The following is a 71,846-nucleotide window of genomic DNA, read 5'->3' as shown; positions in this document are numbered from 1 at the left end:
AGCTTCTTCCACCGTTTAAAATACCAATTCCTCTGTGGCATCCGGAATCGTAGATTGGATCATTTGATTGATGTGCTATTGAACAAGACTGACAAGTACTTCAACATAATACAGGATTTGCAGTCTGCTGGGAGAGTCTTTAACCCTCTGGAATGTAAAATGGAAGAAATAAAGAAGTCTGCTCAGAGGATGCTAGACAACGGTTGGGCCACAGCAGTTACTGCAGCTTCAACAGAAACATACATATACAATGTGCCATCTGAAAATAATCCACATGTAGTTTACTGTGTATGCCCTGCAGAGCAGTTCTGCAGTTGTCTTGCTGGTACAAGGGGACGTACATGTAAGCATCTCATTTTATTAAGTCTTCTCACTTGTGGTGATGGTGAAACCTTTCCAGATATGGACACACAACTGCAAGCCCATGCCAAGAACTTGATTCAAAATAATAAGTATAGCATTTCTACAGAGCCTAAAAGAACACTAGAGGTTGAAAGCTTATTTGGAAGAGCAGTATCAAAACCATGTATAGTGGCGAATGTATGTGACTGCTGTACTTTCTCATATCATACAAAATGTGCTTGTCTACTACTTGCAAAGGGACTTTTAAATGAGATGAGTGAGACAACATCAAAAAATGCAATTAACATTTCAGTGGAGCCTATACAGGATAAAATCGCAGATGAAGATAGGCGTAGTATAACTATCAGGAAACTGGAAAGCATACTGAAGACTCTACAGACATGGGAGAAAATTCCTGAGGACATTGCCCATAAAGTCAATGAACTAGAAGTGCAAACAAAGGAAGAAAATATAAACTTTAAAAGATTTGTGCGACTTTGTGATGAGGACAAGTCACGGAAAATACGGCCACTATTTGCAAACAGAAAAAGAAAGACTGACAGAAACACTGCCTCAGAGATGAGGACAGATGTCACATCAAGTTTTCCTATTAAATCAAGAAGAAAACGCAGAGCAATCAGTGGTCCAAAAAGATAATACAAATAAGGTTTGAAAAGTACTTTTTATTCAAATGCAGTTTTGCCATTTTAACAAACATTGTACTTGTTCTCCACTATAGTCCTTTATACGAGTCCTCCAGTAAAAGTTACTATAAAACAATTGACTATGAAAATAAAAGCCTTGTCAAATATCAGATAAAGAAATTGAACTTTCCTTTTTTGTTTAGAAATAATCTGATAGCAGCCACGTATGCAGGAACATGGGTACTGTTCATTTCAAGGAGTCCTCTAAAAAGGAAAAGAAAACCTCAGCCGCTGTAGGCCCAAAGCGGTGGGTGGCCAAATCCAGCTCAGATTCAGGACCAAGGTTTTCCACATTACTTTTCATTTGTTCAATGGTCCTCCTGCAAATCAATTAAAATGTTCAGTACAGTTATTTATATAGTCGCTCTGGAGTAAACGAAGAGTGAGCGAGTGAAAGTGTGTGTGTGTGAGAGAGTGAGAGAGTAAGTGTGTGAGAGAGTGAGTGAGAGTTTGAGCGAGTGAATAAGCAAGTGTTTGAGTGAGTGAGTGAGTGAGTGAATGAATGAGTGAGTGTTTGAGTGAGTGAGTCTGAGTGAATGAATGAGTGAGTGTTTTTGTTTGAGTGAGTGGGTGTTTGAGTGAATGAGTGAGTGTTTAAGCGAGTGTTTGAGTGAGTGAGTGTTTGAGCGAGTGTTTGAATGTGAGTGTTTGAGTGAGTGTTTTTGAGTGAGTGTTTTTGTTTGTTTGAGTGAGTGAGTGAGTGGGTGGGTGAGTGAATAAGTGGGTGTTTGAGTGAATGAGTGAGTGTTTGAGTGAGTGTTTGAGCGAGTGAGTGAGTGTTTGAGTGTGAATGAATGAGTGAGTTTGTTTGAATGAGTGAGTGAGCGAGTGTTTGAGTGAGTGAGTGTTTGAGTGAGTGAATGAATGAGTGAGTGTGTTTGTTTGAATGAGTGAGTGAGCGAGTGTTTGAGTGAGCGAGTGTTTGAGCGAGTGAGTGTTTGAGCAAGTGTTTGAGTGAGTGAGTGTTTAAGCGAGTGTTTGAGTGAGTGAGTGTTTGAGCGAGTGAATGAGCAAGTGTTTGAGTGTTTGAGCGAGTGAATGAGCAAGTGTTTGAGTGAGTGAGTGTTTGAGCGAGTGAATGAGCAAGTGTTTGAGTGTTTGAGCGAGTGAATGAGCAAGTGTTTGAGTGAGTGAGTGTTTGAGCGAGTAATGAGCAAGTGTTTGAGTGTTTGAGCGAGTGAATGAGCAAGTGTTTGAGTGAGTGAGTGTTTGAGCGAGTAATGAGCAAGTGTTTGAGTGTTTGAGCGAGTGAATGAGCAAGTGTTTGAGTGAGTGAGTGTTTGAGCGAGTGAATGAGCAAGTGTTTGAGAGTTTGAGCGAGTGAATGAGCATGTGTTTGAGTGAGTGAGTGTTTGAGCGAGTGAATGAGCAAGTGTTTGAGAGTTTGAGCGAGTGAATGAGCAAGTGTTTGAGTGAGTGAGTGTTTGAGCGAGTAATGAGCAAGTGTTTGAGTGTTTGAGCGAGTGAATGAGCAAGTGTTTGAGTGAGTGAGTGTTTGAGCGAGTGAATGAGCAAGTGTTTGAGAGTTTGAGCGAGTGAATGAGCATGTGTTTGAGTGAGTGAGTGTTTGAGCGAGTGAATGAGCAAGTGTTTGAGTGAGTGAGTGTTTGAGCGAGTGAGTGAGTGTTTGAGCGAGTGAGTGTTTGAGTGAGTGTTTGAGCGAGTGAATGAGCAAGTGTTTGAGTGAGTGAGTGTTTCAGTGAGTGTTTCAGTGAGTGAGTGTTTGAGCGAGTAATGAGCAAGTGTTTGAGTGTTTGAGCGAGTGAATGAGCAAGTGTTTGAGTGAGTGAGTGTTTGAATGAGCAAGTGTTTGAGTGAGTGAGTGTTTGAGCGGGTGAGTGAGTGTTTGAGCGAGTGAATGAGTGAGTAAGTGTTTCAGTGAGTGTTTCAGTGAGTGAGTGTTTGAGCGAGTAATGAGCAAGTGTTTGAGCGAGTGAATGAGCAAGTGTTTGAGTGAGTGAGTGTTTGAGTGAGTGTTTGAGCGAGTGAATGAGCAAGTGTTTGAGTGAGTGAGTGTTTGAGTGAGTGTTTGAGTGAGTGAGTGTTTGAGTGAGTGTTTGAGCGAGTGAGTGTTTGAGCGAGTGAATGAGCAAGTGTTTGAGCGAGTGAGTGTTTGAGCGAGTGAATGACCAAATGATTCAGTGAGTGAGTGTTTGAGTGAGTGTTTGAGCGAGTGAGTGTTTGAGCGAGTGAATGAGCAAGTGTTTGAGCGAGTGAGTGTTTGAGTGAGTGAGTGAGTGAGTGTTTGAGCGAGTGAGTGTTTAAGCGAGTGAATGAGCAAGTGTTTGAGTGAGTGAGTGTTTGAGTGAGTGAGTGTTTGAGCGAGTGAATGACCAAATGATTCAGTGAGTGAGTGTTTGAGCGAGTGAGTGTTTGAGCGAGTGAATGACCAAATGATTCAGTGAGTGAGTGTTTGAGTGAGTGTTTGAGCGAGTGAGTGTTTGAGCGAGTGAATGAGCAAGTGTTTGAGCGAGTGAGTGTTTGAGCGAGTAAATGAGCAAGTGTTTGAGCGAGTGAGTGTTTGAGTGAGTGAGTGTTTGAGCGAGTGAATGAGCAAGTGTTTGAGTGAGTGAGTGTTTGAGTGAGTGAGTGTTTGAGCGAGTGAATGAGCAAATGTTTGAGCGAGTGAGTGTTTGAGCGAGTGTTTGAGCAAGTGAGTGAATGAGTGAGTGAGTGAGTGAGTGTTTGAGCTAGTGAATGAGCAAGTGTTTGAGTGAGTGAGTCTTTGAGCGAGTGAATCTTTGAGTGAGTGAGTGTTGAGTGAGTGTGTTTGTTTGTTTGTTTGAGTGGAGTGAGTGAATGAGTGAGTCTATGTACATGTATGTATACACGCACTGTATGCATCTATACACACACTCACCAGACAAGGGGACTGGATAGATGAAAAAGCATACATTTATCTGCTTAAATAATAAATAGCCCTTTTTTCTGTCACATATGGTGCTTTTCCATTACCAGTACCAGCTCGACTCGCCTCGGCTCGCTTTTTGCTCCCAGTTTTCCATTGCAGATAGTACCTCCACAATAGTACCCGGTTGTCATAGCGCCGCCGCAGGAAACTGCCGTGACTTAATCTTCTACGTGAGACCTTTATTTTACTGTCTATGCGCGAGACATACCCGCTACCCACACACACAGGACAATGGAGGAATTCGAGTGTATACTGTTTTTGGATGTTTTTGTTTTTGCTGTTTTTATTCAGGATACTCCGTCTGGCAAGTGCAATGATGACGCAGTGAATAGTGACGATTCTCTCTGACCAATCAGCAATCTACTGTGTTTTCACTGCTGTGTTTTAGTATCGCCTCAGCCCGCTTAGAACCTCGCCGGAGGTGGTATGAAAAAAAAGTACCTGAAAGCAGGTACAGGTACAACTTTTACACAGTGGAAAACCAAACAAAGCAGAGTCGAGTCGAGCTGGTACTGTGTAGTGGAAAAGCGCCAATAGACATTTGTACAAAGTCATGCAGTAGAGTCCAATTTGTTATTATTAGCGAGTAATGAGCAAGTGTTTGAGCGAGTGAATGAGCAAGTGTTTGAGTGAGTGAGTGTTTGAGTGAGTGTTTGAGCGAGTGAATGAGCAAGTGTTTGAGTGAGTGAGTGTTTGAGTGAGTGTTTGAGTGAGTGAGTGTTTGAGTGAGTGTTTGAGCGAGTGAGTGTTTGAGCGAGTGAATGAGCAAGTGTTTGAGCGAGTGAGTGTTTGAGCGAGTGAATGACCAAATGATTCAGTGAGTGAGTGTTTGAGTGAGTGTTTGAGCGAGTGAGTGTTTGAGCGAGTGAATGAGCAAGTGTTTGAGCGAGTGAGTGTTTGAGTGAGTGAGTGAGTGAGTGTTTGAGCGAGTGAGTGTTTAAGCGAGTGAATGAGCAAGTGTTTGAGTGAGTGAGTGTTTGAGTGAGTGAGTGTTTGAGCGAGTGAATGACCAAATGATTCAGTGAGTGAGTGTTTGAGCGAGTGAGTGTTTGAGCGAGTGAATGACCAAATGATTCAGTGAGTGAGTGTTTGAGTGAGTGTTTGAGCGAGTGAGTGTTTGAGCGAGTGAATGAGCAAGTGTTTGAGCGAGTGAGTGTTTGAGCGAGTAAATGAGCAAGTGTTTGAGCGAGTGAGTGTTTGAGTGAGTGAGTGTTTGAGCGAGTGAATGAGCAAGTGTTTGAGTGAGTGAGTGTTTGAGTGAGTGAGTGTTTGAGCGAGTGAATGAGCAAATGTTTGAGCGAGTGAGTGTTTGAGCGAGTGTTTGAGCAAGTGAGTGAATGAGTGAGTGAGTGAGTGAGTGTTTGAGCTAGTGAATGAGCAAGTGTTTGAGTGAGTGAGTCTTTGAGCGAGTGAATCTTTGAGTGAGTGAGTGTTGAGTGAGTGTGTTTGTTTGTTTGTTTGAGTGGAGTGAGTGAATGAGTGAGTCTATGTACATGTATGTATACACGCACTGTATGCATCTATACACACACTCACCAGACAAGGGGACTGGATAGATGAAAAAGCATACATTTATCTGCTTAAATAATAAATAGCCCTTTTTTCTGTCACATATGGTGCTTTTCCATTACCAGTACCAGCTCGACTCGCCTCGGCTCGCTTTTTGCTCCCAGTTTTCCATTGCAGATAGTACCTCCACAATAGTACCCGGTTGTCATAGCGCCGCCGCAGGAAACTGCCGTGACTTAATCTTCTACGTGAGACCTTTATTTTACTGTCTATGCGCGAGACATACCCGCTACCCACACACACAGGACAATGGAGGAATTCGAGTGTATACTGTTTTTGGATGTTTTTGTTTTTGCTGTTTTTATTCAGGATACTCCGTCTGGCAAGTGCAATGATGACGCAGTGAATAGTGACGATTCTCTCTGACCAATCAGCAATCTACTGTGTTTTCACTGCTGTGTTTTAGTATCGCCTCAGCCCGCTTAGAACCTCGCCGGAGGTGGTATGAAAAAAAAGTACCTGAAAGCAGGTACAGGTACAACTTTTACACAGTGGAAAACCAAACAAAGCAGAGTCGAGTCGAGCTGGTACTGTGTAGTGGAAAAGCGCCAATAGACATTTGTACAAAGTCATGCAGTAGAGTCCAATTTGTTATTATATGACTTCTGCGATTTTCTCCTTTACCTTGACATATGTAGCACATGAGTGTGCCTGCACACTCTAGATGCATCACTGCCCCACAGGTACATGCCTTCTGTTAAAAAAAAAAAAAAAAAAAAAAAATTCACATATACAATAGGGGTGTGATTGTGAACCATATATACATGACAGGTTGGTAAAGTATTATATGCATGTCAGGTACGGTGATTATGTATACTATATATGAAAAGTTTCCATTCCTAATATGAGTTCTCGTAGACATGCATGTGAGTGTATGGTCTGTATATGCATTTTATGTGTGTATTGACATTTTATAATGACAAATTATAATGATTATGCTTGAATAAGACATGCAGAATATCACTTTCATATGTGAAAGCCGCACTTACTGTCTTTTTGCCTGAAACGTTTTTGGCACGAATTCCACATTTTTTTGTTCGACCTGTAATAAAGGATATATATATATTATATTTATAAATATATTCTTGTCTCTTTTTTGTTGTTGCTTATAATATTAGAATTTTTGAATGTCTGCTTTCATGGACTGATGAAAATAAAAAAAATGGTAAAGATTTTTTTCTATGAACAATTAATGCTGTTCTACATCCACATTTCTGACTAACATGATTTGACTTTTCAAGCCTGTACAAAAAGCTAACAAAGGAGACACTGATTATCTCCAGCATCATTCAACAACATTGTTGATGATTAAGAAATATGGCATGGGCCCAAAATATTTAAATTTAAATTTATATTTATACCTATTGATAACATTTCAATCAATAAGCCACATACCTAAAGACTGAAACAAAAGTGAGGCCAGGCGCATTCTCTCTTTTTGTATTGCAGGGCACTGGAAAGAGGTAATGCAGCCACCAGACTTCATAAATTCAGTGGCAAACTTGAAGGAAGGCAAAAGTTTTTTGACAAGAGAGAAAAAATACAGAAAAATAATTACATATGTCACAAAAATAATCAGACAAGTATTGGCGCTGTAATATATCAATGTACAAGGGTAGATTATATATAATAATAGGTTTAAATTAAAATGGTTGACACATGCCTGCAGTGATTTACGCTGGATAACAGAAATTAACTTACTGCAAGTGTGTGGATACCACATGACACGGAATCGGATTGTAAAGTGTGTTTTGTTGTTTTAATGTCCCACTCTCCTTTCACCCCCCTTGAAGCTGCAAATGTACTGTAATCAACAAAATCATAATCATGGCTAACATCCAACTTCAACAGTTAATTTTAAAATAAATATTTTGTCATATCCATGTCCATATCCATGTCAGTCAAAACTGTTGCGTCCTCGTAGCAAATCTAATCTACAGAGAGGGGTACTTATGCTAGTCATGTGAGCATGACTGTGCAAGAGTGGGTCTGTATAATGTAAATAGTGGGAGTTGTGAGGAAGTTGTTAGGAAGTTGGTTAGAAATTGATCAGCTCTAAAATGACTTAGAGGCAACAGTGTTAATGAAGGGCAGGTACTGCCATTTACACAATTTAGCCCTTATAGTAGATTTTAGCCCATTAGATGATGGATATCATTATAGTAAACAAAAAAATAAATACCTACCACCATTGTTGAGCAACTGCTTGGCACTGCCACTCTGTCTCTCCAAGGGAGTTGAAGTAGGTGATGCACCTTCTGTCAAAATTGCAATGCTAAAACAGAAATATTTGAAGTTATAATAATACCATTAGACACTTATTGCAATATTCACTCTGCCTTCTGGCCCTGACATGTTCCAAGTTCCATGGTCCAACACAGGAAATTGCACCAGAATAAATGATACTGACTCTTTGAAGTTTGGAGTACTTACTAGGCGTTCCAGGAACATGAAACAAACTAATGTGAGATGCAGCTCATAACAGTGTCAATCTTTTTAATTCATAATTTGAGCATGTAATAAAAAAAATTTTTTGTATTTTGCCTTGAAAGTTGTAACATGTTAATCTTAACAGACTTAAAATGCTAGCATAACATTTTAGTCAGATTTGTTAACTTTCATGGGTTTTGTGGTGTTTAAGACACATTGTTACATAAAATAGAATCATTTGGAAGAGGTGATTTGGCAGATAACTAAGATTTTTGTATAAAGACAGAAATAGAATCCACATGTGAAAATGATTTATCCTTAAAAAGGTTTGACTCACAAAAAAGCTCCAGTGATTGCCACCCTCGAGATAAGCACCAAACATCTCTGTTGCCTCTTTCAAAATGTTATTCTGTAATTCAGAGAAATAGAATCGAAATCAAAGGAATAAAATATAATCTGAATGCTGTTTAATTAAGTTTCCTGAAACCTAGCAGCAGCTATTCATTAACATAATACCTAACAAAAAAATGCAGGTCAGTGACAAAATACCTTGAGAAAATAGTGGCTCTTTTCCCTTTTTGACCCTTCCAGAATTTTTGTGAGTGCCTGAGAATTTACATGCACCTTACATATGGAATCCATGACCTGAAAATATCAAGGAAAAATGTGAGGTAAAATAATTGAACTGCTCTATATTTTAAGTAAAATAGAAATATATAAGTCATTTATCATCAGTCCTGTTCTAGACTGGACCTTTAAGGTACAAAATGCCCAGATGTTGGAGGCATGTTTTGCTGCTAGACAAGAGCCAACACACAAAGCATGCTATTTATTCTTATGCATTCTGGGCTTAATTTCCCAGTTTGTTTGTATTTCAGTGTTTTTCAGCATCTGACTAGCAAAGAAACGTCTTCGTGAACACCTTGCAGAACTTCAAAATAAATTTGAAGGCTAAATGCTAGTCAGAGGCCATTGTTGTTTGTTTTGGTGGTAGTGTAAGAATTTACATAGCTTACTATAAGGACATTAAGTTACCTCGTCAGAAACCTCGCTGTCCTCCATTAAAGTTTTGAAACTTTTGACTTGTATATTATATGGCCCCACACTTCCTATTGTGAACTTTGGCCTTTTACTTTGGAGACACCTTAATGCCTTAACATCTACAAAGATGAAGAATAATTAATAGATTACACATTTTGCAAGTACATTGGGTTTTAAAATGGTCAATAAATAAATAAACAATTTTTTTTATTGTTAAATCAATAAAATTTAAAATGCCCATCTGATAACATTGCAAATGTATGTTTATAAAAATATGCTGTGAGTAGTTGCTTCTCTTGTAGCTTACAAATAATCAGCCTCTCCCCCAACCGCCAGTAAGGTGAAGGTATACATTGTGTTAGATTTTAAAACATGTTAAAAATGAAACATGGTTAAATTACATTAAATAAAGTAAAAAAAAATCATACCTTCCATTGTGTGCTCTTATTACCACTTGGTGTCCTTTAACCTAAATACAGAAGCAATGATAAATACTTAATATAAATATGATTATTTTACAGATAGGTCTACTGTGAAGTTATACCATCAGGAAAGCCATTTTTGGAACACATTTTACTATATTGCCTGAGGACAACATCATGTAACAGAATAAATCAGTGACGACTTGAGGTCAACATATTAATATGATGGTCTGAGGACGACATCATGTAACAGAATAAATCAGTGATGACTTGAGGTCAATATATTAATATGATGGTCTGAGGACGACATCATGTAACAGAATAAATCAGTGACGACTTGAGGTCAATATATTAATATGATGGTCTGAGGACGACATCATGTAACAGAATAAATCAGTGATGACTTGAGGTCAATATATTAATATGATGGTCTGAGGACGACATCATGTAACAGAATAAATCAGTGACGACTTGAGGTCAACATATTAATATGATGGTCTGAGGACGACATCATGTAACAGAATAAATCAGTGACGACTTGAGGTCAACATATTAATATGATGGTCTGAGGACGACATCATGTAACAGAATAAATCAGTGATGACTTGAGGTCAATATATTAATATGATGGTCTGAGGACGACATCATGTAACAGAATAAATCAGTGACGACTTGAGGTCAATATATTAATATGATGGTCTGAGGACAACATCATGTAACAGAATAAATCAGTGACGACTTGAGGTCAACATATTAATATGATGGTCTGAGGACGACATCATGTAACAGAATAAATCAGTGACGACTTGAGGTCAATATATTAATATGATGGTCTGAGGACGACATCATGTAACAGAATAAATCAGTGATGACTTGAGGTCAATATATTAATATGATGGTCTGAGGACGACATCATGTAACAGAATAAATCAGTGACGACTTGAGGTCAACATATTAATATGATGGTCTGAGGACGACATCATGTAACAGAATAAATCAGTGATGACTTGAGGTCAATATATTAATATGATGATCTGAGGACGACATCATGTAACAGAATAAATCAGTGATGACTTGAGGTCAACATATTATTATGATGGTCTGAGGACAACATATATGTAACATAATGTAACAGAATAAATAAGCTAATTCAAACGTTTCTCCCTGGATCTCGCAGGTAATCGCGCACTGAATGGTCAGTGCGACGCGCAAATGATAAGTTAACGTAACGTTACTATTCTGGGGCTCCAGTGCGAGCGCTAACAAACTGTCGCACCAGCAGAAAATGAGCTCTCATACGGTGTAGCTATGCATACTATGTCTATAATAAATACATACATCTAAACAGTATTTTCATCTTTTTCTTTTTTGAGTCAAGCGATGCTGATCAATTTTGGCTGGCAACTGCCAATTAACTTAACTCGCCAATCCAAGCTAATAATTATTCTTCGATGGTGGACAAATCATAATCTAAAAACAAATATGAATTTTAACATCATCAGCCATGGTAGAAGGAACATGTTAATTAACAGAATGTAAAAAGCCGTTGGCCTTACCTTGAGGTGTGTGATGGCACGGAGGTGTTTTTTTTTTTTTTTTTTTTTTTTTTTTTTAAATTTGGCGGACTCGACGGGGGGGGCACACGGTGATGACATCATAAACGTTGATTGGCTGAGGCAGTTGTTGCCCCAGGGTCATCATAAAGGTATTGGTCTCAGGTCAACTCCCACTTGGCAAAATCAGGACGTGCCATAACCCCAAGGTATTTTCTGCGCAAATGCAGCAGAAAGGCCTGTGTTTCCTCTGGCTCTGTGAGCATAGCTGATGTGCATGGGGACTGAAACATTAAATCATTTCCAGAAGTGATTGTTGTCAGGCAGATCAGAGGGATTGAGGTGTCCTGGAAAAGGTTTGGCACGCAAACGGGGAGCGTAGAGGAGCAAGGAGAGCACAGACAGTAAAAGGCTCTTAAGCAGAGTGGCTTCATGATGGTGGTGCTAAGGTGTTTATTTAAATTAATGTTTTATAAAGAGGATGACAGGGCACATGGCAAAGGCTTGCTCGACAGGGTGAGATGGAAAGGTGCAAATAAAGGTTATTTAAGTTTTAAGAGGAAGGAGCAGTACATTTTTTGGAGAAATTAGTGTCAGGACTCAACAGTAAAGATGTCCCAATCCGATCCCACAGGATAATGTCATTATTTTGTGAGGTGGTGATTATTTCTGAATGTGAATTGTATGATAACATACTTTTTTCTACAGTAAGTACACATGAAGGTCTACCACTGAACCTAACTGTTAGTGGGTACATAATCAGATCATGCTAAAACATACAAATGAGATTAAACAAATCCAGATGAATTGGTCACCAATTTGCCAAAATGTGCAAATTACAGACTACCACGACATTGTACTAGAATCGCAACACTGCATTTCCACTACAATCTAATATTTGTATATGTTTTTGAAATGTAAATATTTGGTTTTGTGACATGTCTAATTGGCTGACATAGTTGAGGTTTTATCAAAAGATCAAGAAAGACTTCATCTTATAAGCATCAATTTGTTGAATGTGTTGTTTGGAATGAGCATGCGTTTAAAATGCATATTTAAAATATTTTTTACTAACATACATCACTCGCTATGAAAATGTATAATATTTTTAGATTTTTTATATTTTTATAATTATATAATCATTTCATAATATCCCATTATTTTTTAAATAATATAATATGTATAAATATAATCAGGAAGTTATTTATTATTATTATTGTTATTGCTGTTCCTGTTGCTGTTGTTGTAAAAAGAAAGCATTTAATGAAAAGCAATATTTTCACATAAAATTATGATTATTATTATACACGGAGCAGTGGGCAGCCATTTATGCTGTGGTGCCCGGGGAGCAGTTGGGGGTTCAGTGCCTTGCTCAAGGACACCTCAGTCGTGGTATTGCCGGCCTGAGACTCAAACCCACAACCTTAGGGTTAGGAGTCAAACTCTCTAACCACTAGGCCACTACTTCCCCAATAACAAATAACCATATATATAAAATAATTATGGTAACTCCTATATGAAATTCAACATTGTTCCAGTTGAGCTCGAATATGAACTGATTTTCAAGCCAAACTGCATTTGCTGAGGTTTGATTGATGAACTGCTCTCCACTAAATTCTTCCACCCATTTTCTTTGCCTTTCTGTTTGACTTGGTCTTATCTGAACTGGCCCTGTACAGCCCTCTCAAGACCAAGACAGGAAGCCCTGGACACCCACACCCTCTGTGTTAACAAAAGCTCTCTAGACAAAACCCAACAGTTGAGTTCCTGTCCACTGAAACTGCCCTGTCATCCTCTCCCACCCTCCCCAAACCACCCTAGTGTGCCTCCAGCCAGACAGACCACAATTATACTTGATGCAAACAATTTATGCTAAAATATATACAGTGTGCACTGATTTTGGCTACGACATTAGAATGACAAACAACATGAAGAGTTTGAAAAATGTTGTTCTAATATTAGTGTTTATAGTTTGTTTTATTTGCTAAGTATTTAATTGATAATATTTCGTTTTGTAGCTGTTACAGAGGTTACCAAGTATCCATATCTAAACTCATGACAAGGACAGTCTGTAAAAGATCATGCCAATGAATTGCACCATGATGGGGCATTTTCATACTCTTTATTATGTGGTGGAGATAACAGCACTTTACTAAATACACTTTATAGATCAGGTCAGGCCCATCATCATCAGTCTCTGGATGAATAAATGATGGCATTTGTCAAGAATCACATTTTTTCCATTTCTTTGTTCTCTCTCTCTCTCTCTCTCTCTCTCTCTCTCTCTCTCCCTCGTCTCCTCTCATATGCTCACAGATATGAATGCTGAATTTTTTATTATTTTGCTATTACTCCCCTCCTAGATATTTTGTTTTGTGTTGCGTGTTCTGTTGTGCTGTGCTGTGTTATGGTATGGTTTGGGGGCCAAAATTAAGGGAGTAAGAAAAGCATGATGCAACTCCTGAACTATTATTTGAGAATCAGTTAAATCAGCATAAGTATAAACAGTTGTTTGATTTGAGCTCAAAAGTTGGCTTAAACTGTTTAAACCATAAAGTCTTACCCTTATCATAAAAACATCTTTTAAACAACCTCACCGGAAAGTGCCCCCATGATCACTTACCCATGAAATTTGCAACCAGTTGCATAAGGCACACTGAGCGTCATTTGAACCTCACCAATCCTAAAGCACTGAATATAAAGAGAAATGTTCTCACTGAAGGTGTATGATAGTTTCTGGTGGTTTTGATGTTAAAAGTCTCATTTATTGGTCCTTTTCTTGTCTAATTCATCCATTTCAGCTCCATCATTTGGATTTTGCAATGTGTGAAAGCACCATAGCACAATATTTTCCAAGTGACAACACATATTGCTCAGTACAATTAAACCCAGGACACTTCTGAATGCCAATAAAAGTAAGTTATCCAAAACCAAAAGGACTGTGTTTAAGAGAAGGGAAAGACTTCCTTTTTAACAGAGATGAATAAACATAATGATTGTGTCATCGTAGCTTGGCGTGTGTGTTAAGAAGGGCGGGAGCCGCTGTGCTTCTCAGGAAGGGCAGGGAGTGGTGGAGCACTTATCTCACTCTGCTTTCCCCCCTAACTCAGGCCTATCATCCTCCACCCGCCCGTTTACACCACACTGGCCCCTGCGCTCAGATATTCACACCTCACCACTGAAGCCAGACAACACAGATAAATGTGCTGACTTCAAACATATGTTAATCACAATTCAAGCTCTGAGAATGAGACTGACATTTTTAAGGCCAACCATTGAACGGCCTAAACATTAAGTCTGCCAGGTACCTCTGCCATCTAAAAACAGGAACACAAATGAAAGTAATGATTATAGTGTTGTTTGAAGGACTTCTTTGATTCTGGTATTGCTGCCCATTTCAGATGACGTCCGAAGCATTTTGTGATCTAATTACACAAAGCACATTAGGAGGTAGCCGGAAACATGTGTGGCTACATTGCATTTGAAGTGTAAATGCTAATCTGTAGGACTGTCTACTCATCTGTCAATCAGCCACATGCATGTGACACACATAAATCAGCTTTAGATAAAATGCATAAATGTGGATCTTGTGTACAGTATAACACAATTTCAGTTAGGTTTTCAAGTTCAGTTAGAGTTGCTAAAAATGTCATGTTTGGTTGTTGTTTTTTTGCTTTATTAATATGTTGTAACACTGATCAAATATTACATATACATTACTGTTCAATAGTTTGAAGTTGGTATGATTCATAAAATGTCAATTTAGGCTCACCAAAGCTGCATTTCTTTGAACAAAAATACAGTAAAACATCAATTTTGTTGGATTATTACAATTTTAAATAACTGTAATTTATTCCTGTGATGCAAATCTGAATTTTCAGCATCATTACTCCAGTCTTCAGTATCACATGACCCTCAGAAATCCTTCCAATATACTGATTTGTTACTCAAGAAACATTTCTTATTATTTTCGATGTTGTACACAGTTGTGCTGCTTATTATTTTTGTTGAAACTGTAATACATTTCTTTCAGGATTCAAGTTTGAAACAGCATTTACTTGAAAAATAATTCATTTGACATTCTGAATGTCTTTACTGTCACTTTTGATCTATGTTATGCATCTATTTTGAATAAAAGTGAAAAAAATAAAAAAAAATGTAAGTTACTAGCTTCAAAATATTGAATGCTATTAGACGCGAAATGTGAAAATTTGTCCTTAGTGGAATCCGATCAGTTTTGCATTTCATACGTAAATACCAAGTTTAAATGGCGTTAAATATTTAGTCTTGGTTAACCAACTGTGACTTGTACTTTTAGAATGATTGCTTTCAGTTATACATTATTATTTCAAATACATATTTGCCTCATTATTCAGAATCACTGATGAAACATTCTGTCATAATTCCTCATGTATCATCATATTGTGTCAACAGAATATGTAACCAATAGACTGAGGAAATATATAAACTTGCTCATTAGAAACATTTATCTCCAAGTCACGGACAAACCAAATTACAATAAACATCTGCTGTGCATAAACGTTCAGTGTTCCAGATTGATTCTACATTCCCAAATGGGCTTAATGATGGCCTGGTGAACCTTTTATGACTGTAAGCTACAGTTTTACAAGCGTAAGTGGCTCTTTTATGACATGCAGCAGTGCGGAGACAAACAGGACACCCGGTGAAGGGAGTGTTCGATGCCATGAACTGACTCAGCATGTTCTAGGGTGGAGCGAACAGGAAGCCTGCTCTGATTTCTGATCTCCATTACCAACACTGGCCCAGTCCCACGTCACTTACATCACAGGATCAGAGGGAAAGTGGCCTGAACTTGGTCACAGCAGAGTACAGGAAGAGTCAGGCATGATAGGGGAGTGTGGGAACTGCTAACCTCAGTTTGATTCTGATGAACTGGGCTTTTTTCCTTGAACTGCCATGAGAACAGCACACAAGGCTTAACCTCTGCTCTACTTAAATGATGATTTAGTGGAACATACCATGGGGCACTGAGCATAATACCAGCCCCCCTCAGCAGCATTACTTATAGAAGTGAGCTGTACTTTTAAGCAAAGACAAAAGGCATGGCACACTGGTTAATTAAAATCCCTCAGCTCATCTACATGGCTTGTGAAGCAGAGGTTGTCAGGTATAATTCTCCAGTGCTGTTCTCAAACAAATCAAAGCAGACAGTCAGATAGCCAGATCACACCTCTCTCCAAAGCCTCGTGCCCAGCCAAGCTGTCTTGAAGCTGTTGCCCTCCAAAATAGCATATATATAAAAGCCTGCAACTATGTTTTAGATGCTAAATTGTGAATTCTCTTTGTACCATCTCCTTGTACGAGCACCAAAAACAGTAGCTTTTCCAATGAGCTTGGTGCCTTGGCTTTTGTGGTGGATATGTTTGCATTTTTTCATGATTTGAGACCCAATTTGAAGCAAATCCCACCTCTATTATCTCTGAAGCTGGTATCATGTGATCTACGTCTGTCATCCACCTGCCATCAGAATGCTGAACAGACCAACGTCCAACGAAGGATTCCTGTTTGAACTGGTCATCTGGTGTACAGGGCCCTCTCTTGCTGTGTTAAAGCCTCATTGTTCCCAGGGAAAATGCTCTTGTGCTAGAACCAGCTGTGCCAGATCTTCTCCAAACACAATATGCAACTCTGTGGGGCTTTGTGCAAACCAGCTGTGTTTAAAAACTCGAGCAGTTACGTATTGCAGTTTGTAAAAGAGCAAATTCTGTTTGTGCAGTCTTGTTTGATTAATGTTTAAGCATGAACTCTCAATCGGTTTGGCTTGTTATGCAAGAACAGTTTTGTGGGTCAATGACAGGTAAGACTGTCGATGATGAAGAAGAATATAATATACTTCCAACTAGTTTAAAACGCATCCAAAGTTGTGATGTACTCTTTGTTTTCATGTTGGTTTCATGTGTTTTTTTGTTTGTTTTTAACTTCAACAAAAGTTAATGTCTGAAAATGTCATGTCATGTTAGTTTACAAATTATCTTTTCTTCATTTTGATATCAAAATAAGTTGTATCCTGACATTTCTGACAATTCAGAAATTGAAAATAATTACATTCACTGGAAATTCATTAAAAAAATGTAATTTTAAAATAAATCCATACAAAGAAATGAGCACTTTACCCTTAAACATGGATTACTCCGAAATACATAATTAAATAGAAACACTCAAACAACACGATGCAAAAATTTTATTAAGCTTTTACACTGAATATGGAGATGTAATAATTGTACTCTTGCACGACCTTCAACATTTATATAGGTGTTTGACGACATACTAAGTACAAAGTACATCCTGTTCGGTCCTATGCCTAAAACCGGACGTTCATGTCATGTTACCTCTTTTTCATGTCATAATGACTCTATAAAAGAACAAATTCGGTGACTCAGCTATAAAGTGCATCAAACGATTATCAGACTTAAAATGCAATCAGAGACATTGTTAGGTCATAAACGTTGATAATAAGCATGAGTTCATCATGCGACAGATAATAATTAGGACTCAAAACCTATTATCTTCAGTGTAGTTGTGGATTTATTCAAAATGTACAAATTCAGAAACATAAATATGAACATCCCCAACACACAAGCACTGAGTGACAAACTGACACATTTGAATGTGGAAATGGATATAAAACAAAACTAAAAACAATACATTACTTCTTTTTTTGTAGTATGATAAACTCTTTACAAAAAAAATCAGATGCTGTAAGTTCATAGATTAGAAAAGGGAATTGCTAAAGTGCATTTAAACATCTCTTGTCATTCAGGGAAGCACACAATGTGGTTTTAGCTAGAAATGACACCAGTAATCCTCAAACTTGGGAGAAGCTACTACTGCACCAACAAGTTGAGAAGGATTGTACACCTTTAATCTCTTACATATCTTGACAATCACCACATTCACCTGTTGAACTACTTTAGTGGTCGACCAAATACCCTTCTCCATGACTCCAATCTGATTTAAATATTTGTGCGTTCCCAAACAAGTGATCCATAAAGCTTATTCTGGTTCCCCTGACCCCCCGGGACAACAAACACCCAGGGAAAATGACGGTTGGCCATTTTGAATAAAACCAATGTAGGAAAACACATCACCTGAATGTACACATTGGATTTTTCATGATGTCAATGGCAGCTTTGGTAATCAATCCCTCTATTTCAAGAATTTACATAAATGCTAGGACACTAGGATATGTGTAACACTGCAGACGCAAGTGTTGTGCTTCATAAGAACTCAATGTACCAACTCAAAGACCTGTTGACATTGTGTAACACATATTGATGTAAATGTTCCATGTCATCGTCCCACTGCTGCTACAATTCAACAACCAATGTGGTAAATCAATATTGTCCTCTTGCGGTCTCTGAACTCTATTTCTCCAGAACTATCTGACTGATAGAACTCAGCCCCTGAAACAATAATTCCAAGAAGTCAGGAGCCACAATGGCCCATGGCACGTCACCAGCAGAGCCATCATAGAGGCCTACAACCACATCCAGCTCACATCCCATCACCAAACAGTCATCTTTTTCTCTTCTGCTGCCTCATCATCTTTCTCCGCTTGATGATCATGGAGTGGAGACGCTCCAGGCCTTCTTGTAGACCTTCTCCAATGATTGCACAGGCCGGTTGGAGGTGCCATGGTGTATGAGAGCCGAGCTCGTTCAGTGCCAACATCTGTTCGACCTCACCTAATGGCAACGCACTGCGCAGGTCCTGCTTGTTAGCCACCACCAACACGGGCACCCCCTGGTTCTCCTGTAGCCGTGTGATCTTATGCAACTCCGTCTTGGCCTCCTCCATGCGCTCAGCATCTACAGAGTCCACTACGAACACAAGGCCATCGGCGCACCGCGTATAGGAGCGCCACAAAGGCCTGAGCTTTTCCTGACCTCCTACATCCCAGAAATTAAAAGATGCAGTCCGGCTTTTCCCACTGAAAGTCACCTTGATCTTCTCCGTGTTGAAGCCTTTGGTGGGAACGGTGTTCACAAACTCATTAAAGCGTAGCCGGTACAATACGGTAGTCTTACCGGCACAGTCCAAGCCGAGAATAACAATGTGCAGGGCCTGAAAGGACGGCAGGCAGGGAAAGATCGCATGGGGCTCTGATAATCCATTCCCCATCTTGTTCCGCCACTCTGATGAGGATGAAAGTGAATGCGGAGACTCAGGAGACCAAGTGTCGCCGCTGCTACTGCCGATGCTTCACCAAATATTCACAAGGCTTCTCTCGTTCCCCTGAGAAGCTGCTGCTGCTATAACCTGAAACCAAATGAAAAAGGAGATGATGCAATGAGGCCAGCAGTGGAGCACCAATGACACACACACACTTTTACAGCTCTCACTTTGTCATTCTAAAAGGCACATGGATTCAGCCTAGCTGGGTGTCATTCAGTTCCAGTGATGGTGAATGAAGGATGAAACAGCAGGAAGCCCATTTGCACATGTAGCGCCACAGGGGCACCAGAATTACGCATCGGTAAAAATCCTCGGGCGCAAAGGCTCCTGTCAATCTATTCTTTCCATTTTATTGTTCAACGGTAGTTGCCTGTTGCAGAGAAAAAAAGCACAACCTGGCCTGTGTAAACGGTGAACACCCGAAACTGCCGCAGATCTCTATGGCCATCTGTAAAAGCGCTCAAGGAGGGGCTAATCTCCATACATAAATACATTCATTTTTTCATAATTTTCTCCCAACAAGTGATTCAAAATTGTAATCTTTATTATTCTGTGCACTAAAAATGTTTAACGGGCTTCAGGATACAAAAGATTAATTAGCAAGGTAAAACAGTTATTTCTCTACAATTTAAGCTTTGCAAGCACACGCATATAGAAATAAAATCTCGTTCGGCACCCACCTTATTTAGTGCGATCCTTGCGTTACTCGTTAGATGATGATTTCCAAAATATTGTTTCTAATCAGATCAGCTGAGCCGACAAGTGTATCCACTCCCTAAAACAGCGCCTGTTCACTGACTCGACAGCCGGCCGCTTCCACTTCATTCTAGCAGGCATGGCTCCGCCCACTGTGTGGGACAACGCGCTGATTGGCTCAAATCAGTAAGCGCGTGTTATTATCCTTGGAGTTTGATTGGTGAAAAGTCAAGCCTGTCGTCTTTTTTTTGGACGCGCCCCCTCATCACCTGTTCCTGTAGCTAGGCGTTTAAAGTTTTAGAGACGCGCTTACAGGAGGTGAGCGTTACTAGGTTATCAGTATTTCAATTATTTAACTAAAGGATGGTTGTCCAGGCTTTGTTTCAATGCATTGTGTAAGGTATACATAATTTGTACAGTGTCCCGCTTATTACACGGCTACTTGCCACATAAGTAAATAATTAGACACGAGATATTGATTTGAGTTTAAATATTTGAACGCAAAGCTTCTGTGAGCACAGCAGTTGCAAGCAAGCGGCAAATGTAAAAACTGTTAGGACATTTAAGGGAAATGGTGCGGTCAAATAACTTATAACGCAAAATGTCACCACATAAATAATTTTGGCGATAAAACATTTAAAACGAAAATGTTTTCAAATGTTACTTGTTGGGTTGTTAGTTGTCTTAGTGACATCACTGGTTCCGAGTATACGATTATTAAAGAGAGAAAATACAGAACACATATGATTGGTGACTATTTTCAAATTCAGTGTGGATTTAGCATAATTTATTTGCGTGCCGCTGAATTTTAACTTTAAAAGAAGTCAAGAAAATGTGATCTTGAAGGAAAACGTATAAGTAAATGGGAATAAACAAAAGTGACCCAGTACTATCAAAAGAAAGGAGGTGTCGCCTATCAAAAGTGTCAGAACAATTAGACGTGCTATCAAAACACAATCAGCGCGTGTTAGACGTGCTGTCAGTCACTTCTATTCATCCATCCATTTCATAGATCTAACTACTCAATACACTTGACTGCCATGATTGCCCGTCTTCAAACAATCGTTCGTCTGATCTTCATAATAAACTATAGTCAATTCAGTATACATTAGTCTATTACTTAAAAAGATGACACTAGAACCTCATTCCACTGTTTAAATGTCCAATGGAAATATGCATATTCATCAAAGTTTGACAATACACCAAATGCGTTTCAAAACACACATGAAAACTAAAGATTGTTTAAATGTCAGTTTCTTACAACCATCAAGCCTTTTGTGGTAACAGTTTTCCTGTTTTAAAAATCTAAACATATAGCATTTTTATATATTAAAAAGCACGCAATATGTGAAACCTATAGTTTGTATGAAGGATTATGAATTTCCAATGATGGATTTTGTGCGTTAAACGTTTTGTTTCACTTGTGTGCCATCTTGTGGTATTGAAAGTTATTGGAAGTATCATTCCTGGTCACAGCTGCTACAACAGTGGGTGTTGGAGGGCTAGAATGTGAATCAAACAGACATTTACAAAAAATCCAACAGTCACCAGTGATTTATAGTGATTTATATTTATATGAGACAGAGCAATCTTTTTTGTACATGTGTGGAAATACTCAAAAATGTCCTCACTATACAGTGAAAACCTGTTGAACACCAACTATTGAGCATGGGACCCCACGAGTTAAAAATGCTCATAAATGTTCCAGATGATGTTAGTCTTTAAATATAATAAATGTACAGGTTAGGGTTAGTTTAAGGGGTAGAGGTCAGGTTATGATTAGCCTAATATACAAACAATGGTAGTCTATGAGATGTTCTCACTAGCATAGTGAAATAATATGATTCCCGCCTTCTTTAATGACTTTACTTACAAGTGTGTCATGCACTTGACACTATTTAGTTGTTCATTGTCCATGTACAAATACATTATCATTGCATATTTAACCATTGTTCCAATACTGATTGATTAATTAATAGTGAAAATCCCCATCAGTAATGTGAAGGCTGGTTTTAAAATAATGTTACAATATTGTATCCTTCTAGGATCAAATACTTACAATTTGCATGTACCAAATTAAGTAAATATTTACAAGTAGTTCATGGGTTTCATGAATTTTAACCCTGAAATGTGCATTTCTTAAATTATAATCAGCGTGCTTGTGTATGACATGTGCCAATGTAGTACCATGGAGTTCCTGGATGTAAAAAGTAAAAGTGATGTGACCCATACTCAGAATCCGTGCTATGCATTTAACCCATCCAAAGTGCACACGAACTGTGAACAGCCATTTATGCTGTGTCGCCTGGGGAGCAGTTGGGGGTTCAGTGCCTTGCTCAAGGGCACCTAAGTCGTGGTATTGCCGGCCCAAGACTCAAACCCACAACCCTAGGGTTAGGAGTCAAACTCTCTAACTACTAGGCCACGACTTCCCCCATGTACCACGTGGTACATGCATTTTAGTATAGTATATATAGTGTTATCTTCTAATACCAATACTTAACCATAGTATGTCTACAGTATTTTTGTGTGTCCTGGTGGTCAGCAAAACTACAACATCACATCTTGAACGTTTATTTTGTATTACTCGTGTTGTAGTTCATTTTTTTAGTCTCTAGAGGGCTCTTGTGTACTGCATTGACTGAAACGAGACATTTTTGAAAAAGTGAATTGATTCTTTTATTGTTGATTTTAAATCATGCATACAGGAATCCAGAGCAGAAATATAAATCTGAAATACACAACTTTAAGATCTGATGTATATTGGGTAACTTTACATGTTGGACATGATGCCATATTTTTAAGGTTTTATTATGGAATAGACCAATAAACAACTTTCAGTTTTATCATTCCACTGAAGCCTATTGACTTAAGGGGTTTCAGGATTTCACTAAAGCATCAGTGATTGCACTGCTCTTGCCATGAGGTCATTGTCCCATCGAGAGGTATCCCACCCCAGGAACCAGCCGGTGAAGGTGGGGGGCTCATGTCCCTGCTTTACCACCACAACAGGTGTCCCCTTGTCCCGTCCTGATGGGTCCGTCTCAATGTAAGTCTTTGCTGCAAAGGTACAAATGCATATTCAAAAAGCTGAATGATTATACTAGATTACAAAAGAGAGGACATGATTAAAAAAGACAGATTTTACATATTGTTATGCATAAAATGTATCCTTTGCTTTTGGATGTGAGAATAATGTGGTTTTTCAAGTATGCTGTTGAAGTATTACGGAGTTTCAGTTTGTATTCAGATTATGCAGAAAATGTTTTAAGGAATGTCAGCCTAAAGCATCTCACCTGATTTTACTGACTCGGTCCTCTCCACCTCATTGGCATCCTTTCCAATCCACACAAACACCTGAGAGATGAAAACAAGGATCAGTGGCACGTAGCAAATGCTAATCAATGAAAGACAGGAGATATCTTTAAATACTAAAATAAAGATAGTCAGAAATCTAATCAGTGATAACTGCTGTCCTTTGAATCTTCAAGATATTCCCGGAGGAAGACATAAAGAGAGATAACTCTCTTACTTGATCCCAGACATCCAGTAACATGACATCATCCTCTGCCAGGTCATCTTGGTTAAACTCACCAGGCACTTCTTCAATCTACAGTGGTAAAAATTAATGTTTAGAGTCCAAACAACAGTCTGCCTGTATGTAGCAGTATCTGAGCAGTTAGCACAGGAAGCCAAGTCATGTTTGACATTCTCAGTGTAGTCTCCAATGCAGAATTTGTATCGAAATAAAAGCCTAATGTGAAACTGAACTGGCTCTCTCTCTTATCAGGTCTGGGATACTCACAATGAAATTTCCAGTTTTGTTGGAGCAGGCGAACAGGCGGGGAGGATGTGTTATAGTTTTGCTCTCCAACATCTCAGATGTCTGATACGCCATCTTTCCACCCAGAGCTTTCCAGAAGTCCTCTAAAAATGGGAAAACGAGCAACAAGTATGTAAACTTAACAGTGTGTGAGGATGAAGTATGAAGAGTTTGAATTGAGTATTGCACAATACATTGCCCATACCTGGCTCATTTCCTTCAGTAATTGGCTTGATTTTGTACTTCAGCTTCTCACTCATGTACTTCGCCCCTCGTTCTTCTTCATCACTGGCCCCCTTCCCTTTCCACAAATACCCATCCCCTTTAGGTAACTTCAGCAGGTAGGCATCATTGCTGTTCAAACTTGTTGCTTTAGCATCTACCTGTTAGACCACAAACCAACACTCTCTAAGGACATATCTAATCTGAAGTTACACTTCAAAATAGGTCAGCCTAACCAAAGATGCTAAACCCTGTGTTGGAAAATTAAGCAGATCTCCACTATCTTGGTCTAAATTATCTGTCAGTGCTAACCAGAATGACTTAGATAGTCGACCTCAGCTCTACTACATGGTAGTCTAGCTCATCAACCAACTAAACCAATTAGGACCAGCTACTACTACTCGCCTCATAAATCCGTGTAATGGTGCCCAGGTTCTTGCGAACTTGAAAGAGGCGTGTTGGAGGTGCTGGTGCCTGTCCTCCCTTTCTAGAAGTCCCGTTCTTGTACACGATCAGAGGCTTGTCTTTGAAGAGACTGAGCAAATGAGGTGGTTCCTTTCCTTGAGTCACTCGCACCTGAATGGACATGAAATGGACGGAACTATAAAAATAAGTCTAGTTATGTTTTCTTCTAGATTTTCAATCAGGGCTTCAGAGCACACTCCTTATCTAGTCCGTAGTCCAAACCCAGTTACATTCAGTAAATTAGTATATAGATAAAATTCAAATCCCACTCACCTGAACAGCTCTTCCTCCCTGCGAACGGTCCAGTTCAACAGTGAGAAAGGCTGAAGCTGTCAGTTCATCTATTGTGCTGCTGGAACCTTGCCTGAGGGTGAGAGCATAGAGCGATAAGCCATTTTTGACTCTGATTTGACTTCCCCTTTGGAAACTATCTGCTTCTTTGATGCTCACCAGGTGTAAATGATTTCTCCCTTGGTGTAGGTATATAAAATGATATAGCAGTCTCCTCCATAGAATTGGCCGTATGTCTCTGGGTCAACAGGAACCTTGGTATCACCTGTGGTATTACCACACTCCACCCTCCAAATCTGTGAAACAAGACATGATCCTGCATGACTACCTTGAACCTGTTGCAAAATCTGCATGGTGACAGATAAAATTACACTTTTTCCCTGAACAACGGTAAACGTGACCACACCTTTAGAGAGCAAAAGTCGTTCAGCAGCTTATCAGAATTTATCTTCTAGTTTTAATTGAGTCATTTTGGAAGAAAGATGATCATCTGCACCTATGCTAAACGCCAGCAAAATTTTACTTCTACAGTCTCTGATCTCTTGAATGCAAATTGTGACCTGTGTTTTTCCAGTGCCATTGTCAACCATGTTGAACTGAGCAGCCATTCGATGAGACTCGTGCAGCTTGGAGGCATCAAACTGTTCTTGTTTAATCCTGGCGATCCGCTCAGTGACAAAGACTCTGCCTAGACCCTCAGCCTGGTCCTTTTCTTTCCAGCTTTTAAAGAACTGCTTAAAAATGGGTGTCTCTCCACCCTCCGGAAGAACCTGGATCTGTGTACAGGGTGAAAAGACCTGGGTGAAAAAATACTATACATTTTCCTTATGCAAAAATTTTACCTTTATGCATTCAACAGCTTATAGTTGTTGCAAATAATATTAGTAATATGTACCCTAAGTTACTACTATGAACCTTTTAGGGCAGGGGTGTCCAATTTTGCTCCTGGCGGGTTGACATCTTGCAGATTTGATTCCCAACCAGCTCCAAAACACTAGCCTAGAAGATTTTATTGAGTATAAAGACCTTAATTAGCTGGTTTAGGTGTGGAGCTAAGCTCTGCAGAACAATGGCCCTCCAGGAACAGGTTTGGATACCCTTGATTTAGGGGTAAATAAGGTACAAAGTTGTCCCTTTTAGTGTGCTGCTCCATAGACAAGCTCTTGTAAATTTTTTGCATATTTTGTTTCTGACAGTTTAGCTACACCCAACTGTGGTGATTCACTCATTCAAGTGAATGTAAATTTTAATGCAGCAAAACATATATGCATATTTAATGTTTCTGAACCTGGGTATTGGCAGGATATCCCATCTGTTTAATGAAGCCCTCAGCTGTTTTCATGGCCTCCTTCCTTTCATTTGGATTTGCATTGTGGCCTAGATCATCAAAAAATAAGGTCAAGGAATCTCAGTAAGATGGTTACACAACCCCTTCATTTAATGGCTTCAGTTTACTAATACCTTTCCATACAAAGATAATTTTGCTTTTTCCATGGTCCAGAATGAAGCATTCATCAGACAACAGGTCACTCTGGTTAAATGGATTTTCCTCTGACACGAGCGTAACTTGCATTTTCCCTGTTGCATCTGATACCTGTAAAGTGCATTTGTATTTATATAATATTACATTTCCACTGTGTGCATGTGTCTAGTGAATTTGCATATAGATGAATTAAAGTGAAGTTTATAGACTTGTTTACCATGTAAAGTTTGGCCATTTTCCTGTTTGACACGTCTGCAACCACATCCTCATTGTCGTCACCTTCTGGGATTACAGGCTTCTCACCGAGAACCTGTGATGTGCAAAGACGAGGTATAAAAATGTCAAACCTTCCAGTTAAACCTGATGTTGTACTGCCTATAGCAAACTTTGAGTTAACTTTAAAATAATCAGGGGTGAAAGGTAAGCTCTACCAGCAAAAATAAACTTTAATAAGTTCTACTGGATGGATAAGATTGGGTTTCATGCAAATTCTTTTTTACTTAAGATGTTTGATGGTCATTTTTATTTGATACCTTTATCATCTCTTTAGGCTCTTGTCCTTCCTCTACAACCACCAGCCTGGCCCGTCCGTTCCTCTCATTGTCTCGGATACCAGTGGCGACCTGTGCAGCTTTGAGGCGCTCAAACTTGTTGCACTTAGACCCGCACCATTGGTAGATCTCCTAGTTTCAGAAATTTGTTTAATTGATGGCATCCTAGTAATGTGTGCTCATGTTTCTTACATGTACAATAGCAGACTTCCTAGGAAGAAAATGGCCTCTGTTTTGTTCTTGGTAATTTTGTTGGTGACAAGATTTCTTAACAAATGATGTTTGTCACCTTTACCTTTAAAAAAGGTACCATATAGTTGTTTTTACATATTGTCATTGTGGAATGGAATCAATCAGGATTTGTCTGTTCTGTTTGTTTATCTGTGGTCTGTAAATTCCTTTGGAGAAGTGAGAGAGTACAGCACTAAGTGTGCTGTCAAATGGCATTTTCATATTTAATCTTCCTTCAAACTATCCTATAATGGTCAGCAAGAGCCTGTTGAAAGCTTAAAAGATGCATCTGTTTTTAGGCATGAGACATGGTTCAGCCCTTGTGCTCTCATAACATTAGTTTGACACAGTATGTTGACAGTCAAGTAATTTGACAGCAATCCAATTATCAAACCCACCCAAAGTGCATACAAAGAGGATATTAAATACACGCAGCACAAGTGAACCAGCCAGTTATTGTTTATGGAAAATGAAGTGTAACATATGGCATTTCTTATGGGATTCTATCTGGATTATCCTTACTGAGAATATACTTATTTAATTATTTTATTATATTTGTACTTTTTATTATTATTATTTTAGGTGTTAACTGTGAAAGGTTTGAAGGGTTGAAATGTTTGTATTACTTAAAATAAAATAAAAATATGAATTTGGTCATTTAGCAATCAAAGATGATACCCCTCCTTCTTAATTAATCAGTCATCATTTACTCACCCTAAAGTTGTTCAAACACTGCATGGTATTTTGCAGTGATTTTGAGATTTCTTTGCAAAAAAAAAAAAACGTTATAGATGTGGATCTCTTTTTGTACTTTACCAGCTGCGGTTTTCCATTTTTGCTGTATATGGAAAAGTACAGTGTAGATATTTTGCTAAATAATTCCATGGATGTTCCACATAAAATGTATAAAAAAAAAAAAAAGTCAAATCATGCAGGCGGAGTGACATGAAGGTGAATGGATGTTGACAGAATTTTCATATTTAGGTTAAATATTCTTTTAAAAACACCTAACACAGCCATTTGTATGTTTTTTGTGCAAATCTTACCGCTCCCAGATCAACTATGAAGCAGTCGCCATTGTTGAAACTGGCCCAGGCGAGAGGCACTTCTGTGGCCCGGACAGTGCGTCTGCCCTTGATGTGGAAGAGTCGGCGGGCACTAAGATCATTGGTGACCACGTGATGAAACCCTGATGCCACACCTCCGGCCTAAAGAGGTAGGAAAATATAAATAAATAAAAATGTTCCTGCTCTTTCTTCTTGTTTTTCCAATTTTAAACCCTTTCCATTTATAAACCCGTGAGTCATTTTCATTCTGAGGCCAACTGCAACACAGAGGAGAATGTTCCCAAACACATGCTTTAACACAACATCCCCTCAGACCACATGTTTAAGTTTATGTTTCTGAAAAACATAAGGTCCTATGTACATTAGGAATGTATTGGAGTAGCAGGTTTTACCTCACCCAAATTGTAAACAAAAAAAGGCTAATCCTAGATTTGCATGGTGAACTTTAGGAACTTTTTATCCGTTTGCAAAAACATCATCTTTTCATCAGTTTAAACAGTAGCTTTAAGTTTTACCTAAGACAAACCCGAAGTAACGTGAATAATAATAATAATATGCTGTTTTAAGTGGATCACAAAAACTAAAAGAAAAGTGTTGTGAGAGTAGGTCTAGAGGGTTATAAACTGTCTCAAACCTTGTATGTGACCCCGCCTTTGAAGTAGCTGGTGAAGTTGGTGGACTCAAAACCTTGGAGTTCACGGTACTGGACCGGTTTTCCTCCCAGGTAGTCATCCATCTGAATGGTAAAGATGGCTGCTGCTGTACTTTCATCCTGGGTACATTCCTTACCTAGAAAGAGAGAAAAATGGATCACCTACGTCTGTGGCCTATTCACCCTTTTTCATTCAGGTTAATAATTAAGTGATTGTTTTCCTTTTTCTTTTTTTCTTGTACACTTTCAGCTCATCAGATGCATGAACATTGCATCTGCAAACCAAACAGATTTGTTTGTTTTCTCACTTGATGACGACTGATACCCAAAGTGTTTGTTCTGTTTACCCAGCATACATTTTTTAACTTTAAAGCCTTCTATATCAGCTGTTGCCTGTGACCAAAGATGTTGTCAGAGATAAAATGCTCCTTCTATAAGATCTGCTCATTTTGTAGTAGGCTTTTTAGGGCAAATGACTTGGCAAAAAAAGACACGATGGGCAGAAACATCAAGGAATCCATCTGCAATGGAAGTGGTTAATGACTTATAATGGAAGCCGTTTGTGTGTGTGTGTGTGTGCGTGTGTGTGTGTGTGTGTGTGTGTGTGTGTGTGTGTGTGTGTGTGTGTGTGTGTGGTTATGGCCACAAATACACTCAAGGTCATAACATCTTAGTGATATTGACAGTTCTGAAACATCTTATGGAGTAGAGAAAGTGCTTTCTCTCAGCGAGGACGGAAACTGTATTAAGTGCACATGGTTCCTGGCCACTAAATGGCTTCTAAATTGCTGTGATCTTTTTTGAGAAAACTAGTAACTTTAACATAACTTTAATATTTTTCTTGTAGAGTCTGCTAAAGTAAAATGCATAAACCATGGTAATTCTCATCTTCATGAGTTTCATGTTTTCTGTTCTTTTGCAACTTGATGTGAGACATCTTTTTAAAGCAACCCAGCCATATTTTAGGATTCACTATTCGTAATTTTGAAAATCACATGACATTTTAAAGTATTTTAAGAGATGTATTCATCCAGACCTATGCCGCATTGAGGTTCAAAGTATCAGGTCAAAAATCAAAAATCATGCTCATCATACAGAATGTATCATGTTCATCAGAATGTATACAGGTGAAAGTTCAGTCTTATTTTCAAGTGACCCATGCAGTGCCGCTTCTGAGAACAAATTTTACAACATTTTATAGGGGCCATATACTCTGCTTTACTCAGATTATCTGCTGGCATGGTTACAATGCGCACATCTGAGTATCCTGTCAGCCAATTTGCCCTAGATTTTCTTAACCTTTTAAGTGACTTCGATTTTGGTGTTTTCTTTTCTTTTTTTTTTCAACTAACGTTAAAATAATCACACAGTTCTGGAATAATTTGTGAATACAATTTGACAATTTAACTGATACCCTGATAATTTAACTGATATTAATCTCAAGCTAGTGAGATTAGACACTTCAGTGTTTAACTACAGAGTCATAAGCAATATTAAGTAATAGAAAATATTATACATAGAATATATAAAAAGAGTATTTAAAACATAAAAAAGTTTATTCAAAAGAACTAAGCTCTTTTATAAATGACAGGAAAATCCACTGCTTACCCAGCCAGTAATGAAGATCGAAGAAGCTAAAGTTATTTTGTTTGACAGTGTGGAGCACCAGGTAGGCATCCCCTATATAGAAGCTCCCATGTAAGTTTTCAGGCACAGGGACCAGTTCCAGTCTTTCAATTCTCCATATCTGTAGACCTGGGTGCTGGCCAGCCTGCTCAAACTCTTTGTGTTGAAGCCCCATGCTTGAGAGCGGTCAGATGGAGATGTGGTGAGAGACAGACAGTGTACTTCAGTGGTCTGACAGCACTGAATCAATAACAGTCGTGTGCAGATGTCTCCACTGACACTTTAAGGGGGCGTGTTCAGGAACACGGTGAAGTAGTTAAACATGCATACAGAGAGGGAGAAGCATAAAAAGATGAGTAATGTGGTATTCTTTTATTGCATTTACCTATTGCATATTAATTAACTTAAAAGACTCTATAATGAAAATGAAACAGAAAGTGTTGTCTGAAGTGGTGTACCGAAACTCTAGAGAAGTAATAGTAAACTTCAGGATATATGACGTTTGTTTCCCTAATGAAGGGGGATTTAATCTAAAATCGCTAAAACTACATTTATTTATTTACATTTGTGACCCTGGACCACAAAACCAGAACTAAGTCACTGGGGTATATTTTTAACAATAGCAGAAGAAGAAAAAAAATCCTTGTTTGGTTTAAAATTATATTCTTATTATTTTATGCCTCAAATCATTTGGATATTAAGTAAAGATCATGTTTGTTCCATGAAGATATTCTGTAAATTTCCTACAGTAAATATATAAAAACCTAATATTTGATTAGTAATATTCTTAATAAAAGCTTATTTATTCAGCTTTCAGATGATGTATAAATCTCACTTTGAAAAAATAGACCCTTACGACTGGTTTCTTTCACTTGGGTGTTATATGCACTGAGTAAATACACTTGCATGCACATCTACCACAGTTAGTCCCATAGAAATTTAGCATCAAAATCTTTTCTGAGTACATAAATACACTTGTACACGATTAATAGATGAGATACTATGTGAAAGCTTATTTTGCATCAATATTGAAGGTGTATCATAAATTAGGTTGAAAATATTCCAGCTGCAGCTGGAAATAGTGATTCAGTAAGATGGGTGGGGTTGAGGCTACATTAGGTTAGGTAGAAAATGTATATATATATATATATATATATATAATAAAAACAACTGGAAAAAAAAATATTAAGAGGAAGGTAATTTTATATGAAGATCTCACTTTAAACAAGCAGTTACTTCATGCAGCAAATCCTTCACTGACACATGGTTTACCCATGTGACTAACAAGGAAACATTTGTCTGCATCTTTCAGTAATGTTTCAGGTAAAGGGTGTAACTGTCATATACTGTACGGTCGCTGCCTTCAAAGAGTGCTGAGAAATGAACCTTTGATTTCCAGTGATGTGCCCTCTAGTCCTTGGTGGAGGATTGTAGTAAAACGAAGCATCCACAACTATGCAATACAATTAGTCAAAACTTTAAAAACTCCACCCAATGCAGCCTCCAGCAAGCCAGGTATTTAAATGATATGGGATAATTTCCTCATAAGTAAGGACCCTGGCTTGACTTGTCATTTCAGGTCATGTTAAGTTTAGAGAATATCATATGACATATATAATAAAAAGAAGAAACACTTTGTAGACTAAATCATCCCGTCAGATCAAATCATCACAGTCTAAACCAACACAGGTGCTAGTTGAACTCTTCAGAATCCGGAGGAACAGGCTGTTACTCAACAGCATGAACTAAGAGATGCCAAATAAAGCATGACAAATTGAACTTTTAGAATCTATGACAAAAATGAACGAATCCTGCACATTATCAGTACTTGCAAAAGTGTGTGAAATTTTTTTTTGATACTTCCACAAGTAGTGTGTGAGATTAATTTGGTTTTGTTGAGAGTTTTGATTTTTTTGGGGTTGTTTGTCCTATGCACCTATAGGTATGTGAGGCTAAATGTTTATCAAAGATCAAAATCAATAGAGGCACAAAATCACTTTCACAGACTTTTACATTAACTGTTCCCTCCTGGTGGAAGACCTGCCCGAGCAATCCGAGCAGCTGAGTCCTTCACCATCTTCAAGAAACTGCTAAAACACATCCTTCCATCATCCAGGATTGATTCTGATTGGCGGTCAATCATTCATCAGCTGAAAAAAAAAATTCTGAAAGTGTTTCCAACGATATTGCTTCTCTGTGCCTGTATCATTATAGCTGTAATGTGGACTCTGCTATACTTTAATACTAACGAATGATTTTTAGAACTATATCTGTATTGTTATCTTTATAGTTATCACTCTTGGTGTGAACAGGCTTTAACACTAGCATTCTGCATTAGTTTTCTAGATTATCTTCTTGTTTTCTAATAAATAAATAAAAAACATGTACTGCTTTAGGCTAAACGAGACTTGTCACAGCATTTATTATTATTTTATATGATTATAAGTGCTGTGATATCGGTTTGATTGTTTCTATTGTTCTCATTTCTAAGTCACTTTGGATAAAAGTGTTCATCTTGTAATTTAGAGGCCTTAGAAAAAAAGTGTATCAAATATGATATAGTACAGGCTTTATAGGGTTAAAAGACGTTTTATTACTGATGTCAGAATGATGGTGATTAACTTACACCCAGGTGAAACTGTTCTCATGAAATCATTCAGGGAAAAAAATAGTCATGTTGAATTAGTATTGCCTTCTATTTAACAACTGGTTCATTTATTAAAATAAAAAGGACCATTTCAAATCTGTAGGTCCACATGAGTAGCTTTCTGCTGGGATTGTGCTCAGGAACGCCATTCCACTGCTCCTGAAGTAATGAGCACTAATATATGGTTCAAACCATGCTATTTAACATTTAAATATAAGATTCTGTAAATGATAATTATACCACAAATATCTTACCATTTTAATTTAAAGTTTCATCTTTGTTTTTTAATGTTGCAGCTATTATAACTAAATGTTAAATACAATCAAAATTTTTATTTTTAGTTTTCATTAAAAAAAAATGTCTATATGGTTTTTATACATTTATATTTTACTTTTAGTTATTTTTGTATGTCAAGTAAAACTAAGAGAAATGTAGAAATATTGCCTTGGCAACTAGAACAAATTTAATATTTCAATTTATACTTTATTTCAAGTTTATTTTTATTTTGTTATATCATTTTAATGAGGTTATTATTATTTTTTTAAATGTGAAAATCATTCATAAGTAGATGTTTTGAAACATTTCACTGGTCGAGCTCTACAGAAACAATATTTATTGTCACTGAGCATTAAGTTTAATTTGAACTGAAAGTAAGACCAGTAAACAATCTGTGTTCAAAGGAATTTTCCAAAACACTTTAATTATAACTTAAGTCTAAACAATAGAATCTGTGGCATGTCGTCGAGTACCACAGAAAATATTTTCTTGTAAAGAAAAAAACAAAAAAACAAAACACGGAATACCTTTGGTTATGCATTTCCAAGGAAATCTATCTGGGTGAAGTTTGTGCCAAGTCGTGCTTTACACATGTTTATGTTAAACTTGTTTTCTGGAATCCTCACATGATTATTATGCAGAGGTTACCAGGTTTAAATGAGTACAAATATTATATATAGCATTGCACAGACAAGACAGTAAGTGATTACACAAAATCTCAGGCTAGCTCATACAATGCATACGGTTATGAAAATTATGTGTAAACTACATATGCATATGTTTAGAATTATATGTAGCCTAATTGCCCCATAGAGTTCAGTTATCTCCTAACTTGCAGTTCTGTCTCCATGATAAACATCATTTGAGGGATCTGTGCTTTGGACAGATCTGGTTCTCTGTGGATCTGTGAATGATAATGAAAATTTGATCATGTGATATAAACTCAGCAGTGCATTATGCAGATCCTCGCATAATGAAAAAGCATCACTCAAGAGGCCTGGGGTGATTCTCATATAACTCCCTGTTTAAATGAGCAAAAAAACAAAAAAAAGGCAAAACACTCAGTTAAAAAAGTCAACTGTGATCAAATGTGAGGATCAATGTAGGCTCTAAAGAAATCATTCGCCTCACTTTCAGGTTCTGATTTCTGGCTTGTGTTCCTATACCATTTGCATCTAGCGAATGAAGTTAAACTTTTCCCAAAGTTTCCCAGTGCCCATTAACAATTCTGCAGTTTTGATAAACCTCTATTTAAAGAGACGAGTGATGGCGAAATAATTATAGCAAGTAACTGAACAAAACCATGCTTCTTATTGTTAGTTCTGTCTCCATGACAACTATTGAGTAATTTGTCTTTTGCTAGCTAATAAAAGCATGCTCCCTGTTTGAACTGCCACTGTATGAGCTCTAAATACTGGTTACTGTATGTATTGGGGTTATGAAATAACACTAATTAGACAGTGGGTTACAATAGCTAATTGTACATGATTACTTTATTGTTGTCATGGTGAAGCATCAGAAATGAAAATCTCCTAATTACGTGGAATTATTTTCGCACTTCATTGCATGTTGCTCTAACATTATTGCCAAGTACATACAGGTTTCCAGTCTTAATCAAATACTTTTATAGAGAGAAATAAAGTGTAGAATAAGTGCATGCTATTTATTTATTTATTTATACAATGAAACAATCTTTCTGGTTCTCGAATCTGATTGGCTGAGAGGTCCTTTCACGCATTAGATAATAGATATACACTCCATATGGACATGGGAACCATTTGTATCATCGCACTTCATCATGTGATATTGCTCGTGTATATATAATCAGTGTTGGGGAAAGTTACTTTTAAAAGTAAGGCATTACAATATTGCGTTACTCCCTAAAAAAGTAACTAATTATGTTACTTAGTTACTTTTTATGGAAAGTAATGCGCTACGTTACTTTAGCGTTAATTTTTAAATATGAGCAGGGCTTGATTGTTTTTAATATAGGAAGTTCTATTTATAGCAAATATAAAAATCCTTTCACACCAAAAATTTTAATGAATAAACCTCAGGCTGAAGGAAACAAATATATTCATATAGTAAAATGGTAGCAATAAATAGATTTAGAAATAGACTTTTAAAGGTGTTTTTTAATCAAGGGCTTAAGCTCAAGGTTTGATGTTTCTGCGTTTCCTGATTGCACTAACACCTCTAAAATAAATGTGTTGGTTTTTTTTTATTAATTGTCTGACATTTAGTAATAAAAAAATAGACAAGTGGCTCAAAAGAAGTTTATTTAATGGAAACCAGTCAGCATCTTTTTATTTCAGTGTCTCTCTAAAGCAGTCCAAACACCTTTTCTCAAAAATCACAAGCGTTCCATATAAACACGTACTGTACATCAAGCCAGCGGTTATGAGCTGCATAAATGCCACGTCGTGTTAGCAGCCACTTCTATTACAGGAAATAGCCATCTCTAAGCAAAAAATAATCTGTGAAGCTTTTTTTCTCAACATGATTAAAATGTTTAAAAATGTAAAGTTTTGAGAAATGTAAAAAATGTTATCAAAGTTCTCTCAATTTAAACATCACATCTAGTGAACATTAGGGACTGATCATCTCTGCTATCCTCCACTGTTCAAGCAGCCGGAGGCTCTCAGATGACAGTGATTGTTGTTCTGTGTAATTAGTGTTATCAACTTGCATTTGGAGGCAATTTCTCATGGAGAGATTGACAGATTAACAATGAGAAACATTGCTATTAAAGTCCAAACAAAATAAATAGATTGAAGCATTTACCTTTTACCAACTTGTTCACTATATACCCTGACATTCCCTCAGTAGTCTCAAATATACACCCCCTCAGAAGACAGCAACATGTAATGCCACCTCAGAGTCTTTAAATAAAGGTAGTGCTTGAAAATAAGAGAACTTTGCCAAAAAAAGAAATGTGCTGCGTACAATTCAGTTTTGCAAAGTGAACTGGAATGAGAACTATGAGACCTCGCAATGTTCATATTGCTTGGAGAACATGGACAATAAAGTGCATCATTTGTGAATTGCACACAGCCTGACATCTAGTGGTTAACTGGCAGAAGTGCAGTAAACCCTCAACCAGTTTTACCAAAACAATGACACATGGACTGGAGCGGTGAGGGACAGGGTGATGTGTTACACTATCAGGCTCAGCTCTAGCCTCCCAAAGGGGAATTCAAACTGTACTCATGCAGAGCAGTAGTGTTTCCTCCACAATCCACATACTGGTACATCTCCTGAGACACCTGCTCAGCATGGCCAAAGTACACGGTAGTGACGGTTATCCTGCAAAACAACAAGCCAAGTTAGTAATAACAAGTAAACCAAGCTCATTAACATGACTGCACAACAATTACTCGAACCTGCTTTTCCTGCGTGAACACCACTGCTGAACATGTTTCGTGTACAAAGTGTTAAGGCATATGCTTAATTTATTTTATAAATGTATAGTTAAATATTTCCATTTCAATTAATTTAATACTAATAAAACCAGTACATTAAAAGGGTTAGCTCATCTGTGTGGGACATAAAAGAAGATATTTTGAATGGAATGGAATGTTGGTGAGCAAATAGATGCTGGTAGCCATTGACTTCTATATTATTTATTTCAATACTATGGAAGTCAGTGGGTACCAACAACTGTCTGGTTACCAACGTTCTTCAAATTATCATACAGGTTTGGAACAACTTTAGGGTGAGTAAATGATGACAGAATTGACAGAATTATTTTTGGGTGAACTAAACACAAAACATTATCAACAAGAGATAATACAATTGATTCATGACTTTTCATTTGTCTGTGTTACTGATGTCAATTAATGTCAGTAAAAAAAAAAAAAAAAAAAAAATTATTTAGAAATAAATGACATTGGAGTTCAACAGTGTCTGTCCATTTATTCGGTGGCCTTGGTTCTGAAAGTATTTTTCCACACAGGGATTTTTTTTTTTTCAAGTTTATGTTAAAAGAGTTATAAACCATGAACCAAACCAATAAGCTACAAGGTGAATCACATTGTTAACTAAAAATAAATAGTATTTGAAAATCTAACAAAAAGATCTGATGGGTATAATGAGGGAAAGAACTACAATCTCATAAGAGGCTAACAATCAAATGAAAATGACAGCTAAATACTAAAGTTTTATTGTTTTAAAATTGTTCAGTGAATGTTCAAAAATGTTTAATGTGCACAAATTATTTTTGTCATTTGAGAGCAACATCAAAAGGAAAATAGTCCAAATACTTCAAGTACAGTACAGGTTTTGCACAATACTTACTGCATCATAACCACAATGTTGTGAACCTTGATGCTCTGCAGGGTACAGTAGTCACTGGAAAACAGAGGAAGTTAAAAAGGTCTGCCATGAAAAAAGTATATCTATTTATTACACCTTATGTTTTCATGTATGAAAAGTGTTTAAACTTACTACATATAGCTCATTTCATCTGCAATAGTGGTGGGCACCATGTAGTCAATCTGACGGAGAAAAAAAAAAAGCAGAAGTATTACAAAATACTTTGTTTATATATGCTGAAACGTGCCTATTTTTAACCGCTAGTGCAAATAATGCTCTACCTGTTTCATATCCAGAGGGCCAATAGTGGTTATGTTGCTAATGCGGGTTTTTCCAATCACGGTCTTGGAAAACTGCACCTGGGCTGTGATGTTGGCCACGTCCACCGAGTAATAGTTGTTGTTAGTAATATTCAATGAGTTCTTTAAAAAGAAAAAAGAAAGAAAGACAAATAAATAGGCTGAATTACCAAAGTTAAAGTATAACTTCAAGGGATACACAGTATCTCACAGAAGTACGTACACCCTTCACATTTTTGTAAATCTTTTCATGTGACAACACTGAAGAAATGACACTTTGCTATGATGTAAAGTATTCAGTGTACAGCTTGTATAACAGAGTACATTTTCTGTACCCTCAAAATAACTCGACACACAGCCATTAATGTCTAAACTGCTGGCCACAAAAGTGAGTACACCCCTAAGTGAAAAGGTCTAAATTGCGCCCAAAGTGTCAATATTTTGTGTGGACACCATTATTTTCCTGCAGTGCCTTAACCCTCTGGGGCATGGAGTTTACCAGAGCTTCACAGGTTGCCACTGGAGTCCTCCTCCACTCCTCCTTGATGACATCACAGAGCTGGTGGATGTTAGAGACCTGGCGCTCCTCCACCTTCCATTTGAGGATGCCCCACAGATGCTCAATAGGGTTTAGGTCTGGAGACATGCTTGGCTCTTCCATCACCTTTACCCTCAGCTTCTTTAGCAAGGCAGTGGTCATTATGATGGAATACTGCCCTGCGGCCAGTCTCTGAAGGGAGGGGATCATGCTCTGCTTCAGAATGTCACAGTACTTGTTGGCATTCATGGTTCCCTCAATGAACTGTATCTCCTCAGTGCCGGCAGCACTCATGCAGCCCCAGACCATGACTCTCCCACCACAGTGCTTGACTGAAGGCAAGACACACTTCTCTTTGTACTCCTCACCTGGTTGCCGCCACACACGCTTGACACCATCTGAACCACATACGTTTATATTGGTTTCATCAGACCATAGGACATGGTTCCAGTAATCCATGTCCTTAGTCTGCTTGTCTTCAGCAATCTGTTTGTGGGTTTTTTTGTGCATCATCTTTGAAGAGGCTTCCTTCTGCGACGACAGCAATGCAGACCAATTTGATGCAGTGTGCGGCGTATGGTCTGGGCACTAACAGGCTGACCCCTTCAACCTCTGCAGCAATACTGACAGCACTCATACATATATTTCCCAAACACAACCTCTGGACATGATGCTGAGCACGGGTACTCAGCTTCTTTGGCTGACCATGGCGACTTTTGTGGCCAGCAGTTTAGACATTAATGGCTGTGTGTTGCGAGTGGTGGAAAATCTGGGATTTCATCCTGTCACGTGCACATTTTTCTCGCACGGTGGTCCCGCCCCTGTACGAAGAGTGCAAGGTAAACGTTGTTCAGACTCTGAGAGAGGCAGAAACCATCGTCATAACTACTGATGGTTGGACTTCTTGGTGTACGCAGAGCTTTACCACAATTACAAACCACATAATCAACAGTAACTGGAAAATGGTGCATTTCGCCCACTTTTTGAATACCCACATAGGGGCAAACGTCGCTGAAGATTTACAAGGAGCTGTCACTGACTGGGGTCTTAAAAAGCCAAACCATGATATCGCTATTGTAACAAAAAATGCACGTAATATGGATGTGGCTGTGTGTTAGGCAGGATTTGAGCCCCACATTAAATGCTTTGCATACACAATAAACCTTGCTACACAGGCTGGAGTTCAACAGCTGCCACGGTATTGACGTCAAAGCACAAGCTGCTACAACTGCCACCACACAAATTAAGGCCATCCTTAAAAATATTCTTGTTTGCCGCAACCCGAACAACCCTGCTAATTTAGCACCGACTCAATTTTTTGTTTTTTTTTTGCTTTTAGTCCGACCGACTTGCCGATTGTAAATTTGCGTTAAGACCGACCAATTATTTTTTTACTCTTCAAACAACTAATACAAACGCAATAAAATACTTTTAATTATATTTAAGTAAGTATTGTAAATATATAAATTGCCTTGGCCTACATACAAATGAAGGCTATCTTCTTTAATAAAAAAAAACCCTTGACGTCATCAGTGTTTACACGGATGTCACACTGTGGCCTGTGTGTTCGCTTCGTCTCAGACTCTCATTCACTGTCAGAGTCAACGGTTCGCGCTTGGTAATGATGGCTGCGGCTGCAGTAAACTAAATGTTCGCGGTCACTGTTCAAAGTCATACGGGTTCGGGCACCATACAGTAATACATCTAAAAAATTCATTAAAACAGCTCGACACCGCTTTAACTTGGCACAAAGTTCTGGAAAAACTGTGCCCAGATCTTTTCCCATCCCTTCTCCTCTCTAGTCTAAAACCGTGACAGTGTCGACTGTCACTTTATGTTCGAAAATCTATTGCACGAATCAAGCACGAATCAACCAACACAAGTTTCGAAAACGAAAATAAGAAAATGATTTTAACAACCTTTTCTCGGAGCGCGTCCAGGTTTTTATTTTTATTCTTTTTTTTTTTTTTGAACAGGCGTCACACAACAACTGCAGCTTCGGACAAACACGCATAACAGCAAATAATACTTCTGCACAATGTTTCTCTTTTTACAACAGAAATGTGAATTCAGCCGGTATTCATTCTCACACAGTTTCGGGCTTGAATCGCCTAGGGCTGTCTAAATAGCTGAAAAAACTAAATTCGAATTTTTTACTTAAATATGATCAAAATTCAAATTGTATTCGAATTTTAAATGCATAATTTCAGTTAGGGTGAAGAAAAGCTTTTTGCTTCTCTTCTGAGGCTCAAGATAGCGCATCGAGCAAAATATTACTGCATGTTTATTCAATGCATTAGAATACATGACTGTGAAAAAAACATAATATTTAAAATAATGTTTATCAACCAATTATTATTAATTAAGTTGCTTAAAGAACTATAAACAAAACAGCATCATGTATGCATGCATTGTTAAATAAATAAAAAGGGCGGAAAACCAGTCACACAGGATACATTTTTTCATTTAAAAACATGAGATGCGCGAAATATGCGTTCTGTGTGAATGGCTTGGTTTCAGTTTTGATGTAAACAAGTTGTGTAGACACAGCTGTGCGCGCGGTGAGATGGAATGGAACACGTACTGGGGCTCATAAGGCAGCTTCCTTAATGCACACCTAAAATTCATATGCGCATTTGAATGTGGATTTTTATTTTAAATTCGACGAATATTCGAAAAAATATTTTTTTTGATAGCCTAAGAAAATCGACTATGATTTTTTTTTGTTGTTGTTGAAATTTAATCGTAAACACAGCCATGTTTGAAGCCTGCAGTAAATGTTTTGCATTATGGCAGTCCACTCTGCTTATTGTTTTTCGAAAATGTTGCACTCCTGTTTGACATTTTGCACGTAACTTCACGCCAATAAATCATCAGAAATATTGGTCTTTACCAATATATTGAATCTTTACATTCCTCCTGTCTGTTGTCCATGGATTTACCTATATTTGGTGTTATTTGCCGTATAAAACTTTAGACATGCAAAATCGATTTTACAATCGATTCAATGAACACTCGTCACTCAAATCAAACAGGATTTTTAACAACCCAAGAAAGCAAAGTAAACATTCTCTCATTTGTAGGTTGCATTGATACGTAGCGGTGGATGCAAGTAAAACAGTACCTCATTTTTTTTCTCACCTGAAATTCATGCAATAAACATGTTTTTGACAAAGATTTAAATTTGTTTGTGGTCTATATAGCCTGCATCAAAATGAGGTTTGCAATGATGCGCCCGAAGGCACGGGTTGAAGACCCAGTCAGTGACGTCACGATATGCTAGTTTGTTTAAATTCATACCGACGTCATCACCATCACAAAAATGTACTTTTTTTTTTTTACATTGAAACCTGGGGAAAAAAAATATAGACCAACCTACCGACCCTTTTTTTTTTTTAAATTACTGTTACTGCAAACCAAAATATTTTTAAGGATGGCCTAATAATGGATGTCACAACGCCATGGAATTCAATATTGGATATGCTGGTTCGTTACCTGGAGCAGCAGCACTCACCATCACAGACATAAGACAAAATGTCCAAAACACTGACACACTGGACACCTGCAACATTTTTAATGCCGAAGACCTTGTGAAGCTGCTGAATGTATTAAAAACAGCTACCACTGTCTTGTGTGAAGAAAATAGTCCCACAGTGTCTCTCATTAGCCGCTTTTACACTGTCGGGCCAGTGCGAGCAAGTGCTTTAAATAGGCTGGGCAGGGCTAATGGCCTCGGACCTGTAGCACTGAGGCCAAAATAGCACTGCGTTTCCAGTGTCGAGCAAGAAGCTCTGCTGCACTTCACTAAAACCCGCCCTTTACATGCCCCTCTAGAACAACGTCACACAATCCCATCATTTCACCAACAAAGAGAAGTTATCAGTAAACTGATAAGAAATAAGTCACTGGAACTAGCGTTATCACAAAACGAACATGATTAAAGTGGCCGTTTGTTTGCATGCTTTGTTAAATATTTAAATCCAAAAGCATCAATGTTTTACAGTAATAAGTGATACATTGATCATAATGAATTAATTGATCAGAATTGAAAATTAGTCACACAGAAATACAGTATTATGAACATAGCCTGCTTATTTAGAGTCGGTTTCTGTTTATTTGTAGTCACAGTAGCCTATATAAATCACATTTAGAAAGAATTATCATTTAGATATTTTTATAAAAGCTCCCAAACAAAAACCATTATTATAATTTTATGACACAAGCTACGTGGAGCTAACTCGAGATGAGACCGATAAAATATGTTACTAAATAAATGCACGATTGTGATTCTGATTTCTTCACGTTTTCGCATTTACCATGTTTACTATGGTAACGTTAATGGCTAGCGTCCATAGCGTCTTTTGCATCGCTTATAAATATTTCTGCCTTGTATGGTGATCATAATCCACATCGGATCAAGTTATTTCAAACACTCGCTGTTGACTGAAAGTGAGTTTTGAGCTCAACTTATTTTAAAAAGTTTTTAATGCTGGTGTTATAGCTGTTGTAGGTATAGATGATCCGCAGCTCTGAGCTCTCCAGACGCGGAGAAACTCCACCTTTGTTCATAACCACTCCTCTAGCCCCAGCTGGCCCGCTTTGACCCAAGGTTTTAGCCAGGCCTTTGGCCCCGATGAAGCACAAGTGAGGCACGATCAAGCCCCAGAAGAGACAGTGCAAACGCTACTGGCCCTGCCGTGGCTAATGTGCCACTGAAGAACATGACTGAATTGAACAAAGCATTTGTAAAAACACTTTATTCCTAGATTTATGTTCCCAGTACCAAATTTTAAGGGATTCATGATGTGTGTGTGTGTGTGTGTGTGTGTGTGTGTGTGTGTGTGTGTGTGTGTGTGTGTGTGTGTGTGTGTGTGTGTGTGTGTGTGTTTTAGAAACATGACTGCACCAGAGTGAGTGTATTTGTGTTAAAAGGGAGAGGGGGACTGCCTTGGTGCTTACTAATGTTAAAGCCAGTGTTTCTGCTGTTTAAAGCCCACAGATGAGAAGAGTATGGAGAGTATTAATGAAGAGAGGCATCTATCCCACTCAGTTGCTGCCCTCTGATGTGGTGGAGAGAAAACTGCTCCAGATATCCTTTGCTGTCTCCACTTGTCAAAGAATATCTTTCCCTGCTACCTTTGGTCTAAGGGAGCGTGTCTTTTTAACTGCAGGAGACATGGTTACTGCCCAGAGGTCACAATTGCTGCCAGAAAACTTAGATATGCTTATATTCTTAAAAAAGAACATGACCATATCTTAGGCTGTTCTGTGTAGGTCATTATCATCTCTTGGCTCTTTTTCATCCTTAAGAAAAAAATGTTTTTTGCACTTTGAGTTTTAAGAGAGCATTACTTTTATTATAGTTACACTAATTATGGTGACTGATTGCACTTAAAGGGATGTGTTTTATTATTTATGTTTATTTATACTACTTATAATTTTGTGCAGTTACTTGTCTGTCAGTTTGTGACAGAACATTTAGCAGTGTTTACATGTTTATTACTGCATATAATTCATAATTAAACATTTTACAATTGTGTAAATTTATGACTCTCAGTGTTTTATAATCTATTCAGTATAATGTATTCCAGCGAAATGACAACAGAATTGTCTTTTGGGGGATCTCTTAATCTTCCTCATGAGCCAGATACACTGTCAAACACTTTTAAAAGCTTCACTTTTGTCAGGTGAGTTCAGTGATAATTGCTCTGCAGTAACTTACCGTGACGTTGAGATACACAATGCGTTTGCTCTGGTCGTAGGACACATAGACAGACTTCACTCCCACATAGTTGACATCAATGGAACGTGGGAAAAGGAAGAACACAGCCAGGCTGGAGAGCAGCAGGCACACAATGACTGAAGCAGTCACATACAGCTTGCTGTGAGACATACATAACATAGATTTAGTTAGACAGTTCGATCAGTATTCTATAACATAAAACAAATGCAAGATCTTTAATAGCTTCACGAAAGGAATGGATTGAGACTTGAGCAATAAGTAACTGGTTTAACAAAATGCATCAGGATAAAAATCTTTCAAGGTTTCTTACGTTCTCCTTGGTCTCAGCCTCTGGTCGCTGTATGGGATCAGGGCCACCAGCTGATTTTCTTGACCTGCATACACATGTCACAGTGTGTCACATGGTGTACTTTTTTAGTGAGAGATGACATTTCAGATTGGGTTACTTTTAACCATTTCAATTAACAGGAAATCTCTAGATGATTTTAAAAATGTACCTCGAGGGATCCTTCCAGTGCCTTGGCATGTGGGGCAGGTAACACTGTCTCGGCCAGTGAACTCCACATAAGGGAACTGAGCCACGTCTCCCCCGTTCTTACTGTCATCAGTCTGCATGCTGCTGTACCCAGGCGATGAGGTCAGGCTGTCCTTACACTCACCATGACAGGTATGCTTTGTCAGGTGGGAAAGAGCCTTCCCCATTGTTTACACCTGGTGACAAGAGCAAAGTTTTAATATTGGTGAAAAATGCATATTATCTACGATAAAACCAGGGTTATAATCAGAATGCCTAGACAAATACTGTGCATGTCCAATATCACCCAAACTATTTAGAACAGAACATTTAATTTAAAAAAATAAATAAACTGTAAATAAAGAATCAGAATCTTTAGAGACAAACAGAACGGAACCTTTAATAAAGAATCAAATAGAATAGAACCTCTTTGAAAATCACATACAACAGGAATTTTTGTGAATAGCAAATATAGAATACAGTGAAACATTACAGAAACTTTAACAGAGAAATACGTGAAACAGAATCTTTAATTGAGAACCAAGTAGACCAGAATATTTAATAAAGAAACAAACAGAATGGAATCTTGAGTAGAGAATCCAAACAGAATATCTAATAGAGAAACGAATAAAACAGAATATTTCATAGAGAATCAATTACAATAGAATCTTCAGCAGAGAATCAAATACAAAAATAATCTTCAATAGAGAATCGAATAGAATGGAATCTTTAAGAAAGAGTCAAATATAACAGAATCTTAAAGGCTCAGAACAAAATATTCTAGAGCAGAGGTCTCCAACCCTGCTCCTGGAAAGCTACCGTCCTGCAATGCTCCTGTAATTATCAAGTGTCCCTGAACACCATTATTGGGTTCAGGTGTGTCTGATTGGGGTTTAAGCTGAAATCTGTAGGACGGTATATCTCCAGGAGCAGGTTGGAGACCACTGATTTAGAGACACGAAAAGAACAGAATATTATCGTTAGCAGAGAATCAAATACTACAAAATATTCAATAGAAAATCGAATACTTTAACGGATAGAATAAAAAAAGATCCTTAAACAAGTAATCGAATAAAATAAAATGTTTAATACATAAACAGAATGGATTATTTAACAAATAAAAAAAATTATAGAACAGAATCTTAATTGAGAAACCAATAGTACATTACATTTAACGATGAGATTCCTTATTGAAAAAAAACCTAAAACCTAGCAAAACTTCATACCATTCTACGGATTAACTGTATTTTACACAATCACGTTAAAGTACTTGGCTGAAACGGTCGTGCCTTTAAGAGAGTAACGTTACGTTATAACTAAGAAAATAAAAACGATGTCAGCAAGTCCCAGCCAGATCAGACATCGATTAGGTTTATGTATCAGAAAAATGTCCTAAGTAAAATAAAAATAAAAATGATAGAAGACCAATGGTAACGTTAGGCCTGGACACACGAGTTCGTGCGCGAGCATCGCTAATGACTGGTTGGCTAAAAACAAAGCTAAGGTAAAGTCGCAGCGGGCTAGTTTGCCTGGAACCAGTTGATAAATGCAATGCCTGAAGATTAACATTGGCTTGCCAAATGTGAATATTTCTTTAAATTATGCTGTTCTTACCTGAATGAATCGATATTATTGAGCGCAGTGCTCACGCAGTTGTCGTTTATCTTTTGCACTGACATGCGCATGCGCAGTACCTCCTTCCTCAGGCGAAACAAAATACCACTACTTAAAAAAATTTATTTATTTTATTTATTTATGTTTTTTATTATTATTATTTTCAACCTTTAAAAATGGTAAACTTTGTAAAGTCAGTTACATAAAAAGATAGATTGGACTATTTTTATTCTGAAATCAATTAGACCAAATATATTTTTTTTTCTTCTTTCTTTTTTAAGTCTTTTATTGTATTACTGAATATTGTATTGTTTGTGTTGTGCGTAGACGGCCTGAACTTGTTCACTTCCATCTAATGTACCTAAGGATACAAAAAAAGTACCCTGAACTTGGTTAACCACTCTTAACATAGTGGCAATGTTTATACAACTGGCCCCAGCTCTGTACATTCTGAACATGAACATGAACACCCAGTAAGGCATTTCCTTCTGCCACTGTCATCCAGAATGACCTACCTACAGAATAAGGGAGTGGGCTTTAGGACAGAAAATGAAATGTTCTCCTGTGATGACCAAATGCATCTTTACAAGGTCAAATAAATAGACTCGCGGAAAGACTAGCGGGCAACATTACTGACAGTGTCTGCAGATGGGAGGGTAAGTAGGGAGGGAGATCCCGTCCAGTCCAGCAGTGATTTCTCATCCTCCTGCTTACGTCTTTGACTCCGCCTCTCCACTGCCCTGCATCGAGCTAGTCTCAGTGCCCCTCTCCTGTTGTTCCGTGCTGATCAACTGATACGATGGCCTCCGATGGTATGGATGAACGATCCCCGCTGTTGTCAGCACCGAACTCGGGGAATACCACGCCCACCGCTTCACCGTACCTGCAGGACTCGAGCCCGAGAGGTAAATGTGTGATATGAATGAGTAGGAGTGCTGAATCATTTAGGGCGTAACGTTATAGTAGCGGCGAGCGGGGATCTGTAGCAGCCTACAGCCCATTTCATATGATACATTGTCTTAGACGACAAGCAATAACAGCTCAGATGGTCGTGCCAGAAGAACGGGCCTCGATCTGCCTGATATTGCCAAAGCTGCCTCAGTCGTATTGATATTGCTCGCTGCATTTAAGATGAGGCAGTTGACATTTCGCTTGCTAGAGATGTTGTTTTGCTTCATTCATAGACATCTGGACCAGTCCCCATCATCAAATAGGCCCAGACCACATTATACAGATTCTATAAGCATATTAGACATTAGAAGTCATCAAAACAGTTGTTTACTCCTACATAAGACGCACTGCAAATAGTAAACAACATACACAAGGAAAGATGATAATTCATTAAAGATTTGGTGAGCAGAAAAAACTGTGAAGAGTGTGCAGTTTTTGTTTTTGAAGGGGTGTTTTTAGATAAATTCTTAGTTTGCTTCAGTAATGCTGGTGACATTTTGTTTTATGTTCTTATTGCATGTAGCTACTTACTATAAAAGCAACAGTTATGAATAATTATAAGCAACTAATCCTAACCCTATAGTAAGTGCATGTTGTTAATGTTACTCAGTAATTATTTGTGTAATTACACTGTAATGAGGAGACTTTAAATTAAAATGTTACCGTAATGCTTTTCTCAGGGATTGTTAGCAGAGCCACCATAGACATGCAGGCATTATAGTGGTCAATCAATATGGCGTTTTCAGTGATTGATTTCTAGACATTTACTTTCATTTCCTCTAATCATGAATAATTTGTTGTGTATTTGATTGCTTTGCTGTAATGAGACATCAAATCCAAGCGAGGATGGCAAAAATTGAACAGACAGGTCCACCTTTTACAAGTCTGAATAGGAAGCGAAGAACATTTGATGGTATATTTGACATACTATAAACATTTCTTTAATTATTTAAAATTATTTAATTAATAATAAAACCAGTTTGTGAGGTGAAATATGGGCATCAGATTTCCACATGGACCCACTAAACAGATATAGTTAATTAACAGAGTATATGAGATATAAACTAGTACTATTTACTTATAGCAATTCTGAGATGTAAATTAAACAAGCTTTTTTTTTTTTTTTTACATGCAAGACATATTTAAAATTCATTGAAATATTTGAAAACAAAGGAAGCACTTGCTTTTCTCAGACTTCTAGCCTTTAATCTCAAAATGACCAATTGTCTTTCTAAACACTAACAGTCTGTCAGCTCATATTTGCTCTTTTGTAAATCTACCCATATTGCACTTACTGATTAGCAGAAAAAGATTTACGTTTTTACTGTAAAGATCCGCTTACACTTTATCTCATTATTCATAATGGCCTTTTTTTTTTACTGTACCATGATCAGGTGATTTGGACGGCGTAAACTATGTGTGCTCTTGTACACTAGCATTATCTGACCTAGTATTTCAAACCCCTGGATTACGTTTTTTTGACCACGATCCTTCACTCACTGAATCTGTGAGAGGGATTAATTTGTCCTGGGGGGGAGGAGTGGACTGCTGAGCTGGACTAGAGTCTATGCACAACATTGCTTAGTGTGCTGCCTGAGACTGACATTTATTTTGCAGTTGCATTTGGAAGCCAAAGCAAAATGTATTGGAAACACCTGTGTGCATCAAACCTTTTATGTGTAGAACTGTGAAAGTAACAGTCTGCAAGCTCTTTAACAATGCTCTGTGCTGTTAGACTGAGTAGAATAAAGGATAAGAATGAGCTTTTGACCTTGTCTGCATGACATTCTCTGAATGGGTTTTATTTTAGTAGTAGTGAACAGTCCTCCAAGGCGAAAACCAGACCGACTATTGCTCTCTGCGCTGGTGATGTCACATCATTTCTACAAGGATCTCGCAAGATAAACAAATATTAGTTGACTGAAACTCATGAAGGTGTAGCTGTAGGCTAGGGATGGGCAGGAGGACTGGATCAACTTTGCCTTAGGCCTGGCCGATTAATCAAATTTTGTTGTCAATAACCATTTTGGCTTGCAAAGATTATTGAAATACAGCTATTATTGTGCTGAAGTTTTGCAATGATGCTCTCGTTGCACACCTTTCTTTCACAACAGTGCACACGATCCTGAATTTCTATTTTTCATACTGTACTGTACATTGTAGTGTTTTGATACAGAATAGTGTTACATCCATAAATTCGTATCAGCCAAAATTGTAATATCAGTGCATTATAATGCAGTTTCGCACATTAATAATACAGCTGCAGATTAGGACAGGGCGATATGTACAAAATATTTTATCAATAATCACCTTAATAAATATGCGATATCTGATAATATTGTCTATTCGAGCCACACCCTGCCCCTGCCGGAGACAACATAGCCAGCACGCACCATAAACACACATCAGTTAGCCTGCGATTCAGTAAGCCTAATTTAAATAAAGGTTTGTTTTTCTTTTCTTACTTTCTGCTCTTATCCAGTAATTGAAATTAATTTTGTTTCGTGAAGACAACTGTTGAACAGAGATCAACAGAGTTCATTGTGAAGGTGGACATTCTGGTGGCGATTGTAAGAATGATAAATGCATGTTGATGTCACATAGCAACGTGTCTTGCCTATTTTTTCATAAAGTCCAATGTTTCTCTTTAAATTTTGATGTTGTTGCATGAGTACATGAGTTTCCTTAAAACAAAACATTGTGTTTTTGTAAAATAAAGAAAACTGGTACGGCTTTCTGTCGTCTCAAGTTTCCTTTTCCTTGAGCTTGTTTGTGAGGAGAGCACGCAAAAATAAATAGAAACACAACATAGGCCTATAGGCTACTACTTGCCATTCATTTTTTCTTTCATTTTGTTAATCTGTAAATTTTTTAAGTGAATATATTCTGCATCTTTATTCCTTATATATATATGCTATATAAATTAATTCTGTGCAGCATGTATGTGATGTAAATCATCCTGTTCTGTTGTTTATGCTGGTATTTGCTCATGTAAAATGAAACCCCTGGAAAACAAATGTTATTTTTAATGATTCATAGACACAAGTTTATCCATTCTAATTTAATTTAAATTTATTGTAATGTAACATTCTTGTTATTTAAAACAGAAATGAACATCCTTCATGGGTAGGTTGATGTCAATCCATGAATCCAATGTAGGCTGTTACACACACATTTTCTCTCTCAACCATTAACGGAACAAAATGGTGTTTATGGAGATATTTTGAAATAATTTTGTGCGTATTTGTCCAAAAAAATAATCTATGAGGCGGCTCTCTGTGCACGCTTTGGATTTGTGCGCAACTCCGAAAACAGTACATGGTGGCTACAGAAGTGTTTGCAGAATGGATTAAAAATAAAATCACATTATTAATAAGTAAAATTATATGATAATTCCTGGCCTTAAGTAAATTAAGTGATTCCAGAATATATTTGTTCTTTCCTATTAATTAGCTACTAAAATATTTACACAAAATATTTCATTCATGCAATTTCATGTGAATAAATATGTGCATGGTAACTATGGGACTATGTTAAATATATATTTTTTTTAAATTCTCGATTTGGAGATTTTCATCTGTAACTGACTTTTATTATCAACATTGTAATGCTTGCAAGACATCATCAATATACAATAATATTGTTATATCGCCCAGCCCTACTGCAGATTATGTATAAAGGGGATAAACTAAAACACATTTGCTGACTTTTGTACAATCTCATATTCACTATTGTCAATGCATGCTAATCTCTGCAACACATGGGGTGCACAACCTCTCTCTGATATTAAACATGATAGTGAGGCAGACAGAGAGGGAGTTGCAACAACAGCTGTCTGCAGGCTCCAGGCTTGGGAAAAGGCCTCTCATCTTACAAACAGTGTGAGATGGTGTCAGAGAAATGAGACCTGTGCTTTTCATCTGCCCCTGGAGAGAGACTATATGCTATATTAGTGTGTGAGGCATAAGAATATCTTATAAACTGTCAGTATGAGCCCCTACTACAATATACACAACTGCGAGTTTGGGGTGGACTGTTTGTTGGATCATTTTTGATGTTTGGTTTGGTGTTGTTAGTGGTGCACAAATTATACACTTCACCTTTAAAAAAATCAAAGTGGCACGGTAGATGATGCACTTGTTTATGATACAGCTGCCTTCGTGCTCATGGGGACATAGGTTCAAACAGGTTAAGATTTCATCAAGTTCTAATCATTGTTTTTGCTTGTTTCTCCTAGAACATAGAAACAAAGAAACAAAAATTCTAAACAAAACCATATAAATGTGTCCTAGCAGTGTGTGGACACACTTTTTCCCTAAAAAACCTAGACATTCTCAGTAATCAAGGTGTTTTGATTTTCTGCACAATATGAGATTGCACAATATATTGCTCAAGCCCCGCCCACGACTGCTGATGGACTGCCCTGTATTAGCATATTTGTACCCTCAGCCAGTGCTATGCTGTCTTCCATTTTCTCGGTGCTAGAGCAGCTTTTTGTTTTGTAGATTGATGTAAAAGTGAACACGAGTCTTAATTTTCTCCGACATCCGAGCCTCCGTGGAGGCAGTGGATTAGATTTGTTTTTGATGGTATTGTGCCACAAATACACCTAAATTAGCTTATGTCTGCACAAATCATTTTACACCTGACTGCTTTCTGAATGAGGGACAATTCAAGACAGGTTTCAAAAAGCCTCAAAAGTGACAGTTAAGATATTTATAATGTTGCAAAAGATCTCTATTGTAAATAAATATTGTTCTTTTGAACACTCTACTCATCAAAGAATCCTGAAATGAATAATATTAAGCAGCACTGGTTTCAACATTGATAATTTTTAAGTTTTACTGTATTTCTGATCAAACAAATGCAGCACAAGACAAAACATATTTCAAAAACATTACAAAAAGTAATAAAAATATAAAAGTATTATATAATAATATTTGGAGTAAAATGTAAAAAAAAAAACGTTTTTTGCACAACTTAGTTTTCCATTGTTATATATATATTTCAGAGATTGTTCTCTAACTAATTTTATTATAAAAACAATGTGACATTAATCCTCAAGGGATTAATAAAGGTACTTTTTTTTTTAATTTGAACAACATTTGAGCTTACATATGATAAAAAGCACAGAGAGATGGGAGGGAGGTCATGAGGCCAGAGCTGCTGTCAGTTGTTTTTGCTGTGGTGTCACATGTTCAATATGGCTGCCATATGACTGTGTTGATTTCAAAAATGAGAAGTGACAGACAGCAGGAGGAACATGTCTTGATTTCTCTGAGAATCAGCAGTGGGTGGGCCTGGATTTCCCTGATACTGAAGACAAGGGGAGACTGAGTGCAGGGTTTGGCTGATGGCCCCAGCTTCTGTGAAATGGATGTGAGAGAGTTTTGGGTCTGTTGAATGGGACTGAAAGTGAGACACATTTATAATAGAAATACTACATACAGTATATTAGTGGATTCTAGCTCAAAAGACAAGAAGGCCTGTCTGGACACAGCTGCAGTGTTTGATTCATTTCTGAAGTTTTATGATTCAGGAAAACTACTGATTATCATTGCTTATTACATGGCTCTCTAGAGTACTTCATTTTGATTGGTCAATCAAAGTAAAATATTTTGTTATAATAACCGCTTAATTGCTGACCTTTATCTCAGGAAAACAAATGAGTGCATAACTGTGCTAGTTTCATGTCAATTATTGTTCTGTGGTCTCCTTTCTTCTCAAGTAATGAAATAATTTGAATTCAAATCAATACTTCATGGCCATTTGTTTTGATAAACAGACTTGTAATAATGTGGAATAATACATGGAGTAATGGAACTGAGCTGGTCATTATTATAAAATAAACCTCTTAAGGGTGATGCAAAACCTGATCACCTTGTCTGGGTTTATCTTGTCTGGCTTTAACAAAACAATTGGTTCTTTTGAGAACTGTTGACTAAACGTTTCTTTGGAGAGTGAACAATGGATGCTTAATCTTTAACAGATCAGCAGACATCAGGATGTTTTAGAGAGGGAAGTTCACCTGTAAAAAATCACAGATGAATTTGGAGCTCACATTTTGATTCTAGACTATGATTTGTGTCCCATCTTGTTTAATTTTATAGGGCTCCACACAGTTCTGTTTCATATTGGTTTAGTGTGTATACTATACTTGTTGCATTAAATTAAACCCTCTGCTTGATTGGTTCAGAATCCGATTTCATAAATACCTCTGCAGACCTGACCTCAGTAGGAGGTATTGAAAGATTGCTGTGTCTCAATTCATTAAGGCTTCCAGACTAGTCTCTACTAATAATAGATTTATTACATAAAGAGTAAACCTTTTTAATGCACAATTGGTTCTTTATAGTGAAAAAAGTTTCTTCAGCTTATGAAAATGTTCTGCAGTGACAGACTGCATGCTGGTTTCTGTCCCTCTGCAGCTGAATTACCTCCACCCTACACAGCCATTGCCAGTCCAGATGCGAGAGGAGTTCCTGTCATTAACTGTCGAGTGTGCCAGTCACTTATAACTCTGGATGGCAAGCTCCATCAGCACGTGGTGAAGTGCACCATCTGCAATGAGGCCACGGTAAGAGACCCCAGCTGCAGATTCATCTTAGACATGCACAGCTTTAGTCCTTTATCTGACAAACCAGTAAAATACTAGGGCTGGACAATATGTAAGTTAATGCATACTTATATGGTAAAATGTTGTTATCGTGGTGGTATGAAGAAAATGTTAAAGAACCATGTGGTAATTCCTATTTGTGGATAATCCAGTAAATTAAATACTTTATTAATGGAATGTACACATTATTGTTCAAAGGATTGGGGTTAGTAAGATTTGTTATTTTCAGAGAAAGTTATACTTTTATTTAGCAAGGGTGCACTAAATTGATCAAAAATGACTAAAATAAATGCTATTCTTTTGATCTTTCTATCCTTTTTATCAAAGAATCTTGAAAGAAATGTAACGGCTGCTAAAAATTCAGCTTTTCCATCACAGGAATAAACATTTTAAAGTATTTCCAAAAAGTAAACAGTTTTAAATTGTAATAATATTCCACAGTAATGCCATTTTTACTGTATTTTTAGAAAAATAAATGCAGTCTTGGTGAACATGAGACTTCTTCCAAAAACATTAAAAATCTTACTGACCTTTTTTGAATAGCACTGATGAACTAATCTTCATCCCATTTATCTTTTTATGTGGAACTTGATGGATGTAAAACAAACAAAAAATGAATGTTAGCGAATTAAGTTTCACATTATAATACACCTAATTTAGAAACAAAGTTTGAAAACAGACTCTAAAACAGATTGTTACAGCTTTAAATTCTTATTGATTGAGTCATGTTCATAGCTGGAAAGTATAGCTGATTTTTGCACACATTGCATATCAGTTAATATATCCAGCAAGTAATGGCATAGGTTGAGAACCATAAACAACTAAACTCTGCTTTAATAAGTCTCATCTTGACTTATTTGTGGCATTTCCCCTCTGCTCATGTCTTTGCTGCTTTCATATCCAGATTTAAAGGTTATGACAGCTGCTGATTACACAAGTTTTCAATCTGGACAAGAATGCGGGGCTAGACACAAGCTTTATTGGAGGTGAAGTTTATTAGTGAATAATGGTTACATTTAGTCCATAATACAAAGCTCACAGCCTCATAGACCCTGTAAGTAATTGTGTTTGGGATGAAGGATCCATGTGCATACATACCTGTGAGTGCTGTGTGCTCTAGGGATGAATTACAGTGTAATTCAATTGTCTGCATGAGAAACACTTCACATGAACAATGGATGCTTAATCTGAACTGCAGAGTCACCTGATTCACAAAAAAAGCAGGAATCAGGATGTTTTAGAGAGGGAAGTTCACTGTTCAATACCACAGATGAATTTGAAGCTCATTTTGATTCTAGACTATAATTTTTGTCCATCTTGTTTAATTTTATAGGGCTCCACACAGTTCTGTTTCATATTGGTTTAGTGTATATACTATACTTGTTGCATTACATTAAACCTTCTGCTTGATTGGTTCAGAATCAGATTTCATAAATTCCTCTGCAGACCTGACCTCAGTAGGAGGTATTAAAAGATTGCTGTGTCTCGATTCATTAAGGCTTGCAGACTAGTCTCTATAATAATAGAGTTGTTGGTTTCTTACAGAAGAATGCTTAACCAAGAGCATTTGTGCAAATTCAAAATCGTAAGGGAGATTTATTATTTTAATGCATTATATTATGTCTGGCATTACATTTCTGTTATCATGCATATTTGCGTGGTCCTGTCTGAAACATGATGTACCTGTTTTTTTTAACAGCCTATAAAAAATCCACCAACAGGAAAGAAGTATGTTAGATGTCCTTGCAACTGCCTGCTAATCTGTAAAGACACGTCTAGGAGGATAGGATGCCCTCGGCCCAACTGGTAAGTGTTAAAGACACACTTCAGTTAGCTAGTATGTGTCATGGGATCTGCAGCAGTATATTACTGCGGATGTGCATTACCATAAACGCTCAAACAAGCAGTGCTGCTTTGAGTTTGCACTTAGTACTATGTTGAAACATTTAATATGCTTTTACAAAGCAGTCTGAGCGATTTATACTGTAGAATTATTATAGTGAAAGAACAGCTGTGAGAATTGTGAGAAATCACTGTAAAAAAACAACAACTACAAAAAAACACTTCGTAAAGCGTGACATATAAAATAATAGAGGAATTACATTTTTGAAGTGAAAAAGCTGATTGAACCTTTAAAGTCTGCACGTATCAAATTTGATACATCAGGCTTTTATGGCTCATAGAGTATGAAACAGTGTAAATGGTGTCAGTAAGGTTTGTCTTTTAAGAAATGAATATTTTAGCAAAGATTCTCATGTTTGAGGAAGAAAAAACATTCAGTTTCTCTCAGTTTGATGATTTAGGGATGGAAAAAAGCCTGATGGGTCATATTTGATATTCGTTAACTTTATAAAAAGCATCACAGCTAAAAGACATGAGTGCCCAGACCTGAAGGTGGACATTTTTATAATTATACTAAAAAGCCTTAAAATGTATAAACTTTTAATCAGATGATGGAAGGCACTGTGTACAACTGTTTTTTCAGCAAAGTTTTAATCATATTGATAATCATTTAAGGATAAGGGTAAGGGTTCTCAAATAAGATACAGACTTCATAGGGTTAATAAACACATGCAGATAGTGAAAAACTGAGATTGTTTTGATGGGTCCCCAGCAGACGGATCATCAACCTGAGTCCTGTGATGGTGATCCCAGAGGAGCAGCCCGCCCAGCCAGCTCTGCCCGTCCAGCCCGAGGGCATGCGTGTGGTCTGCGGCCACTGCGGCAACACATTCCTTGTACGGTCTCACATCTTTATATTAATATTTCCTCTTTGACCTACAGTAATGTTTCTTCCAGTGTCAGTATGTGCACTAGCTTTCAAAAGTTTGAGAATTTTGAAAACAGCAACATTATTTGTAATATCACAAATGACTTTACTGTCATTTTCAGTTTAATGCATGCTTGCGGAATAACAGTATTAATTTCTTTCTTTCAAGAAAATCTTACTGCCTTTAAACTTTTGCAGGGTAGTGTACATGTGATGTACAGATTTTCTAGTGCACATGTTCTTAGTGTCCTGTGATGCCCCTGCTGTGTAGGGCAGCGATGATGATGATGATGATGATGATGAGTGCTCCCAGTCTTCCTCAGGCCTGGCTATTCGCGGCCCCTCTGATCTTTTCAAGGTCCTAATACGCTGCCCCCTTCTCAGTTGGTGGAACTGACCGAATGATTCTCATGATTTCAGGGCTCCAGACTGACAGACAGATTAAAATGTTTGCAAATGTGACTGAGAAATAAGCAAACATTTTAATGTATTACATATATATATATATATATATATATATATATATATATATATATATATATATATATATATATATATATATATATATATATATATATATATATATATATATATATATATATAATTTATTTATTTATTTATTTATTTTGACAATAATTTAAAATATACAAAAATTTACATGTATTCATTTCAATGTTTTGTCAGGTTTCATCACGTGTGTAAACTCAACATAATAATCCATAGCAAGACATGATGTCCATGAGCAAATCAACCAATTCTTATGAAAATTAAAATGAATCTTCCTTTCATCCACTGACTGTCAAAAACTAAAGACGCTATAAACTCAATGAATCATCTGTACTAAGCAATTCTGTAATTTGTCAATTTAAAAAAGCCATTTGTGTCCTAAATGTTTCATTTTAGTTGTATATTTTTGTCTGGAGCCCTGTGACTCAAATGATCATAACTGTTTGTGGCCTACGTAGGGAAGATGCAGCAACAGAAAAAAAAAATGGTTTCCATGTTTTTTGTGAGATCTTCTGTTATACTCTTAAAGAAATTTTATTTTTTTTTAAATGCTTTTTGCCATTGTACAGAGTTAAATCCACTAATTATCCTAATATATTCCCTTGTACATGTCAATGTATTCGCTGAAATTATCACCAAAAGATTTTCTAGATATTTGAATCATTTCTCAGCAGCCATTTAAACTAATATTTGAATGTTTTGCACAGCTGGAATCAAGTTTGATGTAGATTTTAAAATGATTTGTGCTTCTTTGCCATGCTGTATGTTTGCTTACTGTAGAAATAACCTCCTGCTTAAAGGGTTAGTTCACCCATAAATCAAAATTATATCATTAATGACTCACCCTCGTGTCGTTCCAAACCCGTAAGACCTCCGTTTATCTTCGGAACACAGTTTAAGATATTTTAGATTTAGTTCGAGAGCTTTCAGTCCCTCCATTGAAACTGTGTGTACGGTCTACTGTCCATGTCCAGAAAGGTAAGAAAAACATCATCAAAGTAGTCCATGTGACATCAGAGGGTCAGTTAGAATTTTTTGAAGCATCGAAAATACATTTTGGTCCAAAAATAGCAAAAACTACGACTTTATTCAGCATTGTCTTCTCTTCCGTGTCTGTTGTGAGAGAGTTCAAAACAAAGCAGTTTGTGATATCTGGTTCGCGAACGAATCATTCGATGTAACCGGATCTTTTTGAACCAGTTCACCAAATCGAACTGAATCCAGGGCTTAAAGTATTCCGGGACCGTGCCGGATCTCCGGCGTGTGGCCGTGAGGAAAAAATAATAATATAACAGTTGAGAGCCTGCGCATGCAGTTTAATATTTTCGAGCCAATTAATCATATGAAAGGAACGCAGCTTTAACTAACGTTACAAGCCTATCAGAAGCAGAGAAGGGCGTGTCCTTGCAACACAGGATGATTGAAGCCCATACGTCAATGTCACGTTAGCGTTGTCGGAGAAAACAAAAATGGAGCGCAAGTTTATGAAGCCTGGGGATGATGTCCTAGACTCCTAGCAATAGATAAAGGACTCAAAAATAAATGGCGCTTTTTGGCAGTTGGTGCAAGAAACTGAGAGAGCCCGGGGCTTGTTTCTGCATGATTTGCTCGAGGAATTACTGTATGCCAGCAGCGGTAAGAAAGTGCTTGCTCGTTATGATTTATGTCGCGTTCCAGGCAACCCGTAACCCGTGTTTTTCCAACCTTAAACCTGTGAAAGTTCACTTGAACGGCAGTCAAACCCGTGACTTCCCACTCGTGAACTCGTACTAGATCGATGTACTCCGAGTTCTGACGTCACACAGCACGTGAAACAACAGCGCCTACAGATAATACTGCATACGGATGCAGTGTTTATGCAAGTGGTACACATTGAAAATAGATTTTAGGACAATGTAACGTTGCAATAAAATTAATAATCTAGCTAAATTTCCTTGCGCTCAGGAAGTTTGGCGTGACTTGCCTGGAACAGTACAAAGTCGTTAGTCGTGGTTTGAAATAGTGACTTGCGAGCTAAAACCTGCCTGGAACGCAGCACCAGACTCCGGTCATAGAGCCGCTGCCCGTGCACTCAAACTTACCACGACGTTGCCGGGAGTAGAGACCTGCGCGAGACCCGCTCCCGCAAAAATAGGTTATTTTCTCCCACTCCCGGCCGCAAAAAATCAAGTTTCGTCCCGATCCCACCCGCAAAATCCCGCGGGTAAACGTACGTAGTTTTTCTTTTTTTTTTATACATTGCATATTCTGCCTGCTACTCTTATTTTCTCACTTGCTCCCCAGTTGAATATTAATTTAAAAAGAAACGGAAAATAAACAAATGTTTCGTTTTATTTGCATTTAATTAAAAGTATGAACATGAACAAGGAACTTAGAACATATTAATAGAGCAATTCGTTCAAACATTTAACAAAAATATCCTTATTCCTCAATAACAAAATAGACCAATTTTAAATATTAAGCTAAATAAATAAAAATAAACTGAATTGACTAAAAAAAACTGTACGACTACGTAATGTGCCCATGCAGGAATATCATGTCGTTCTCTGTTGAGAGCTTCAGTTCTTCCGCAAATACTGAAAAGCCCTCTCCGATGGTGCGCTAGCTGGAATACAAAGTACATGGCGTGTTTGCTTAATCTTGGAAATTCGTCTTTTCCACCACTGGAGGACATCATCTGGCTGGTCTATGTGCTTCTAATCCATCCAATTTGACATTTAAATATATCGCTATTTCGGAATCGAATTACGTGTCGCTGTCTATGTTATCATCTGCATCCTCCCATTCCGCAAAGTCTATTTTATTTTATTATAAATAAAGGTCTATTTGTTTCTAGTTCTTTTATTTTGTTAGATATTTCCACTTTGCGGGAGTCCCGCAAATAATTTTATTTTCCCGCAACCCGCGCACAATAATATCTTGCCGCCCGCGTCTGCATTCACCCGTCAAATATTGTCCCGCGCCGCACTCGGTGGCGCTGGGTCTCGCGGTACTCCCGCGGGAGTGCAGGTCTCTAGCCGGGAGCAACTATTAGCTGACACATGGTTGTCTATGACTGACCATGTCTGCGACCAAAAAATACGTGTGTGCACATTTATAGCAGAAAATAATTTGTCATTTAGAATATTGCAGCCACTGGTCACCCTGTGTAGAAAACTGGCAGAAGACAAAAAAGCGTTAACTAGACTGTTGGTTTCGAATCAACATGCGAGTTACATTCCAGAAAAAAAGTCTAAACTTCTAATCTTCGGTTTAGCAGTTCACTTCTTTAGCACTTAATTATTTAAGCACTTTAAGCACTTGTTATTGTTTAGAAGAAAACACTTTATTTGACATAGTACTTTTAAATAAATGGCGCCAAACATAATCATTGAAGAGATTCATGTCTATCTCAGTCTGTTTACCATTTTTTAAGCACTTTAAGCTCTTGTTACTGTATTTTTGTTACTATCGTCAATATTTGAATTAAGTCTGTCTGTGGAGTTTCTCTCCAAACACCCCCCCCCCCTCCCCCCAAAAATGTTCAGGCTCAGGATTTTTTTTCACTTTAACCCTTGTGAATCGTTTAAAACGGTTCACGTCTCCAATACGCATTAATCCACAAATGACTTAAGCTGTTAACGTTTTTAATGTGGCTGACACTCCCTCTGAGTTAAAACAAACCAATATCCCGCAGTAATTAATTTACTCAAACAGTACACTGTCTGAACTGCTGTGAAGAGAGAACTGAAGATGAACACTGAGCCAGATAACGAACAAAAGATTGACTCGTTCTCGAGTAAAGAACCGGTTGCATCGGTTTTCGGATCACTAGTAGTTCTTTCGGACAATAAATCGGTTGAAGAAAACGGTTCACCAGTTCTTTTGTGCTCGATGTAATGGCGTCATTGGCGATGATTGCCCTTCATTCAAGCCTTCGGTTCACCCGCGCTCATAACATTAGCACATAATCAGTTCAGAATCAATCACCAAAAGAATCAGTTCGATTCAGACGCTCTGTGTGTCAGTCTGCTTCAGACTGAATCACACATGTGCAGTATCATCAACTCCTCGGTTCTCGAATCGGACGCATCCGACAGAAACGGTTCTTGACTCGAGAACGAGTCAATCTTTTGTTCGTTATCTCGTTGTTCATCTTGAGTTCTCTCTTCACAGCAGTTCAGTCAGTGTACTGTTTGAGTAAATGAATTACTGCGGGATATTGGTTTGTTTGAATTGAGAGGGAGTGTCAGCCACATTAAACAAGTTAACATCTTAAGTCATTTGTGGATTAATGCGTATTGTAGATGTGAACCGTTTAAAACGGTTCAGTTCGATTTGGTGAACTGGTTCAAGAAGATCCGGTTACATCGAGTGATTCATTCGCGAACCGGATATCACTAACTGCTTTGTTTTGAACTCTCTCACAACAGACACGGAAGAGAAGACAATGCTGAATAAAGTCGTAGTTTTTGCTATTTTTGGACCAAAATGTATTTTCAAAAAATTCTAACTGATCCTCTGATGTCACATGGACTACTTTGATGATGTTTTTCTTACCTTTCTGGACATGGACAGTATACCGTACACACAGTTTCAATGAAGGGACTGAAAGCTCTCGGACCAAATCTAAAATATCTTAAACTGTGTTCCGAAGATGAACGGAGGTCTCACGGGTTTGGAACGACATGAGGGTGTCATTAATGACATCATTTACATTTTTGGGTGAACTAACCCTTTAACTCTCCTTTGTTTTTGCAGTGGATGGAGCTACGGTTCAATACACTGGCCAAGTGCCCGCATTGCAAAAAAATGTGAGTTGCCATCGTTTGCCATAATATCCGTATGTCAAAAATTTGATGTCTGTGGCAATACTCCACCATTGATGTGCTGTTCTCAGGAGAAATGTCATAAATCTCAAAGTGTGATGTGCCTTACTAACCGGAGGTCAGGCTTGAGTTTGTACTGGCCAGTGTGGAGAAGTGAAAGTAAATAAACCCTGGTGAGTTCCAGATAGAGAGGGTGGCAATGTGATGCCAGTCTGCCGAGCGTTTCCTGTTGACATACTGAAACATGAGTCTTGCACGCTAGTGACGCTTGCGAGGGAGACTTATGACAACAGATGTTGCAGCACACATGAATGGAGCTGAGAGTCTCCCAAATCCAATCACAGATCTTCACTTGAACGCAGAGGATTTGAAGAGGCAGAGAAGGAGAGAAATTCAGCACCTTAAGCTATCGTTGTGATTCCAGAAGAATGTTTAAAAATCCCATCACATGAGAGGCATGTGAAGAGTCATAATAAGACTTAATGACCCTTAAACAGGAAAAAGAGCAGACCATGTGACTCAGTGATGAAGTTCTTTTTTGACTAGCAGAATTTGTAGGGCTGCCGGGCCGAGAGCTCTCTGCTGGACCAAGTGAGATCGATCTTACATCTGAAAGGCCTTTTACACTGTACTTTGGACCATGTGCTACTAAAATACTAATTTCGTCCCCTTGGAATTATAAGGTTCTATCTGACATTTTTGTCAAAATTTAGTTATTCCCATATTGTTATCCTGTGACAACTTATTTACATTATGTGATAGATTTTTTTTATGTTGTATACATTATTGGATTTTTATTTAAAAAACAATAAGGTTCTATCTACACAGTCGAATGGAATGTAAAAACTTTGAAACTCGATATCTCAAAACTACTCAGAATGCAGAAAGAACCTTATAATTCCAAGGAGACGATTTGTTAAGCCAATTTTATTAGTTTTTCTCCTATTATATTTAGTTTAAGTCCTTACAAAGTCTTCAAAACATTTATTTTCCAAAGACAAAAACATTCAAACAAAGGAAAAAGATGATTTATTAGAAAGACTATAATTAATCAGTATATTTTCTTTAGCCATAAGCCAAAATAGTACTTGATGTAGGTCAGAATAATATTCTTTTGGATTTTTACAACTTAGTTTCACCATAAACGGAAGCTAAATTCGCTATATGAAAGTAGAATTTTCACTAAGTATTTCTTTAGACAATTTAGTATTTAAATTAGTTTATTTACTATGAATAAAATGATGTATTTTTAAATTATGCATCATTTTTTTTGGTATGTACTAAAAAAAATTAAGAAAACCAACAACATTATCTGCAGTCAGTAAAGCAATATTCAGTATGTGCTCTGCACAAAAATATTCTGATGAAAAAACGCTATTTAAACAAAATTGTTCAACAAAATTTGTTTGTTATTTGCTTTTAGAAAACTGAACAGAACAGGTTTAAACCATAATTTTAGTTAGACCAATTTAAAAGTGCACTTTAAATAAATGGCATGGACATTTAACCTTTTTCAGTGTACTGTAGCTTACTTTCAGCCTAGTTTGGATATTTGTAACTCTATGTAGTAGCCATGAAACTCTTCTTTTCCTATGTAGGGTTGCAAGCCAAGCACTGACTAATTCCTGCTATAAAACCATTATATGTCTGCACTGAGGGGCTGAAACAGCCCACTAAAATAGCCACATTAGGTATGTGGTCAGTTTAAAACGTTGTGGTCAGTTTAAAGCAGCACTAGTTCTAAGCATGTGTGCTGTGTTTGTCTTCAGATCCTCTGTAGGCAGTGCTCTACCCAGAAGGCGCTGCTGTGCCTACATTACAGTAGGAATGATCTGCATTTTCATCGGTATCGGTTTAACAGTGAGTATTATTTAGTATAGTTTATAGTCATAGTCATAACAATTTTTGCTACATTCTATACCATCTCAAAATTTTGGGGTCAGTACGTTTCTTTTTTTTTAAAGAAATTTTATCCAGCAAGGATGCAAATAAACGTTTGGACATTCTATTCATCATAGAAAATGAAAATAAATAAATTGCATTATGGCTTTCACATAAATATTAAGGAGCACAGTAGTTTTCACCATTGATAATAATAAGAAATGTTTCTTGAGCAGCAAATCAGCATATCAGAATGATTTGTGAAGGATCATGTGACTCTGAAGACTGGAGTAATGATGCTGAAAATACAGCTTTGCATCACAGGAATAAATTACATTTTAAAATTGTAATAGTATTTTATATTACTATTTTTTTTCTTACTCTATTTTGGTCAAATAAATGCAGCCTTAGTGAGCATAAGAGACTTCTTTCAAAAACATAAAAAATCTCTTACTGACCCCAAACTTGAACATGTATGTATATTTAAGTATGCAAATGTATGTATATTTAGATATATTTGTATGTTTATTGATGTAAAATTTTTGTGACTATGACAATAGGAACTATTTTGGAAATGTATTTATTTATTTTGTAGTATAACAGTATAAATGCAAAACATTTTAACCAATGTATACAATTTATTTTTTCTATATGACAACATTTTTTCAATACTCTTTTGTATCATATTTTTAACCTCTAAAGGGTAAATCATATTTTCCATTTAACTTCAGCTCTTCCATCCATAATTTAATGTAACAAAAGTTGAATATGAAAATGAAAACATAAAAAAGTAGATAAAAATCATTTACTGTATTATTTGTTTTACCGAGTCAAAGACTCTAAATGATTTATTCATGTTAGTTGTCTCTGTCATGTGATGACCCATCATGATTTTGGTCCTAAACGTGTTTTTCAAAAGAGTTTCACTATATGCAGAATGGATTAACCCCCACCCCTCCCCCAAAAAAACCTCCCTGGACACAGTTATTTCATTACACACCTGGATACACAGTGGGAAATTGTAAATTTTTCACTGACATGAAGTCACAGTTTTCTTTAAAGGGTTAGTTCACCGAAAAATGAAAATTATATCATTAATGACTCACCCTCATGTCGTTCCAAACCCGTAAGACCTCCGTTCATCTTCGGAACACAGTTTAAGATATTTTAGGTTTAGTCCGAGAGCTTTCTGTCCCTCCATTGAAACTGTGTGTATGGTATACTGTCCATGTCCAGAAAGGTAAGAAAAACATCATCAAAGTAATCCATGTGACAGTAGAGGGTCAGTTAGAATTTTTTGAAGCATCGAAAATACATTTTGGTCCAAAAATAGCAAAAACTACGACTTTATTCAGCATTGTCTTCTCTTCCGTGTCTGTTGTGAGAGAGTTCAAAACACTGCAGTTTAGTGATATCCGGTTTGCGAATGAATCACTCGATGTAACCGGATCTTCTTAAACCAGTTCACCAAATCGAACTGAATCGTTTTAAACGGTTCACGTCTCCAATACGCATTAATCCACAAATGACTTAAGATGTTAACTTGTTTAATGTGGCTGGCACTCCCTCTCAATTCAAACAAACCAATATCCCGGATTAATTCATTTACTCAAACAGTACACTGACTGAACTGCTGTGAAGAGAGAACTCAAGATGAACACAGAGGCGATAACATTTTTGACGATAAGAGCCAGATAACGAAAGAAAGATTGACTCGTTCACGAGTCAAGAAACGTTTACTGCGCATTTGTGATTCAGCGTGAAGCAGACTGACACACAGCCCGTCTGAATCGAACTGATTCTTTTGGTGATTGATTCTAAACTGATTCTGTGCTAATGTTATGAGCGCGGGTAAACCGAAGGCTTGAATCAAGGGCAATCATTTCAAATGACGTCATTACGTCGAGCGCAAAAGAACCGGTGAACCGTTTTCTTCAACCGGTTTATTGAATGGAACTGTCCGAAAGAACCGGTTCGCGGAAAAGAACCGAACTTCCCATCACTACTGGTGATCCGGAAACCGATGGAACCGGTTCTTTACTCGAGAACGAGTCAATCATTCGTTCGTTATCTGGCTCGCCTCGGTGTTCCTCTTCAGTTCTCTCTTCACAGCAGTTCAGTCAGTGTACTTTTTGAGTACATGAATTACTGCGGGATATTGGTTTGTTTGAACTCAGAGGGAGTGTCAGCCACATTAAAAACGTTAACATCTTAAGTCATTTGTGGATTAAGGCGTATTGGAGACGTGAACCGGTTCAAATGATTCAGTTCGATTTGGTGAACTGCTTCAAAAAGATCCAGTTACATCGAGTGATTCGTTCGTGAACTGGATATCACTAAACTGCAGTGTTTTGAACTCTCTCACATCAGACATGGAAGAGAAGACAATGCTGAATAAAGTCGTAGTATTTGCTATTTTTGGACCAAAATGTATTTTCGATGCTTCAAAAAATTCTAACTGACCCTCTGATGTCACATGGACTACTTTGATGATGTTTTTCTTACCTTTCTGGACATTGACAGCAGAGGTGGAAAGAGTACAAAAATATTCTACTCAAGTAAAAGTACCATTACATTAATGAAATTTTACTCAAGTACAAGTAAAAGTACCAGTCTAAAAATCAACTCAAGTAAAAGTAAAAAGTAGCTCATTTAAAATTTACTCAGAGTAAAAATTACTTAGTTACATTTTAACAGTGGGAGGGAGTCAAAATGGGACAGGCCAAGGGTGTCAAACTCAGTTCCTGGAGGGCCACAGTCCTGCACAGTTTAGATTTAACCCTAATTAAACACACCTGATCCAGCTAATCTAATCATTTAGGTTTATTTGAAAACTACATGATATGTGTGCTGGAGCAGGTTTAGAACTAAACTCTGCAGGGCTACGGCCCTCCAGGAACTGAGTTTGACACCCCTGGGATAGGTCTATTAATCTCAAACTAGTTGTTTTAATTAAAGGAATCAGTTATTTAGAATAATAAGACATTTGGGCTGTTACCAGGCAAATCAGTATCAATAAACTCATCTTTTAATGCAGAGGAAATGCAGAAGATTCATTGGAAGTGGCATTTAGATGTATTACACTGTTTAGTGCAGGACAAGAATGCATTTAACCTGCAGTTACAAATGCATGAATAATGTTTTGATATACAAGACATAAAATGTTGAATACTCATTTGAAATGATAAGAAATTAATTATTTAAAAAAAATCAAAAGATACTTTAAATATGAAATTAAAATGGCCAGTATGTGTCAGCAAGTCACTGTTAATAAGTGAGTCATTGCGATTGAATCGAATCATTTAAACGGTTGATTCATTCAGGAACGAAGCACTGTCACGTTGCTCAGAGACGCAAAACTGTGCTTTGGTGGCTGTGTTTGGAATTATTTTCTGTTGTAGAAATAGAGCTAAAAAAGGCAATATGGTGTCTAAAACGCAGGTCTTTTAATTAACTTGGTTACTGAACTGTTATATATATATGTATGTATATATTCATGATGATTTTTGGTGGAAAAGACGGCATTCTTTGTGTGATTTTGATTTAATATATGAAATTATATAAATATGTGAATTTTCTGCCCCTATATCTTAAATTTTGTGATCATTCTAAATGCATTTTAGGAGACTGAATCACACAGTGAAAGAACGCACTATAAATGCGCGCACACATCATTAAAACAAAAAAACATGATATTATCGCAGACGATATAGCACACTCCTCACCACTGTCTTTTTGGCTAATTTGTACAAAACCTCTTGCTAAAATGTCAAAGCTTCATTTTAACCACCAATGCAACGATGCAATTACTTAGCTTACCTCTACATTCTTGCGACGGGTTGATGTCTTGTCGAGATTTTATAAGCTGCTAGTTTGGTCTTCCTAGGCAAGTACAGCTTACACTGCATAATAGAGCATACATATGGCCAGGGGTTCACTTCATTTCCTTCGAGTTCAACTTCAGAATATGACGGGGTTTCGTTTTCAGCGGTGTCTGCACCACTAACGCCTGTTTTGACCGTCTGCATCTTTCTTGTGATTTTAGCGCCAGTTTGCCCTCCTGCCCATTATTTACTGACGTAGTTTCCAGGGAGCGATTTATTATTTTTTATTTTTATTTTTTTACTCAGTAATTAATGTGTTTTAAAATGTAGCGAAGTACAATACTTTAAACAAAATATACTTAAGTAAAAGTAAAATTACAGATTTAAAAAATTACTTTAAAAAGTATAAGTACACAAAAAAGCTACTCAATTACAGTAACACGAGTAAATGTAATTCGTTACTTTCCACCTCTGATTGACTGTATACCGTACACACAGCTTCAATGGAGGGACTGAGAGCTCTCGAACTAAATCTAAAATATCTTAAACTGTGTTCCAAAGACAAATGGAGGTCTTACAGGTTATGAACGACATGAGGGTGAGTCATTAATGACATTTTCATTTTTGGGTGAACTATCCCTTTAAAAACAGTTTTATTTCAGTCATGCTTGTAATGCGTGTCACATCAGGGTCAGATGAGCATTCTCACAGTTTGATTTGAACCATATATTATATTACAGTTCCTAAAATAAGTTACCTTCCAACTAAGAAACACTTAAATTAGCACTTTGCAGTTGTTCAGTTTAGACTCTGGATATAAACTATTAAACTAAGTTTGTGAGCTCATCGCACATCCCTGGTGTTTTTCCTCTTAGGTGGGCACTCAGGACTTCGCCAGGCGTTACCATGCTACTTACGTGTCCTGGGCCTTCGCGTATCTCCTGGGTCTCATCTGTCTGGTACGGGCCTGCTACTGGGGAGTGATTAAAGTCAGCTATCCAGAAAACACCTTTGCGTAGACAAAGCCTCCGTCCTTCAAGTCCTTAGTGTTTGATTTCTCTTTAATTTGAACAGGTTAACTGTTACAAGAACATAAGAAACCAGGGGGTTTAGATAGTAGATACTATGTTTCAGATTGAGTTATCGATTAGCTCTGATGTAACTGATTTGAACCCACGTTATGATGCCTTGAGCAATTAAGGTGAAATCGGTGATTCAAAAAAATAATACAAATAATCTGTTCATGGTACACCTCTTGGATTTGTCATGGTGGGTGGATTTCAAACATATTTTATGTACTGCATTTTGTTACCAACCTGACCAAAACAGATGAACAATTTGTCCATTGCACTACGATTTTATGCAATTCTTCTGTTGTGTTGCTGCTAGTCACTACAGCTGTTAGGAGCTGAGAGATGTCATGTGTTCAGAGAGCCTGCCAGCACCCATGATGGCACTATCTGTCACGTTCAAATATATTTAACTGTTCTTAAAATGCGTGCCAACATTTTTGTTGTTTAGTATCCGTCTCCCTTTGATGAAATTTAGCAGTATTTTCAAACCCATTTTGGCTGCTCAAACTCACTGTCAGCAATAATCATGCTTTTTTGTGGCTTTAAAAGAAAAACTGCATGTTCACAGACATCGGACCTCTAAAACATGGTGTGTGTGTGTGTGTGTGTGTGTGTGTGTGTGTGTGTGCGTGCGTGCGTGTGTGTGTGTGTGTGTGCGTGTGCGTGTGTGTGTGTGTTCATTCACTGCTCACTGTTGTGTGTGTGCACGTGGATGGGTTAAATGCAGAGTACAAATTCCTAGTATGAAGCACCATACATTGCTACATGTCAGGTCACTCACTAATTTGCCTAAACAACTAAAACAACTTGGCAGTTGTATAGAAGAATTATTGTAAGTGCATTTTTACAATTATAAGCTTCACATTTATATTTTTAAATAATCCGAAAATTGGCCCCAGTCACTTCCATTCTAAGAACCTTACTGTAACCTTAGTTTTTGGTTTAAAGAATAAAATATAAGTATAAAATATTTATTTTGTGGCCACGAATGCTGTGTAATTGATCTTAACTTAAACTGAACCTGAAATATTTCTTCAATTTTACTCACTGATCAGTAATATTGACACGTGGTTAATGGGAAACGCATGATTTTATTTGGATTCTTTTGTACTCAGAAATGGTTTTTTGTTAATCTGTTACTGACGGGGCACAGTGGAAGTGTAACTCCATGTGTCTAGTGCTCCTTCCTGTGTGTAGAATGTAAACGCCCCACTGCTACCCGCCAGAACCTTGCTAGTATTGCTGTAGCTTACATTTACAGTAGTTCTGTATTTTGTCAAGAAAAATGGAGAATACTATACTATCTAAACTTGTTCTGAATGTGACAAGTCAGTGGAGTCTTTGTACATAGGAACCTGAGCACACAAAGTCTGTAGTTCAAGTTGGAATATGGCTTGGGTCTTTTTAAAACAATAATTTCTCAATAAAATGCTAAAATATTCTTTGCCCTTTGACGGTGTGATGCTTTGTGCCAGCTTGATGTAAACTGTCTTTTTTATTGCAAATATGTTATTTTGCATTTCACAAAAGCCTCTTTAATTTGGCACAATGTGTCATTTGGTCAAATAAGGAACGCATGCTTTGTAACAAGTTGCATCATTAGTATGTTTGATGAGAATATTCTTGTCTCTGTCACACAGGCTTGTTAATGAAAGATTCAGGAATGCTCTGTGTGTCTGTTTAATGAAGGCACAAGACAAAATTTAGTGAGAAGCCAACAGCACACCGTCTCTCAAAGGTCAGACTGTCATTAGAGTAAACGTCACCTGTAGCCACAGACAACAGCGGCCCGCAAGTGGCTTGATATTCACACAACAGGAAGAACAGGAAGCTTGTAAGATGATTTTGGCCTTTGTGTCATTATTTTCAGGACAATGTCCTTCATATTCTGGTTACTGTACTGTCTCATTACTTACCTTTCATTCGTATTAATGCAAAACAGTAATGAAAGTCATTCTGTACTTTACAATTTAAATTTTTTTTTGTGTCCTATAGTGACGAAAATTGGAGAGGGGGCAGGAATTTAATTAATTGGCATAATGTGTCAATGCAATTAATCATAATGGACCTCATTTTAATTATATATAGGTGCATCTCAATAAATTAGAATATCATGGAAAAGTTCATTTATTTCAGTAATTCAACTCAAATTGTGAAACTCGTGTATTAAATAAATTCAGTGCACACAGACTGAAGTAGTTTAAGTCTTTGGTTTTTTGAATTGTGATGATTTTGGATCACATTTAACAAAAACCCACCAATTCATCTCATCAAATATGATCTCATAGACTATGGTTAATATGAGTTGAATTACCGAAACAAATGAACTTTTCCAATTTCCACGATATTCTAATTTATTGAGATGCGCCTGTAATTATAACATTTAATGAAATTATAATATAATAGATAATAGTAATATAATAGTTAAATTATCAATAACTATTATTTTTCTTTTAGGTTTGGGAAGTGGTATTTTAGTATCATTGATATATAGTTTTTTTTAATATTTTGAATTAGATGTTGAAGTTGATTTGGAAGTTTCATGTTTTATATACATTAGTTCTGTTTTTATTTTAAAGGTGTAGTGATTTAATTGTGTGTTTGCGGTTTAATTTATTTTGTTTTCTTAATATGTCTATTTTTTACGTTTTTAGTTTTACTCTAAGGTACTTAACTAAAACTAAATGAGTTATGTGACTTTGGTTAATAAAAATTATTTATTTGTAAAATAAAATATAATGTTATTTCAAGTAATGAACATGTTTTATTATGTTATCAAGTAATGAACATGTTATATTATATTTATTTTATTATCTGGTTTTAGAGAGAAAGAGAGAGAGATGTGTGTGCGATTTAGGAATTCAAAATAAAAGTACAAAAGGTCCGATTTTAAGTTCAGTTTTCAGTTAAGCTTTACAGCTTACATAATTACACATTAAATATTTGAAACATTTTGAATAGAATTCTTCAGATTACTGGACCACACTGTATATTTACAGAAAACTAGCTAAGCTTTGATTCTTTGATGCTTTGTCAACATGAGCAGTTTCTGGAGCTTGAGATCATGAAATCCACTGGATGGCAGTGTTGATTCTTGAGCGATGGCCGCAGCACTTAGTGAGTCATCTGGCTCTGAGAAAAGTCTGGTACAATCAATGCACCACCAAGAAGATAC

At 37.3% G+C, this 71,846-nt stretch overlaps 5 protein-coding genes across 6 annotated transcripts in view; 2 read left to right on the top strand and 3 right to left on the bottom strand.

Moving 5' to 3' along the window:
* The window catches only part of LOC132104884 (uncharacterized), a 7,658-nt gene extending 3,293 nt beyond the window's left edge, over positions 1 to 4,365 (top strand). Inside the window, exons 5-7 of the mRNA XM_059510401.1 lie at positions 3 to 252; positions 4,249 to 4,261; positions 4,346 to 4,365. Of these exons, the coding sequence (XP_059366384.1) occupies positions 3 to 252; positions 4,249 to 4,261; positions 4,346 to 4,365 (283 nt within the window). The remainder of the gene's footprint in view (positions 1 to 2; positions 253 to 4,248; positions 4,262 to 4,345) is intronic.
* A 13,151-nt stretch (positions 4,366 to 17,516) lies between these two features.
* LOC132104378 (ADP-ribosylation factor-like protein 4A) lies at positions 17,517 to 20,028 on the bottom strand. Its single transcript, XM_059509811.1, has 2 exons — positions 19,870 to 20,028; positions 17,517 to 19,273 (listed from the first exon to the last, which is right to left on the bottom strand). The coding sequence occupies exon 2, from the start codon at positions 19,133 to 19,135 to the stop codon at positions 18,530 to 18,532; it is 606 nt and encodes a 201-aa protein (XP_059365794.1). The 5' UTR covers positions 19,136 to 19,273; positions 19,870 to 20,028; the 3' UTR covers positions 17,517 to 18,529.
* Positions 20,029 to 22,539: 2,511 nt separating this feature from the next.
* LOC132104374 (scinderin-like) lies at positions 22,540 to 30,541 on the bottom strand. The gene is made up of 16 exons (XM_059509806.1): positions 30,279 to 30,541; positions 28,653 to 28,807; positions 27,998 to 28,159; positions 26,703 to 26,852; positions 26,387 to 26,479; positions 26,148 to 26,280; positions 25,975 to 26,063; positions 25,247 to 25,462; positions 24,846 to 24,982; positions 24,669 to 24,759; positions 24,332 to 24,506; positions 23,914 to 24,087; positions 23,691 to 23,812; positions 23,418 to 23,495; positions 23,182 to 23,242; positions 22,540 to 22,945 (listed from the first exon to the last, which is right to left on the bottom strand). Exons 1-16 carry the CDS (start codon positions 30,469 to 30,471, stop codon positions 22,776 to 22,778), a joined length of 2,199 nt encoding a protein of 732 aa, XP_059365789.1. The 5' UTR covers positions 30,472 to 30,541; the 3' UTR covers positions 22,540 to 22,775.
* A 4,940-nt stretch (positions 30,542 to 35,481) lies between these two features.
* On the bottom strand, positions 35,482 to 46,332 carry LOC132104377 (transmembrane protein 106B). Its single transcript, XM_059509809.1, has 8 exons — positions 46,242 to 46,332; positions 44,611 to 44,824; positions 44,424 to 44,487; positions 44,093 to 44,252; positions 37,815 to 37,955; positions 37,666 to 37,715; positions 37,516 to 37,569; positions 35,482 to 36,525 (listed from the first exon to the last, which is right to left on the bottom strand). The coding sequence occupies exons 2-8, from the start codon at positions 44,813 to 44,815 to the stop codon at positions 36,396 to 36,398; spliced, it is 804 nt and encodes a 267-aa protein (XP_059365792.1). The 5' UTR covers positions 44,816 to 44,824; positions 46,242 to 46,332; the 3' UTR covers positions 35,482 to 36,395.
* A 495-nt stretch (positions 46,333 to 46,827) lies between these two features.
* On the top strand, positions 46,828 to 69,252 carry LOC132104376 (type 2 phosphatidylinositol 4,5-bisphosphate 4-phosphatase). Of its 2 annotated transcripts, XM_059509807.1 has the most exons (8): positions 46,828 to 47,146; positions 53,621 to 53,769; positions 55,508 to 55,614; positions 56,423 to 56,546; positions 56,850 to 56,936; positions 61,826 to 61,878; positions 63,663 to 63,753; positions 68,474 to 69,252. In XM_059509807.1, exons 1-8 carry the CDS (start codon positions 47,041 to 47,043, stop codon positions 68,615 to 68,617), a joined length of 861 nt encoding a protein of 286 aa, XP_059365790.1. In that variant the 5' UTR covers positions 46,828 to 47,040; the 3' UTR covers positions 68,618 to 69,252. The 2 variants fall into 2 exon arrangements, with proteins under 2 accessions (XP_059365790.1, XP_059365791.1); XM_059509808.1 differs by lacking the exon at positions 56,850 to 56,936 and having other exon boundaries at positions 46,854 to 47,146.
* Positions 69,253 to 71,846: the final 2,594 nt, after the last annotated feature.

Source organism: Carassius carassius, chromosome 25 (genome assembly GCF_963082965.1).
Source record: "Carassius carassius chromosome 25, fCarCar2.1, whole genome shotgun sequence".
Classification (NCBI taxonomy): Eukaryota; Metazoa; Chordata; class Actinopteri; order Cypriniformes; family Cyprinidae; genus Carassius; species Carassius carassius.
This window is presented reverse-complemented; position numbering and strand designations above follow the sequence as displayed.

Excerpts from the sequence above, each read along its gene's own strand:
- LOC132104377 (XM_059509809.1), bottom strand. The coding sequence starts at position 44,815 with ATGGGGAAGGCTCTTTCCCACCTGACAAAGCATACCTGTCATGGTGAG. Across the intron at positions 37,716-37,814 it reads GCCCTCTGGATATGAAACAG|ATTGACTACATGGTGCCCAC; the intron begins GTAGAGCATTAT and ends TTTCTCCGTCAG. Across the intron at positions 37,570-37,665 it reads GATGAAATGAGCTATATGTA|TGACTACTGTACCCTGCAGA; the intron begins GTAAGTTTAAAC and ends TCTGTTTTCCAG.
- LOC132104376 (XM_059509807.1), top strand. The coding sequence starts at position 47,041 with ATGGCCTCCGATGGTATGGATGAACGATCCCCGCTGTTGTCAGCACCG. Across the intron at positions 56,937-61,825 it reads GCCCCTCTGATCTTTTCAAG|TGGATGGAGCTACGGTTCAA; the intron begins GTCCTAATACGC and ends TTGTTTTTGCAG. Across the intron at positions 63,754-68,473 it reads TCATCGGTATCGGTTTAACA|GTGGGCACTCAGGACTTCGC; the intron begins GTGAGTATTATT and ends TTTTCCTCTTAG.
- LOC132104378 (XM_059509811.1), bottom strand. The coding sequence starts at position 19,135 with ATGGGGAATGGATTATCAGAGCCCCATGCGATCTTTCCCTGCCTGCCG.
- LOC132104374 (XM_059509806.1), bottom strand. The coding sequence starts at position 30,471 with ATGGGGCTTCAACACAAAGAGTTTGAGCAGGCTGGCCAGCACCCAGGT. Across the intron at positions 26,480-26,702 it reads AGCCTAAAGAGATGATAAAG|GTTCTCGGTGAGAAGCCTGT; the intron begins GTATCAAATAAA and ends TGCACATCACAG. Across the intron at positions 24,760-24,845 it reads GGAGAAATCATTTACACCTG|GCAAGGTTCCAGCAGCACAA; the intron begins GTGAGCATCAAA and ends TCTCACCCTCAG.